This window comes from Scyliorhinus torazame, chromosome 21 (genome assembly GCF_047496885.1).
Source record: "Scyliorhinus torazame isolate Kashiwa2021f chromosome 21, sScyTor2.1, whole genome shotgun sequence".
Classification (NCBI taxonomy): Eukaryota; Metazoa; Chordata; class Chondrichthyes; order Carcharhiniformes; family Scyliorhinidae; genus Scyliorhinus; species Scyliorhinus torazame.
Genome location: NC_092727.1, coordinates 102,582,077 through 102,654,165, shown reverse-complemented (window position 1 = coordinate 102,654,165; position 72,089 = coordinate 102,582,077).

Genomic DNA, 72,089 nt, shown 5'->3' with positions numbered 1-72,089 from the left:
GATAGAAAAAGTGAAATCATATGGGGTTCAGGGTGTACTAGCTAGATGGATAAAGAACTGGCTGGGCAACAGGAGACAGAGAGTAGTGGTGGAAGGGAGTGTCTCAAAATGGAGAAAGGTGACTAGTGGTGTTCCACAGGGATCCGTGCTCGGACCACTGTTGTTTGTGATATACATAAATGATCTGGACGAAGGTATAGGTGGTCTGATTAGCAAGTTTGCAGATGATACTAAGATTGGTGGAGTTGCAGATAGCGAGGAGGACTGTCAGAGAATACAGCAAAATATAGATAGATTGGAGAGTTGGGCAGAGAAATGGCAGATGGAGCTCAATCCAGGCAAATGAGAAGTGATGCATTTTGGAAGATCTAATTCAAGAGCGGACTATAACGGTCAATGGAAGTGTCCTGGGGAAAATTGATGTACAGAGTGATCTGGGAGTTCAGGTCCATTGTACCCTAAAGGTGGCAACGCAGGTCAATCGAGTGATCAAGAAGGCATATAGCATGCTTGCCTTCATCGGACGGGGTATTGAGTACTAGAGTCGGTCATGTTACAGTTGTATAGGACTTTGGTTAGACCACATTTGGAATTCTGCATGCAGTTCTGGTCGCCACATTACCAGAAGGATGTGGATGCTTTATTGAGGGTGCAGAGGAGGTTCACCAGGATGTTGCCTGATATGAAGGGGGCTAGCGATGAAGAAAGGTTGAGGAGATTAGGATTGTTTTCGTTGGAAAGACGGAGGTTGAGAGGGGACCTGATTGAGGTCTACAAAATTATGAGAGGTATGGCCAGGGTGGATAGCAACAAGCTTTTTCCAATAGTGGGGGTGTCAATTACAAGGGGTCACGATTTCAAGGTGAGAGGGAGAAAGTTTAAGGGAGATGTGCGTGGAAAGTTTTTTACGCAGAGGGTGGTGGGTGCCTGGAACGCTTTGCCAGCGGAGGTGGTAGAGGCGTGCACGATAGTATCATTCAAAATGCATCGAGACAGATATATGGATGGGCGAGGAACAGAGGGAAGTAGCTCCTTGGAAAATATGTGACAGGTTTAGATAAAGGATCTGGAGCGGCGCAGGCTGGGAGGGCCGACGGGCCTGTTCCTGTGCTGTAATTTTCTTTGTTTTATCCCTAATTGCTCTCAAACTTGAGTGAGTAGCACTGTTGCTTCACAGCACCAGGATCCCAGGCTTGGATCACTGTCTGTGCGGAGCCTGCACATTCTCCCTGTGTCTGCATCGGTTTCCTCCCACAAGTCCTGAAAGACATGTATTAGGCAAATTGGACATTCTGAATTCTCCCTCTGTACACCCGGACAGGTGCCGGAATGTGGCGACTAGGGGCTTTTCACAGTCACTTCATTGCAGTGTTAATGTAAATCTACTTGTGACAATAAAGATTATTATTATTACTCAGTGGCAATTAAGAGTCAACCACATTAGTTAGTATGGGCAACCAATGCTTTCCTTGCTAATAATGCCAACTTCCCATGAAAGAATAGAAAATCATAGATTATCATAGAATTTACAGTGCAGAAGGAGGCCATTCGGCCCATCGAGTCTGCACCAGCTCTTGGAAAGAGCACCCTACCCAAGGTCAACACCTCCACCCTATCCCCATAACCCAGTAACTCCACCCAACACTAAGGGCAATTTTGGACACTAAGGGCAATTTTATCATGGCCAATCCACCTAACATGCACATCTTTGGACTGTGGGAGGAAACCGGAGCACCCGGAGGAAACCCACGCACACACGAGGAGGATGTGCAGACTCCGCACAGACAGTGACCCAAGCCAGAATCGAACCTGGGAGCCTGGAGCTGTGAAGCAATTGTGCTATCCACAATGCTACCGTGCTGCCCGTAAAATGAAAATCGCTTATTGTCATGAGTAGGCTTCAATGAAGTTACTGTGAAAAGCCCCGAGTGAAAATTGCTTATTGTCACAAGTAGGCTTCAATGAAGTTACTGTGAAAAGCCTCTAGTCGCCACATTCCGGCGCCTGTTCGGGGAGGCTGGTACAGGAATTGAACTGTGCTGCTGGCCTGCTTTAAAAGCCAGCGATTTAGCCCAGTGAGCTAAACCAGCCCCCTGCATGACTTGTGTTGAGTAACCAGTAACTTTTGCAATGTAAACATTCAATTGGAAGTATAGGAGTTAAGGTGTTAAAGTCATTAAGGTGTTAAACCCATCAACAGTGCTATCAAGCAACGCTAGTTAGCAACAACCTGCTCACTGACCTCAGTTTGGGTTCCAACAAGTCCACTCAGCACGTGACCTCATTACAGCCATTGTTCAAACATGGACAAAAGAGCTGAACTCAGGAGGTGAGGTGAGAGTGACTGCCCATGACATCAAGGCAGCATTTGACCGAATATGGCATCAAGGAGCCCTAAGAAAATTGGAATCAATGGGAATCAGGGGAAAACTCTCTGCTGGTTGAAGTCATACATTGCACAATAGTTGTGGTTGTTGCAAATCAATCATCTCAATTTCAGGACATCACTGCAGGAGTTCCTCAGGGTAGTGTCCTAGGCCCAACCATCTTCAACTGCTTCATCAATGACCTTCGTTCCACCAAAAGGTCAGAAGTGGGGATGTTCGCTGATGATTGCACAATGTTCAGCACAATTTGCGACACCTCAGATCTGAAACAGTCCATAACCAAATTCAGCAAGGGTTGGACAATATCCAGGTTTGCACTGACAAGTGGCAAGTAACATTTACGCCACACAAGTGCCGGCAATGACTATCTCCAGCAAGAGAGAATTTAATCATTGCATTAACATTATTGAATCCCCAACAATCAACATCCTGGGGTCTACTATTGACTAGAAATTGAACTGGACGAGCCATGTAAGTAGTGTGGCTGCAAGTACAGGTCAGAGACAAGGAATTCTGCGGCGTGTAACTCACCTCCTGAGTTCTCAAAGCCTGTCCACCATCTACAAAGCACAAGTCGGGGTGTGATGGAATATTCTCCAGTTTCCTGGATAAGTGCTGCTTCAACAAACCTCAAGAAGCGTGACACCATCAAGGACAAAGCAGCCCGCTTGATTGGCAGGGTTGTGCACCATTTACAAAGTGCACAGCGGGAACTCACCAAGCCTCCTTCGACAGCACCTTCCAAACACGTGACCACTGTCATCTAGAAGGACAAGGGCAACAGACGCAGGGAACACCAACACCTGGACGTTCACCTCCAAGTCACTCCCCGTCGTGACTTGGAAATGTATCATAATTTCTTCATTGTCACTTGGTCACCATTTCTTCATTGTCACTTGGTCAGCATCCTGGAACTGCCTGCCTAACTGCACTGTGGGTACACGTTCACCACATGCAATAGTTCGAGAAGGCAGATCAATCACCATTACCTTCTCAAGGGCAAGAGAGGATGGCCAATAAATGTTGGCTGAGCCGGCTATGTCCACATCCCAAGAATTAATTAAAATACTGGTTGGATACAGACACTGACAAGAGTCAAAAACAAGCTATTACTTGTGAGTACCATACCATTGTAGCACTCGCCCACTATTCACTGAATGCGTAACTGTGAACAATGATTACTCACACATTTAATAGAGCAAATATCTTAATCAGGAGGAAAAGGCTTTCCAGTTGCCTCTAAACAAATGCTGGAAACATCTGCATGTACAATGCAGCAAAAGCATTTTTCCTTTACACATTTGATATGCTTCCATGCATCATGTTACAAATTGTTCCCTGTGGATAGATGAATACATTTAAAAAAACTTTTACAGCAAAATATGATGAATTCTGAGTTGCATACTTTAAAACTTCAATTGGTGCTGTGGATGTAATGTTTTCACCCATCACATAATGGACGTGATTCAACAGGAAAATTTCCAAGTGTCATTTTGGGCTGTGCTGGCGAGATTGTGGCCTATATTGAACGGCACTTGGTTCCGAAAAGGAGCCACCATGACGATCTCATCATTACTGGCTGTCTCGCCGTCTGATTCGCCTGACTTGCGCCTCAGCGTCTCGCTGCTAAAAAGGGGGCAGCTGCTTTTAAACGCTCCCTCACCACTCACTCCCAGTCAACACACAAGCATGGCAGCGCGCAGACGTGCTCCTCGCTTTGGGTATGCCAATCTGGCCACGTTTCCTGGTGCTGTGGATGCGAGGCGAGGCATCCTGTTCCCCCGAGGGGATTGGAGGACCAGCAGTAGGGTCAGCAATGCCACCTGGGAGACAGTGGTAGTGGTTGTTAGTGAGGGCAGCATGACCATGAGGGCTGCCGCCCAATGTAGGAAGAAGAGCAATGACTTCCACTGTGCTGCAAGGGTAAATTACCACCTCTCTCCTGGCATCAGTTCCACCTGCCACTCCTCAAATTCCCAAATACCGTCCCCTGCAGATCACTGGTTGACATTTCTCACCCTCCCCACATCTGGGCCGGGATTCTCCAAAAACGCGGGTAAGTGTTGACGCAGGCGTAAACACCAGAGTGCTCCACTCCGGCTGTCAATACGCGGCCCTGCACTTCTGGCTCTGGGTCCGCGCATGCGTGCAGCGGCCGGCTGCGGCGCCGGGTCCGCACAACATGGCGGCCCACACAGTGGGCCGGCGCGGAAGAAGGTAGACCCCCTCAGATTGCGTGCGCCCCCCAATCGGTGGCTCCTGATCGCTGGCCTCGCCATTGTGGAGGGCCCCCCCCGGAGAAAGACCCCCGCCCCCCACGAGGACGGCCACCGCAGCTGCGATGCCAAATCCTCGCCAAGTGGAATCATATGGGAACCACGCGGCGGGAACTCGGCCGGTCGACCGCGGAGAATCGCCGCGGGGGCCTCTTTCAACGGTCCCCGACCGGCGCCGCATTGGCCGTGCGCACACGGCTGGCAGCGATTCTCCAGTCGACGGAGGTTCGCGTCCCGGCGTCAGACCCGATTGCGGGTCCGACGCCCCATTCTCCGCCCCCGCACCGAGTGCGATTGCGGCGCGGGAGCTCGGAGAATTCGGCCCTGGTCTTCGTGCTTGTTCCTCAGAACCCACTGGCACCTATCAGCACAATCCCTTCATGTCCAGGTGTGGTGTCCACATATGCCACCTGCTATAGACCCGCCTGACCCATCAAGCGTGCGACTCGCAATGCCTTTTGTCCCCGCAGACAGGTGTTGAGCTGACGGACATAGCCTCGTCCTATGTGAATCTGCTGAGGGTGAGGACCTCCCTGGTCCTCTGGGCATGTTGGGACCTTGCCACCACCTAGCCTCCATCCCCTGGGCCATGCTCCAGCTCCTCTCCGCATTCATCCTCCAGCTCCTCCCTGTCCGCCTCCTCTGACAAGGCCGCATGTCCCTCATGCTCCTCCTACAGCATGTCCCCTGCTGCTGTGCCAGGTTTTGGAGTGTACTGCAGGCTACCACAAAGCAGGAGACCCTCGGGGGGGTGTACTGCAGGATACTACCAGAGTGGTGCAGGCATTGGAACCGCATTTTGAGAAATCCGATGCACCGCTCAATGACAGCACGGTTGGCAGCATAGCCTCATTATATCGGCCTCTGCCTCGGTCTCAGGCCTCTGCACAGGCAGGACCTCGTCAGGTACCCCTTAACCCAGGGGCCCAACCCGTCATCCTGGCGTGGTCTTCGAAGACACCAGGGATCTCTGAGTGCCCAGGATGTAGCTGTCATGCACATTCCCTCTGACGCGTGCACACACGAGTATGAATGGGAGGCAGTGGTCACACAATCTGAACATTCAGGGAGCTGTTTTAGCTATGCGGAGAAGCTCAATAGACTCGGACTGTTTTCATTAGAAAGACGGAGGTTGAGGGGTGACCTGATAGAGGTCTACAAGATTATGAGGGGCAAGGATAGAGTGGATGGACAGGCACTCTTTCCCAGGATGGAGGGGTCAGTCACCAGGGGGCATAGGTTTATGGACCGTGGGGCAAAGTTTAAAGGAGTTGTGAGAGGCAGGTTTTTTACGCAGATGGTGGTGAGTGCCTGGAACGCGTTGCCAGGGGGAGGTTGTGGAAACAGATACATTAACGGAGTTCAAACGGCATCTTGACAAACACATGGATTGGATGGGTATAGAGGGATATGGCACAAGGAAGTGCTGAGGGTTTTGGCCAAGGTAGGTATCATGACCGGTACAGGCCTGGAAGGCCGAAGGGCCTGTTCCTGTGCTGTATTGTTCTTTGTTCTTTGTTCAGAACCCCTTCCAGTTAATAAATGGCACTCCCTAATGCCCCAGTTCCCGCAAGATGACATGCGTGCCATCTGTTGCCCCTCAGACCTGGGGCATCCTGGCTATGGTGGAGAATCCTGCAGCCCAGGCATCTTGGTGGACTTGGTCCAGGTTGAAGGTGATAAAGTCCGATGCCCGGGCATGCAGGGTATCTATGATCTCTCGGATGTAGCTGTGGGCTACAGTTTGAGAAATGCCGCACAGGTCCCCGCTCGAGGATCCTGCGACACATGCTGTTCATCGTCTCATCAAAAGACCAACAATGCATGTACACCTTGGGCTGTCGCTGGCCTCCCTTTTCCACCTCGGCCTGATGGGTTGCCAGTTATTCAGGGTATGTGGTGGCCCACTGTACATGGTGTGCCGCCTCAGCCTCCGTCGCCGCTGCTGCCACCTTCTCTGGCCTCTGCCTGCCTCGGCTGCCACCAGCAACGCGAGGGAAAGTGCTGCGGGAACGACACCACCATTCATTTTGATATCTGTAAGGAATAGAAAAAGGAGAGAGACCAACAATCGGTTAGGGCTTCCATCCCGGGACCATCATATCCCACAAGCACCCCCACCTCAGCCTTCTCACAGAGTGCCATCCAGTAATCCTGTTGTGCTGGCAAACCTTGCTCTTCACACTCACCCCTGCCACGTCAGGAGCCCCAAGACCCAAAACCTCTGCTAGGAACATGAGAGAGATCGTGCTCAAGTGCCATTCCCTGAGCCACATACTTACCGCTTGGCCACGGGAGGATCCCCAGTGCTGAGGACCTTCTCTTTAGTCTTTGATTGTTGGCCGCCACCTCAATGGTGCTGACAGTCCTAAAGTTCACGCATTGTTGTTCAGGCTTCAAAGTTTCCTTGAGATGCTTTGCAGTAAGCATCCTCTGAGGCATGGCACATGTATCCAGGAGTAGGCACTTGAGAGTTGAGGAGTGCAAAGTGCTCTCAGAACAAACAGGGCCTCATAGTTGCCCCCCGCCCCCCCCCTGTCCAGGGGTGTCGCTTACAGATATTCCATTCCTTGATAACAACCGGAGCAGGCAGAGCAGTGCTCTCCACAGACTTGCACAAGCCCATCACCAAAGTGGAAGCCTTAATGCTTACAGCTTCCAATGACAGATGCCTCCCTAGAATGGTCATTGTTCTGCACTCTATCAGGAGTTGGCAAAGTCATTCTCCTGAGCAGCTCAATTAAGAATGTAACAATGGTGAATAACCTTTCACCAGAAGGTGTGTGGTAGGCTATATTAGGGGTATCGTGGTACCTAGGTGGGATGTACCTTATACTGTAGTATGAGTGGTGGAACCTGCCTGCTGGTTCCGCCCAGCAGGCGGAGCATAAGAGTCTGTGTTTCACCCACAGCAGTCATTCTGTACCGGAGCTGCTGGGGTAACTACTTGTTTATTAAAGCCTTCAATTGGACTACAATCTCGCTTCAGTAGTGACTGATCGTGCATCAATTTAATGAACAAAATTGAAGAATGGCTGCTCTCCGCATCAAGCCAGAGTGTCTACAAATCAACCCCCACGCGGCAAATGCAGCAGCAACATTTAAACATTGGCTGGCATGTTTCAACGGGTACATCAGGACAGCCCCGACTACCCCCACGGAGGAACAGAAAATGCAAGTCCTCCACTCAAGGGTGAGCCCAGAAATCTACACGCTTATCGAAGACGCGGACGGTTTCGAGGACGCATTGACTTTGTTAAAAGAACACTACGACCGCACTGAGAAACAGGCATACGCACGGCATCGTTTAGCTACCAGACGGCAGATCCCAGGGGAATCACTGGACAAAACTGTAACTGTCCACAAGGCTCAGCCAATGACCACACCAAACTCTTAATGCGGGATGCTTTTGTTGAGCAACATGCTGTCCTCTAAAATCTGCCAGTGACTGCTGGAAAACGACACGCTAGGGCTTAAAGAGGCACAAAAACTTCCGCACTCACTAGATGTAGCCTCCCGCAACGCTGAGGTCTACGTTCCCGACCGCTCGGTACCCGCATGGACAGGGTGGACCCCACCCACGGCCGACTCCAAAGCACGCCTAAATTCCCCACAAGCTTGTGCAGTGCGGCAGCCAGGAAACCCCGGCGGGGGATGCTATTTTTGCGGGCAAAACAAACACCCCCGGCAACGCTGCCCGACCCGATCCGCATTCTGCAAGGGCTGCGGGAACAAGGGGGCCCGGTCGGCCGCCGCTGTCTCCACAGGCGAATCGGGCCCGCTGCCGTTCCTCTCCTCACAAGCCTTGTGCGATTCATGGGGGCAGCCATCTTGGATGATGTCTCAGGACCCCGACTTGGCTGGCCGTGTATCGCCCAACGAGATCTCTCAGCTTCTGCCACAACTTGCCTCAGTGACACTGGATCAGTCTTGGCCTCGAACGCTTTCAACCGCTACGACGTCGGTACTCATCAACGGGCACAAGACATCTTGCTTGATCGACTCTGGGAGCACGGAGAGCTTCATCCATCCCAATACGGTAAGACACTGCTCCCTCACTGTACACCCGATTAAACAAAAGATCTCCCTGGCCTCTGGGTCCCATTCTGTGGAGATCCGGGGGTACTGCATAGCCAATCTCATGGTCCAGGGCATGGAGTTATATAACGTCCGACTCTACGTCCTCCCCCATCTTTGCGCTGCCACACTCCTGGGAATGGACTTCCAATGTAACCTGCAAAGCTTAACGTTCAAATTCGGCTGCCCCATACCCCCCCTCACTGTCTGCGGCCTCGCGGCCCTCAAGGTCGACCTGCCCTCCCTGTTTGCAAACCTTACCCCTGATTGCAAACCCGTCGTCACCAGGAGCAGATGGTACAGTGCCCAGGATCGGACCTTCAATAGGTCGGAAGTCCAACGATTACTAAAGGAAGGCATTATCGAGGCCAGCAACAGCCCCTGGAGAGCTCAAGTGGTGGTTGTAAAGACAGGGGAGAAACATAGGATGGTCATAGACTACAGTTAAACTATCAACAAGTATACGCAGCTCGACGCATACCCTCTCTCCCACATATCTGAAATGGTCAACCAGATAGCGCAATACAAGCTCTCCACAGTAGGCTCTCCTTATATCAGCCTACCACCAGCTCCCCATTCGCCTGGGCAACCACAAGCAAACTGCATTCGAAGCAGATGGGCAGCTCTACCACTTTCTAAGGGTTCCCTTTGGTGTCACAAATGGGGTCTCGGTCTTCCAACGAGAGATGGACTGAATGGTTGACCGGTACGGTCTGCGGGCCACGTTCCCGGACCTCGACAATGTCACCATCTGCGGCCACGACCAGCAGGACCACGACACCAACCTCCGCAAATTCCTCCATACCGCAAAAATCCTTAACTTAACCTATAACAAGGACAAATGCGTGTTTAGCACCGATCGCCTTGCCATCCTTGGCTACGTAGTGCATGATGGAGTCATAGGCCCAGATCCCGAACGCATGCGCCCCCTCATGGAGTTTCCCCTCCCCCACTGCCCCAAGGCCCTGAAACATTGCCTGGGCTTCTTTTCTTATTACGCCCTGTGGGTCCCCAATCATGCGGACAAGGCCCGCCCACTAATCCAGTTCACAGTTTTTCCCCTATCGGCAGAGGCCCGCCAGGCTTTCAGTCGCATCAAAGCAGACATCGCCAGGGTGACGATGCACGCAATCGATGAGTCCCTCCCCTTCTAGGTCAAGAGCGATGCATCAGACTTAGCTCTGGCTGCCACCCTCAATCAGGCGGGCAGACCCGTGGCCTTCTTTTCACGCACCCTCCGCGCCTCAGAAATCCGCCATTCCTCCGTCGAGAAGGAGGTCCAAACCATAGTGGAAGCTGTGCGGCATTGGAGGCATTACCTGGCCGGCAGGGCATTCACTCTCCTCACTGACCAACGGTCGGTAGCCTTCATGTTTGACAATGCACAGCGGGGTAAAATTAAGAATGATAAGATCTTACGGTGGAGGATCGAGCTCTCCACGTATAATTACGGGATCTTGTCTCGTCCCAGGAAGCTCAACGAGCCTCCTGATGCCCTGTCCCGCGGCACTTGTGCCAGTGTACAAGTAGACCGACTCCAGACCCTCCACGACACCCTTTGCCACCCGGGGGTCACCCGGTTCTTCCACTTTGTTAAAACCCGCAATCTGCCCTACTCCATCGAGGAGGTCGGGGCCGGAACCAGCAACTGCCAAATCTGCGCTGAGTGCAAGCCGCTCTTCTACAGGCCAGAGAAAGCGCACCTGGTGAAGGGCTTCCCGCCCCTTTGAACGCTTCAGCGTAGATTTCAAAGGGCCCCTTCCCTCCACCGACCACAACACGTATTTCTTAAACGTGATTGATGAGTACTCCCGGTTCCCTTTTTCCCTCCCTGTCCCGACATGACGGCTGCCACCATCATTAAAGCCCTCCACAGCATCTTTACCCTGTTCGGTTTCCCCGCCTGCATCCATAGCGAGAGGGAGTCCTTCTTCATGAGTGACGAGCTGCGCAATTCCTGCTCAGCAAGGGCATTGCCTCCAGCAGGATGACCAGTTACAACCCCCGGGGAAACGGGCAGGTAGAGAGGGAGAGCGGGACGGCCTGGAAGGCCGTCCTACTGGCCCTACGGTCCAAGAATCTCCCAGTTTCCCGATGACAGGAGGTCCTCCCCGATGCTCTTCACTCCATCCGATCACTACTGTGCACTACCAATGAAACACCTCATGGACGCCTCCTTGCCTTCCCTAGGAAGTCCGGGGACCTCGCTCCCAACATGGCTGGCAGCCCCCGGACCAGTCCTACTCCTCAAACACGTCCGGGTATATGTGGTAGGCTATATTAGGGGTATCGCGGTACCTAGGTGGGATGTACCTTATACTGTAGTATGAGTGGTAGAACCTGTCTGCTGGTTCCGCCCAGCAGGCGGGGCATAAGAGTCTGTGTTTCACCCACAGCAGTCATTCTGTCCCGGAGCTGCTGGGGTAACTACTTGTTCATTAAAGCCTTCAATTGGACTACAATCTCGCTTCAGTAGTGATTGATAGTGCATCAAGGTGTTTTTTTTCTTGCGAGTGAAAGCCTCTCCATAAATGAGATTGAACAGAGTGACCTGATGCGTCCTCCTACACGGTCTGCCATAGCCTGTTAAAATGCAAGTTCTGCTGGAACGACCATTACTACAATCATTTGCATAACTTATCCATTCCATTGTGTGTGACTGCCGAGTGGATATCAGCTGTTTCCTCAGAGGAATAGAGGCAAAGGCAGGGCTGCTCTCACAGGCCGAACAGGATGTCACAAAGCAGCATGGAGAGAGGCGCTGTAGCAGCTGGCCAGTGGAGACTCTTGTTTAGGGAAGAGTGCGGCCCAGGGACACCAGAGATGGGAAAAGGAGAAAGTGATAAACACCTTAAAGCAGTAAAATGTCAAAGTCATTAGGACACTGAAGTTCACCAGAAAGAAAAATTCCTGAATGAACTGAACGGACATGCACACGCGCACAGTAAATAGAATTTTATAAGTCGTGAATGAAGAAGTTGAAATATAAAGTGAAGAAAAATGAGGTTAAGCCCACGTCAGGGTAGCAACGTCTGAAACTTCCTTCACAAGACCACCGTACATGACCAAAGTCTGTACTGTGACTGTTGACACAGCAACATTTGAGGGAAATACTGACACAAAAATATGACGAATCCGTAACAGGGAGTAATAAGGTTTATGAACAGGAATGCTTCCTATATTCGACACTTTTCATAGGTTTCAAGTGAGTCATCATAATTTAACATTCTGGTGCATTTGATTGAACTATGAAGCCCTTTCTCAGTGCGGTAAACAGAGTTTATTGCCCGTCAGGTGGATGCTGTATTTCCTCTCGTCCTTTATTATATTGAAGGAAGTCAAGATCACTGAGTTCTTTAAAAATTAATTTTTCAAAAATTACTACTGCCTGTAGTTCTCTTTAAACCAGAGGAGCAATCGAATCAGTGGCTTCATATTGTTCCTGTGCGTGGATAGAAAAAATTGTTTATATTTTGTTTATATTTTCGGCACATGAAATGATTGGTTAAAAATAACAACTTGATTATTATTCCGTGTTCACGTCGCAATACCCCGACTGTGTGGAACTGCTATGGCCTCCCTCTGCATCACTGCATCTCAAAAGGTAAGGGTTGCTGCCCTACAGGGCTGGCCTGGACTTTCCAGCAATTGAAAATCAATCTCCAAGCCACAACTCTGTCTGATCCTGGAGCAATGTTACAGGGGCATTAAAAAAGATGACTGTTTTTGTCATTTTCTTTGAAAATATTGAAAATGGTGGTGGAGAGGTTGTTCGGTTAACAGTCAAGAAATCATCCAATTTGGCAGAGTCTCGTTATTTGCAATTGGCACAGAAACGCAGTGCATCACAAGGATGGATATGTTGGTCGACAAATAGCAAGAATTTGGAGGCAAGCCACGTGATGAAACCTCCAGGAATACATTTAGTCGCAGTTGGCAACCCGAGGCAAGCCACAATAGTAAGAAATACCGCATAAATTGTTTGAAATCCTTAAATTGCAACTTTTGTCAACTGTCCATAGATTATAATGAAACAGGGCAGCAGATTTCTACCTTCACGGCACATCTGTCAGAGTGGACCACCCACCTGCTCGGAGTGTGCTAGAAAGGGATAGATGATGCAGCCCCAGCAAGGTTAAGTGAAGACCAAAATGATCCCAGGGGATGCGCACATAGCACAAGGAACAAACATTAGATCTACAGTCAGATATTTAAAAATAATGCTACGACTCACTAATTTATTAATAAGAAATTAGTAGCCAGGATTAAAAGCTGTCTTGGTGATACAAAACAATCATTTCTGATCAATACCAGAAACTAGTTGTGGTGGGTTGGGTGACTTCTGGGGTTACCACGGGGTTTTGCTCTGCTTCTTTACAGTAACCTTGGAGTACGGTCAAGAGGAAGCGAGTGGGGGTGGGAGGTGGTGGTGGGTGTGGGGGGGGTGGGGGGGGGGGGGGGGCGGTGGTTAGTGGGTGGGGAGGTTTAATCAGATTTTGGATCAAGAGAGCGGTTAGAGGCCGAAACTGGACTGCAGTTATTTTAAGAAGCCCAAGTGCCAGGAGAAACACGACAGGCCTAAGGGTTTTTGGCCAAGAGCAGGGTCAGGAAGCAAACAAACATTTTGTTTGGCAGCTGTAAAGCTTTTTACAGAGAGCAAGGTCTGGAGTTCCAAGAGAGACAGATACATTTATCAATCGCAGGTATTGGACAGAGGGGCAGCACCGTAAACACTTTTAGTTTTCCTTTATACAAACAGCAGAGGAGCTGTTTTATAAAGTGTGTATCGTCAACAGAAGGGCAATTAACTCTAAAACAAAATATACCATTTTGTTCGTAGTCAGACCTCAGTTAGAGTAAAGAGCTCAGCTTTAGCTTCCTCATATGGTGGGCGATTGAGGCTTTGGAAAGGGTACAGAGGAGGTCGAGAAGGTTAATGACCAGTTTAAAGCATCTTGTTACACAGATATACTAAAGCGTTAGGTCTCCACTTGAGAGGTTAATTTGACCCAAGGTGATTTGATTTAAATTTATAAAATGAAGGGAATAGATCGTATTTGTACCAGAACTAGGTTGGATGTCAAGACATTATTATGTTAGCAGAGCCCAGTGAAACAGGCCGAGGTCCACGCAAGAAGCAAATGGATGGATTTTGAGACTCGACTGGAGTCGAGAGGTCTGGGAGAACGCAGGAGAATGATGTTAAGATAGAGGATCAACCATGATCATTTGATCAAGCAGATCTGAAGGACTGAATGGCCGACTCCTGCTCCTACTTTCTATGTTTCTATTTAGTAACGCTTGTAAATTCCTCCAAGTGAGAGCAGCCCTTTGGATTTCGGCGGCAGCGGTGCGCAGGGGCCTTCTGGGAGGTGAGTAGTTAGTTTAAAAGCTCTTACCTTTACAGGAGCAGCCCTTTGGATTTCGGCGGCAGCGGTGCGCAGGGGCCTTCTTGGAGGTGAGTAGTGTGTTTAAAAACCTTACCTTTACAGGAGCAGCCCTTTGGATTTCGGCGGCAGCGGTGCGCAGGGGCCTTCTGGGAGGTGAGTAGTTAGTTTAAAAGCTCTTACCTTTACAGGAGCAGCCCTTTGGATTTCGGCGGCAGCGGTGCGCAGGGGCCTTCTTGGAGGTGAGTAGTGTGTTTAAAAACCTTACCTTTACAGGAGCAGCCCTTTGGATTTCGGCGGCAGCGGTGCGCATGGGGCCTTCTGGGAGGTGAGTAGTTAGTTTAAAAGCTCTTACCTTTACAGGAGCAGCCCTTTGGATTTCGGCGGCAGCGGTGCGCAGGGGCCTTCTTGGAGGTGAGTAGTGTGTTTAAAAACCTTACCTTTACAGGAGCAGCCCTTTGGATTTCGGCGGCAGCGGTGCGCAGGGGCCTTCTGGGAGGTGAGTAGTTAGTTTAAAAGCTCTTACCTTTACAGGAGCAGCCCTTTGGATTTCGGCGGCAGCGGTGCGCAGGGGCCTTCTGGGAGGTGAGTAGTTAGTTTAAAAGCTCTTACCTTTACAGGAGCAGCCCTTTGGATTTCGGCGGGAACCGGAAGTTCGACCTCTGGCAAGTTTCCCCCCCCCCCCCCAACCAATAAATTCTGGTGGAGAGGAAACCCGAGACACTACACGTGTAGTGTCTCCCACCCACCCTCCTCCTCTAACCTAATAATAAGACCCATTGGTGTAAGGTAAGTGCCATATTATATTATTATATTATTATATTATTAGCATTGTGCAGGTCAAGGATTGGAGGTGGAGGAGCAGTCTCTGCCAGCGAGAGAACCTGAGAACATCTCAGAAGGTAAGCAAGTGATTTTTACTTTTATACCTTTTTTTCAAATTGTGTGTGTCGGGGGGAAACTGAAGTGACATCACAGAAAAGCTGTGACCTGAGTGGCTGGTTGGGATTCTAACCTAAATTTTTTTGAGTATTTGGGAACTAATTAAACATAATAACTTAATTATATTTTAGAGGATATCTAAGCCAGAGATCGGAGAATATTATAGTTAGCTATCGCATTTCTATTAGAAATCTAGTGCTAGGAAACAGATAGTTGACAGTAACTTTGTAATTAAAAAAAAAAAAAGTATTTAAAAAAAAAAAAGACAAATTTTAATTTTAATTAATTGACGCAATGTCAGTTAGAGGGGTGCTGTGCTCTGACTGTGAGATGTGGCAGGTCCGGGAGGCTTCCAGCGTCCCGGATGGCTTCATCTGCAGAAAGTGCACCCAACTGCAGCTCCTCACAGACCGCATGGTTCGGTTGGAGCAGCAATTGGATGCACTTAGGAGCATGCAGGTGGCGGAAAGCGTCATAGATCGCAGTTATGTAAGTGTGGTCACACCCAAGGTGCAGGCAGAGAAATGGGTGACCACCAGAAAGGGCAGGCAGTCAGTGCAGGAATCCCCTGTGGTTGTCCCCCTCTCGAACAGATATACCCCTTTGGATACTGTCGGGGGGGATAGCCTATCAGGGGAAAACAGCAGCAGCCAGAGCAGTGGCACCACGGCTGGCTCTGATGTTCAGAAGGGAGGGTCAAAGCGCAGAAGAGTAATAGTTATAGGGGACTCTATAGTCAGGGGCACAGATAGGCGCTTCTGTGGACGTGAAAGAGACTCCAGGATGGTATGTTGCCTCCCTGGTGCCAGGGTCCAGGATGTCTCCGAACGGGTAGAGGGAATCCTGAAGGGGGAGGGCAAACAGGCAGAGGTCGTTGTACATATTGGTACTAACGACATAGGCAGGAAGGGGCATGGGGTCCTGCAGCAGGAGTTCAGGGAGCTAGGCAGAAAGTTAAAAGACAGGACCTCGAGGGTTGTAATCTCGGGATTACTCCCTGTGCCACGTGCCAGTGAGGCTAGAAATAGGAAGATAGAGCAGACAAACACGTGGCTAAACAGCTGGTGTAGGAGGGAGGGTTTCTGTTATCTGGACCACTGGGAGCTCTTCCGGGGCAGGTGTGACCTGTATAAGATGGACGGGTTGCATCTAAACCGGAGAGGCATAAATATCCTGGCCGCGAGATTTGCTAGTGTCACACGGGAGGGTTTAAACTAGTATGGCAGGGGGGTGGGCACTGGAGCAATAGGTCAGAAGGTGAGAGCGTTGAGGGAGAACTAGGGAATAGGGACAGTGTGGCTCTGAGGCAGAGCAGACGGGGAGAAGTTGCTGAACACAGCGGGGCTGGTGGCCTGAAGTGCATATGTTTTAATGCAAGGAGCATTACGGGTAAGGCATATGAACTTAGAGCTTGGATTACTACTTGGAACTATGATGTTGTTGCCATTACAGAGACCTGGTTGAGGGAAGGGCAGGATTGGCAGCTAAACGTTCCAGGATTTAGATGTTTCAGGCGGGATAGAGGGGGATGTAAAAGGGGAGGCGGAGTTGCGTTACTTGTTCAGGAGAGTATCACAGCTATACAGCGAGAGGACACCTCAGAGGGCAGTGAGGCTATATGGGTAGAGATCAGGAACAAGAAGGGTGCAGTCACAATGTTGGGGGTATACTACAGGCCTCCCAACAGCCAGCGGGAGATAGAGGAGCAGATAGGTAGACAGATTTTGGAAAAGAGTAAAAACAACAGGGTTGTGGTGATGGGAGACTTCAATTTCCCCAATATTGACTGGGACTCACTTAGTGCCAGGGGCTTAGACGGGGCAGAGTTTGTAAGGAGCATCCAGGAGGGCTTCTTAAAACAATATGTAAACAGTCCAACTAGGGAAGGGGCGGTACTGGACCTGGTATTGGGGAATGAGCCCGGCCAGGTGGTAGATGTTTCAGTAGGGGAGCATTTCGGTAACAGTGACCACAATTCAGTAAGTTTTAAAGTACTGGTGGACAAGGATAAGAGTGGTCCGAGGATGAATGTGCTAAATTGGGGGAAGGCTAATTATAACAATATTAGGCGGGACCTGAAGAACATAGATTGGGGGCGGATGTTTGAGGGCAAATCAACATCTGACATGTGGGAGGCTTTCAAGTGTCAGTTGAAAGGAATACAGGACAGGCATGTTCCTGTGAGGAAGAAAGATAAATACGGCAATTTTCGGGAACCTTGGATGACGAATGATATTGTAGGACTCGTCAAAAAGAAAAAGGAGGCATTTGTCAGGGCTAAAAGGCTGGGAACAGACGAAGCCTGTGTGGCATATAAGGAAAGTAGGAAGGAACTTAAGCAAGGAGTCAGGAGGGCTAGAAGGGGTCATGAAAAGTCATTGGCAAATAGGGTTAAGGAAAATCCCAAGGCTTTTTACACTTACATAAAAAGCGAGAGGGTAGCCAGGGAAAGGGTTGGCCCACTGAAGGATAGGCAAGGGAATCTATGTGTGGAGCCAGAGGAAATGGGCGAGGTACTAAATGAATACTTTGCATCAGTATTCACCAAAGAGAAGGAATTGGTAGATGTTGAGTCTGGAGAAGGGGGTGTAGATAGCCTGGGTCACATTGTGATCCAAAAAGACGAGGTGTTGGGTGTCTTAAAAAATATTAAGGTAGATAAGTCCCCAGGGCCGGATGGGATCTACCCCAGAATACTGAAGGAGGCTGGAGAGGAAATTGCTGAGGCCTTGACAGAAATCTTTGGATCCTCGCTGTCTTCAGGGGATGTCCCGGAGGACTGGAGAATAGCCAATGTTGTTCCTCTGTTTAAGAAGGGTGGCAGGGATAATCCCGGGAACTACAGGCCGGTGAGCCTTACTTCAGTGGTAGGGAAATTACTGGAGAGAATTCTTCGAGACAGGATCTACTCCCATTTGGAAGCAAATGGACGTATTAGTGAGAGGCAGCACGGTTTTGTGAAGGGGAGGTCGTGTCTCACTAACTTGATAGAGTTTTTCGAGGAGGTCACTAAGATGATTGATGCAGGTAGGGCAGTAGATGTTGTCTATATGGACTTCAGTAAGGCCTTTGACAAGGTCCCTCATGGTAGACTAGTACAAAAGGTGAAGTCACACGGGATCAGGGGTGAACTGGCAAGGTGGATACAGAACTGGCTAGGCCATAGAAGGCAGAGGGTAGCAATGGAGGGATGCTTTTCTAATTGGAGGGCTGTGACCAGTGGTGTTCCACAGGGATCAGTGCTGGGACCTTTGCTCTTTGTAGTATATATAAATGATTTGGAGGAAAATGTAACTGGTCTGATTAGTAAGTTTGCAGACGACACAAAGGTTGGTGGAATTGCGGATAGCGATGAGGACTGTCTGAGGATACAGCAGGATTTAGATTGTCTGGAGACTTGGGCGGAGATATGGCAGATGGAGTTTAACCTGGACAAATGTGAGGTAATGCATTTTGGAAGGGCTAATGCAGGTAGGGAATATACGGTGAATGGTAGAACCCTCAAGAGTATTGAAAGTCAAAGAGATCTAGGAGTACAGGTCCACAGATCACTGAAAGGGGCTACACAGGTGGAGAAGGTAGTCAAGAAGGCATACGGCATGCTTGCCTTCATTGGCCGGAGCATTGAGTATAAGAATTGGCAAGTCATGTTGCAGCTGTATAGAACCTTAGTTAGGCCACACTTGGAGTATAGTGTTCAATTCTGGTCGCCACACTACCAGAAGGATGTGGAGGCTTTAGAGAGGGTGCAGAAGAGATTTACCAGAATGTTGCCTGGTATGGAGGGCATAAGCTATGAGGAGCGATTGAATAAACTCGGTTTGTTCTCACTGGAACGAAGGAGGTTGAGGGGCGACCTGATAGAGGTATACAAAATTATGAGGGGCATAGACAGAGTGGATAGTCAGAGGCTTTTCCCCAGGGTAGAGGGGTCAATTACTAGGGGGCATAGGTTTAAGGTGAGAGGGGCAAAGTTTAGAGTAGATGTACGAGGCAAGTTTTTTTACGCAGAGGGTAGTGGGTGCCTGGAACTCACTACCAGAGGAGGTAGTGGAGGCAGGGACGATAGGGACATTTAAGGGGCATCTTGACAAATATATGAATAGGATGGGAATAGAAGGATACGGACCCAGGAAGTGTAGAAGATTGTAGTTTAGTCGGGCAGTATGGTCGGCACGGGCTTGGAGGGCCGAAGGGCCTGTTCCTGTGCTGTACATTTCTTTGTTCTTTGTTCTTTGTTATTAGGATGGAGGTCTCCATGTACAAGAGCACTAAGTAGTCCAGGGTCGTATCCTCGATAAGTTTTGATTGCCTGTGGGCGTCAAGGGGGAATTTTCCAGATTTTCCCAACAAGTCCCCAACAATCGGCCTGGGAGTATATATGTATTTTTGTTCTTGCCAGGAGATGACCTGGTTTGTGGAGGGTGATTATATTGTGATACACGACGCATCACTCCAATATGGGACAGCACCTGTGGGGCAATTTCCTTTTGATATTCGTAGCAAGCGTTGGGAAATAGCCTTTCTCTTTTTGTGCTAATTTCTGCTACAAGCTGTATGCCTCGAGCCCAAATCTCTGTGTAGTTTCGGAAAACACACCAGATTTATCTAGTGGCTGGAAGCCAGTAATTACACCAGGTCAGGTTAATGTTAAATAGAATTGTAAAATACACCTCAAAATGAAATTTTGCCACAAACAATCTAACTCAAAAAACAAACCACACGATAAATTGGACCAGGAGTGTAGGTCATCTTTCAGGTGTTTAATAAATTCTACACAATATGCAGTAAAATTATGGATCAGTCTGCACTTTGCATGGAGACAACATTCCCAGAGGATGTGCAGACCATGATAAGGCTCCCACTCTGTAGTTCCTATTCTTCCACCCACACTGCCCACAAGCACAACTTCCTCCGGGAAGCATAGGAAGTTACTAAGACGTACGTGGCACAGGAAACACAAACAAGAATGAAATCGGACACTGTAGTGACATGGGTGCATTAAACAATGAGACTACAGTCATACCTGTTCTATTAGGTCAGTACAAGAGTCTTATGAATACTGGTATGAGAAAGATTGCGAGGTGCTGACTGAACTCTTCTTTTGATGTAGACAAGTGCAATAGCATAATCGCTATACAAATCCCAGGAATACCGTTGTGTCGTGAAAGTACAATAAGCCATTTATCTGCGAGCTTAGCTGCTGACTTCAATCAAATGCAACTGATGTATTTTTTCTGATTCACGTCCTTTCCAGATTGTGAGCAAGGTTTAATTCTTATGGGCACGTGAAGCAATAGAACAAGCATGTGGGGAGGTATCTTCCGCTCTGCAGTGCAAATTGGGTGTTGGGAGTGGAGGTGAGAGTGGCTTCTGCTTGGGAGGGGGGGGGGGGGTGCGTGATGGCTGGCCATGCGTCAAATTAACAATATTGTATGATGCTGTTAAAGTAACGTTTGTACTCGCTGGTTTGTTTAATAGTCATGGTTGGTTCACCAATGCTGCACACACAAACTTATGCTATATTATATTTTTGCTGCTCTTAATATTGGTGACCCATGCTGCATATATACTGGACAATATTTGCAAACAGTTGGCACCAATGGGCGTTACCATTTTACTTGGACCTTTCTGTGAGTGTTTAGTCAATTTATTAGTGAATCTTGAAAGGGGTAAAACATCATGCATGATTGAGGGGGAGGATTGGGTGGGTGTGGTAGTCGGTATTAGAGGTATTACGATACCCTGTAATGCTGTAAGACCATTGGTGTAGGAGGTACTGTTTTCATTGGTTAAGCCTGTCTGCTGGTTCCGCCCAGTAAGGCGAAGTATAAGAGCCCGTGTCTCCCCAGCAGCTGCCTTCTGTACCCACGCTGCTGGGGGGAACATCTAGTGTAATAAACCCTCAATTGTCCCCAATCTCGCTTCTGGAGTTATTGATCGAGCATCAATTTATCACACTAGATTTTAAAGAATGGAGCTACGAATCAAGCCGGAGTGTCTGCAATTCAGCCCCCACGCGGCAAACACAGTGGCAACCTTCAAACACTGGCTGGCGTGTTTCAATGGATATCTCAGGACGGCCACAATTACACCCACGGAGGACCAGAAAATGCAAGTTCTGCACTCGAGGGTGAGTCCAGCGATCTACACTCTCATCGAGGACGCGGACGATTTCGAGGCCGCAATGAATCTGCTGAAAGGACACTATATTCACCCTGTAAATAGGGTCTACGCCTGACATCTACTAGTGACAAGGTGACAAATCCCTGGGGAATCGCTGGAGGAGTTCTACCGTGTGCTCCTGGTGTTGGGGAGGAACTGTAACTGCCCGCAAGGTTCGGCCAGCGACCACACAGAACCTTTGATCCGGGACGCATTTGTTGCAGGTATGCTGTCCTCCCAAATCCACCAGCGATTGCTGGAGAAAGAGATACTAGGCCTCAAGGAGGCATGGGCCCTTGCTAGCTCCCTGGATGTGGCCTCCCAAAACGCCCGCGCTTACGTCCCCGACTGCGCGGCAGCCCCTTGGGTAGCGTGGAACACCCTGCGACCTACTCCGATGCATCCCCCATCCCCCCCACAAGCTTGTGTTGCGAGACTGCCAGGCAACCCCGGGGGCCCCGTTGCTATTTTTTCGGGCAAGCCAAGCACCCCCGACAGCGCTGTCTGGCCCGCTCATCCCTCTGCAAAGGATGTAGCAAAAAGGGCCACTTTGTGGCAGTATGCCAGGCCCGGGCGGTCGCTGCGGTCTCCGGAGGCGAATCGAGACCGCCACCACAACCCTCTCTACGGCACACGCGCGGCCAGCAGGCGCCGCCATCTTCCTCCTTCAGGGCCACGTGTGGCCTCCGGGCGCCGCCATCTTGTCTCTCGGACACCACGTGTGATGGATGGGTGCCGCCATCTTGTGCACCTCCAGCCATGTGCGACCAGTGGGTGCCGCCATCTTGGCTGGACTCTCAGGACCCCGACTTGGATGACCACACAATGCCCAAGGAGACCATCCAACTTCTGCCACAACTAGCCTCGGTGACCCTGGACCAGTCTCGGCCCCGAACACTCTCGACTGCAACGACGACCGTGCTCATCAATGGGCATGAAACATCCTGTCTGATCGACTCTGGGAGCACGGAGAGTTTCATACACCCCAACACGGTAAGGCGCTGTTCTCTCCCCGTTCACCCAGTTAGCCAAAAAATCTCCCTGGCCTCCGGGTCTCATTCAGTGGAGATCAAGGGGTTCTGCATAGCCAACCTAACGGTCCAGGGAAGGGAGTTAAAAAATTACCGGCTCAACGTCCTTCCCCACCTCTGCGCTGCCACACTCATTGGATTAGATTTTCAATGCAACCTCCAAAGCTTAACCTTTAAATTCGGCGGCCCTATACCCCCCCTCACTGTCTGCAGGCTCGCGACCCTCAAGGTCGATCCGCCTTCCCTGTTTGCAAAGCTCACCCCGAATTGCAAACCCATCACCACCAGGATTAGATGATACAATGCACAGGACCGGACCTTTATTAGGTCGGAGGTCCAGCGATTACTGAGGGAAGGTGTCATTGAGGCTAGCAACAGTCTCTGGAGAGCTCAAGTAGTGGTTGTAAAGACCGGGGAGAAGCAAAGGATGGTCATCGATTATAGCCATCAACAGGTATACGCAGCTTGACGCGTACCCTCTCCCCCGCATATCCGATTTGGTCAACAGGATCGCACAATACAAGGCCTTTTCCACGGTGGATCTAAAGTCCGCCTACCACCAACTCCCCATCTACCCTAGCGACCGCAACTACACTGCTTTCGAAGCAGATGGGCAGCTCTACCACTTCCTAAGGGTTCCCTTCGGTGTCACTAATGGAGTCTCGGTCTTCCAACGAGAGATGGACTGAATGGTTGACCGGAACGGTTTGCGGGCCACGTTTCCGTACCTCGATAATGTCACCATCTGCGGCCACGACCAGCAGGACCACAACATCAACCTCTGAAAATTCCTCCATACCGCAAAAATCCTTAATCTCACATATAACAAGGATAAATGCATGTTCATCACCGACCGTCTAGCCATCCTCGGCTACGTAGTGCATGATGGAGTTATAGGCCCAGACCCTGAACGCATGCGCCCCCTCATGGAGTTTCCCCTCTCTCACTGCTCCAAGGCCCTGAAATGCTGCCTGGGATTTTTCTCTTATTATGCCCAGTGGATCCCCAACCAAGCGGACAAGGCCCGCCGGTAATCCAATCCGCAGTTATTCCCCTGTCGACAGAGGCCCGCCAGGCCTTCAGCCGCATCAAAGCGGACATTGCAAAGGCCACGATGCAAGCAATCGACGAGTCCCTCCCCTTCCAAGTCGAGAGCGATACGTCTGACGTAGCTCTGGCGGCCACCCTCAACCAAGCGGGCAGACCCGTGGCCTTCTTCTCACGCGCCCTCCACGCTTCAGAAATCCACCATTCCTCAGGTGAAAAGGAGGCCCAGGCAATAGTAGAAGCTGTGCGGCATTGGAGGCATTACCTGACCGGCAGGAGATTCACTCTCCTCACTGACCAACGGTCGGTGGCCTTCATGTTCGATAATGCACAGCGGGGCAAGATAAAGAACGACAAGATCTTACGGCGGAGGATCGAATTCTCCACCTACAACTATGAGATTTTATATCGTCTGGGGAAGTTAAACGAGCCTTCTGATGCCCTGTCCCGCGGTACATGTGCCACTGCACAAGTGGACCGCCTCCGAGCCCTCCACGAGGACCTCTGCCATCCAGGGGTCACTCGATTCTTCCATTTCATTAAAACCCGCAACCTGCCCTACTCCATCGAGGAGGTCAGGACAACCGCCAGGAAATGCCAAATCTGCGCGGAGTGCAAGCCGCACTTCTACAGGCCAGAGAAAGCGCACCTGATAAAGTCCCTTTGAATGCCTCAGTATGGACTTCAAAGGGCCCCTGCCCTCCACCGACTACAACACGTACTTCCTGAACGTGATTGACGAGTACTCCCGGTTCCCATTCGCCATTCCCTGCCCCGACATGACCGCAGCTACCGTCGTAAAAGCCCTCCACAGCATCTTTGCACTGTTCGGGTTCCCCGCCTACATACACACCGATCGGGGGTCCTCCTTTATGAGTGACGAACTACGTCAATTCCTGTTCAGCAAGGGCATTGCCTCGAGCAGGACAATCAGTTACAACCCCCGGGGGAATGGACAGATAGAGAGGGAGAACGGAACGGTCTGGAAGACCGTTCTACTGGCCCTACGGACCAGGAATCTCCCAGTCTCCCGCTGGCAGGAGGTCCTCCCGGATGCCCACGACTCCACCCGGTCACTGCTGTGTACCACGACCAACCAAACACCTCACGAACGTCTCTTTGTTTTCCCTAGGAAGTCCTCCTCCGGGACCTCGCTCCCAACCTGGCTGGCAGCTCCTGGACCCATCCTGCTCCGCAAACACCTGCAGGCGCACAAGTCGGACCCATTGGTTGAGAGGGTCCATCTCCTCCACGCTAACCCTCAGTACGCCTACGTGGCGTACCCCGACGGCCGACAGGATACGGTCTCCCTACGGGATCTGGCACCCGCTGGGTCCCCACACACACCCCCACCACCAGTCCCACCCTCTCTCCCACCGGCGCACCACACAGCCGCCCCCTTCCCAGGTGGATCGGTCCTCCCATCGGTCCCGTCTAGGGGTGATGAAACTGCCGAAGAAGCCGAAGCCACGCTCCCGGAGCACAGATGCCCGAGCCGGCGCCTGCATCACCACCGAAGCTACAACGATCGCAGAGGACGACCAGGGCCCCCGATCGACTAATTGCTTAATTCTGAACTGTAAATAAATTTTGTAAATAGTTGTGATGTAACAAGGAAAAACCACTGTACTGATGTATACCGGGTACCTTCATAACCTTAACCTCTACCACTGTGTAATGCAAGGCCACCAGCCCCGCCGGACTCTTTTTTTAACAGAGGGTGAATGTGGTAGTCGGTATTAGAGGTATTACGGTCCCCTGTAATGCTGTAAGACCATTGGTGTAGGAGGTACTGTTTTCATTGGTGAAGCCTGCCTGCTGGTTCCGCCCAGTAAGGCGGAGTATAAGAGCCCGTGGCTCCCCAGCAGCTGCCTTCTGTACCCGCGCTGCTGGGGGAAACATCTAGTGTAATAAAGCCTTCAATTGTCCCCAATCTCGCTTCTGGGGTTATTGATCGAGCATCAGTGGGGAGGTTGGGGTTGGTGAATAAGGGGACCGGAAAGAGGAGAAGCTACAGGGCCCATGATTTCTCTCCCTGGTCCTGCATGGAACCGCATCCTTTACCTGGGAATTAACATACAAGCGCAGTTTAAATTTTCATTTTATCTCCGCTACTTCTTTTTCTCCCTCAAACTCAATTTAAATTACCTGCAGTGATTTATCCAGAGGCATAAGACACTGAAATTTCTGTCAGTTTGACATTGAGGCTGTGAAATTATCCTTAATATCTCAATTGATAATTCCTTTAAGGCATTTTCTTGAAACAAAACCTGGCAAAACACTGTTGTTTCTCTCCTCTGTGATTGATTTAGGTGTTTCCTGCTGTTTTATCTTGTGTTTGTACTGTGGGCAGCCAAACATTCATCAAGTGACAGAATCTCATTTCGACCAGTTTTATGAGTACTTTTTTGTAAATAACACTTCTCGTGTGGGATTTTATCTTGCGAAATAAAAAGCTCATGGGAACATCAAATCATACATCGCCAAAAAAGAGACAGCAGCACCACAGTGCATCAGGAAGTCAGAAAGATTGACAGATGCTGCCGAGTCTTTACCATCAGTACAATGTCATGATCACAAACGCAAAATAGAATAGTTGGCAACCCCTGAATACTTGTTCTGTTCGGTCGAGACAGGGTAAAAGTTGAGCAGATCCAAAGTTATTCTTGCCAAAGTTGAGAGTGTGGGAATGGTGGCAGTTCATCCAGAAACACGTGAACCATCTCACCAATTAGGACCCACTGGGGAGAAGGAAAGAAAGGGAGAACAAAGTGGCTGTCAAATTGGCTGGAAAGGACGGGAATCAGAAAAAATACATCAATTGCATTTGGCTTTGACAAAGAATCATCGGACTCAAAACGTCAGCTCTTTTCTCTCCCAACAGATGCTGCCAGACCTGCTGAGATTTTCCAGCATTTTCTCTTTCGTTTCCGAATAAAGTGGCTGTTCCCAACAATATTCTTCTCTATTTCTAGGTGAAGCAGGAGAAAAGGATCGCCAAAACTAGTGTACACATGAGAAAAGGCAAAATCAGAAGAGATCTTACTAAATTTCTCACATGCAGATAAATTGAACTGAACACAAACTCTAATCAAAAAGCACAAATGAAGTTCAGAGGAGGGTAGATGAGCAATCTATATTTAAGTACTTCAAAACAGAAGTAGTGAATCTGTTTCTGATTACCTGGCTGACGTTGGTGTAGATTTTGATTGTATATGGTAGCGTAAAGTGGGTGATTGTGAATCAATCTGATTTTTATTTCCATGATGTAAGACAGTGTGTAAAACAGACTACTGACTCACCTGTTTTATGCTATCACATAAATCAAAATCTATCATGGTGATTAAGAAGTATAAAATGACATGCAATATGGTATTATAATTTTAGTCTGACTGGATAGGTGACAACGCATTTTTGATGTTACGTGAACCTACATTGCTTCATTGTGACAAATAAAGGAACATTTTTTACTGCTCCACAACTTGGGAGCCAGATAACATTGATAAATCTGGAGCCTCATGTTCTGATTAAGCACTTTACATCCTTCTGGACTCAACATTTAGTTCAATAGTTTCAGACCATGAGCTCTGACCTCCATTTTAAATTTCTTCCACCCCATGCCAACCTGTTTTTACTTTCAAACAGAACTGATATTCATTCTGCTATTAACACCTGCTCGAGAGCGATGCCCTGTGCTTTTAATACTATCATTACCACTTCCTTTGCCTTGTGATCCATTACGTCTTTGTCATTTAATTTCCCCCACCATCTAACTTATCTCTGACGTTATTTGCTCCAAATGTCCTTCCCCCTTTTCTCATCAGTATAAAACTCATCACATTCCAACCTCTAAGTTCTGATGAAGAAACATATTGGGCTTAAAAGGTTATCTCTGTTTATTGCTCCATAGATGCTGCCAGGCCAGCTGAGTTTTTCCTGGACTTGCCATTTTTATTTGATAAATCTCTTACTCTGCGGAGTACCCAAGTGTCTAGATGCTATGGTATTCTAACTATACATACTCCAATGTACGAGAGTCTCTACTTGATACAAATATGGTGAAGAGTACAGCTGATGTCAAATGCAAGGATGTTCCAAAACCCAGAGGGGAACTTTGGAATTTGAAATTTGGTATAATGTGAAGAAAGATGTGAAGGCCAATGAAGGATGTCTCTTACACTTTAGTGATGATTTTAAACAAAATAAATGTTTATTAAATAGTAAAACACACAACACGAAAGTCAGCTAAAAATATGCTAACCTACGTTAATGGTTATCCAACATACCTTTAACTTTTCCCAGTTCCAAACCCTCTATTTGTCCTAACTTCAGAGCTAAAAGTCCCCATACAACATCCCATTGGTTTTTAAACTGTAAGCAAAATCCAGCAAAAGTTACTACACCCAGCATTTATTTTTCCGCATTGCTTCCGATTTAGGATAGAGCTTCTCAAAGCAGGATTTCTCCAGGCACAGGTTGTTGGGAGAGGACTCGGCTTCCTGCTGTGTTGGCTGGTGTCTCAAAACAGCTATATCATAGGGTGACCTTGCATTTGATACACTGTTTTTCTTTTCCTTTTGATCTTCCCTTATCTGAACTAATCTTCTCAGAAGTTCCTCTTTATTACATGAGCTCATCGTTTAGAATGTAAATGTGAAATTCACACCCCCCCATCTCTTTTGAAGTTTTACCATTTCTACTTTAACTTTTGACACTCCATCTCCCATTGTTACCAACTTGCCTTAGGTAAACATTTGTTCACAATGTTGCTGGGTTAATCAGCATATAAAATCCCTCGTTCCATCCGCCCAGTTAATCTGTCTTTTTCTAATTTCCATTTTTAAAAACAGCTTGCTCTTCCATTAAACATACAACCACCAGAACATATTCCCAATTCTTGGATTTCTTATATTTCCCATTTTATCACGATGCCCTAACAATACAGAGAACTGGGCGGCACGGTGGAGCAGTGGGTAGCACTGCTGCCTCACGGCGCCGAGAACACGGGTTCGATCCTGGCCCTGGGTCACTGTCCGTGTAGAGCTGCACATTTTCCCCGTGTCTGTGTGGGGCTCACCCCCACAACCCAAAAGGTGTGCAGGGTAGGTCGATTGGCCATGTTAACATTTTACCCTTAATTGGAAACATTCAAAAAAAATACAGAGAACTATATTAACCACATAAACAGAAAAACATTACATGCACCAGCACCAAAGAGAAGAGCTAATTCAATCGATTGGATGGGATTCTTTGGCCTCATGCGGTGTATTTACTGACAGCAGAGGCAGTCTCTTGTTGGCCAACATCAGGGTATTATGGGCCCACTGATGTCTATGGCGTTTGCATGCCATGGACCCTCTGTCAGCAGGGAACACGCTGTGAGGGGTCGACATGGGTGGGAAGGGTGAGAAAATTTTGGCCATTGTGCTCGCTCGGTAAATTCGGTGTAAGAACTCATGGCTGGTCAGACCTTTAAAATACAACCACTTTCTTGATCAGGTCAGATTTAACAGCCCAAGACAACCAATAAGCATATTTACAATTAATAATAATAATAATAATAATAATCTTTATTATTGTCACAAGTAGGCTTACATTAACACTGCATTGAAGTTACTGTGAAAATCCCCTAGGTGCCACACTCCGGCGCCTGTTTGGGTACAGTGAGGGAGAATTCAGAATGTCCAAATTACCTAACAAGCACATCTTTCGGGACTTGAGGGAGGAGACCGGAGGACCCGGTGGAAACCCACGCAGACACGGGGAGAACGTGCAGACTCCGCACAGACAGTGACCCAAGCCGGGAATCGAACCTGGGACCCTGCCGCTGTGAAGCAACAGTGCTAACCACTGTGCTACCATGCCGCCAATAGTGATACAACACAAATTTTAGACTGAAGAATGCTTATAAAGCAAGAAAAAAGGGAGGGAATATCTGGCCCCCATCCACCACCGGGATTGTCCAGTCCTGCCAAAGGTCAATAGGCTTTTGTTTGACCCGCAGCAACCTCTGTGGTAGGTCCCACCACGGCATGCCTGGAAAATCCCTGCCTAAAGGTTGGCAACGGATCAATCATCCATTGAAAAGAATATTTTGGGGGCGGCACAAGGTGTAGTGGTTAGCACTGCAGCCTACGGCGCTGACGACCTGGGTTCGAAACCCGGCCCTTGGTCACCGTCCGCTTGGAGTTTTCACATTCTCCCCCTGTCTTCACCCCCACAACCCAAAGATGTGCAGGTTAGGTGGATTGGCCACGTTAAATTGCCCCTTAATTGGAAAAAGAATAATTGGGTACTCTAAATTTATTTTTAAAGAAGAATATCTTTAAGCATGAAAATGTTTCAGATTCTTGTTTAAAATAAAACGTTCCATTCTTGAGTGGAAAATTCCACCTGTGTGTACCCTTTCGTTCTACTTTCAGTATCTGTGTCCTCGTGTGTGAATTGCTCAAGTTGTAACCACAACATGTGTTTCCATCTGAATAGAACTTTGGAAGAATCTAATTTATTTTTGCAATGGCATGTTCTTAATCATTCAACATTGGTATAGAGTTGTAAACCTATATACGGCTCTTATTATATGCATCTTAAAGCCAAATACAATCAGTATTATTAAACACTGGAGAAAAGCAAATTACTGCGGATGCTGGAATCTGAAACGAAAGAGAAAATTCTGGAAAATCTCAGCAAGTCTGGCAGCATCTGTCGGGAGAGAAAAGTGTTAACGTATTATTAAATCCTGTCCGTGTCAAAGCACTTCAGAAAAATAAAATGTACCCAAAATGCTTTGGTGTGGTTTCCACTCAAATTATTTTGTTTTATTATAAACACAAGGGGCGGAATTCTGCCACTGGGATTAGGGGCTTTCCATAGTAACTTCATTGAAGCCTACTTGTGACAATAAGCGATTTTCATTTTCATTCATTTTTCATGCCCTATGGCAGGGGCTGGGCTAGGGAGTATTCCCGTGTCAGAGGCCAACAAGAAATCCCACGGTATTGTCTATCCCCGGCTTCATTCGTTACACAGCCAGGATTTCGCAGCCCATTCCATGGCTGGGCAGGTCGGATGGTATGGGCCCAGCTGTCAGATTTGGGCATTATTTTTAAAAGGCGCCTGGACATCCACTCAATACTAATACCGCGTTATCTGGTCTGGAAGGGGAGCTGAGGGGCCAGTGCCTAAGTTTAGTGACCCCCTTCCTGTGCATCCTCTTGGGCTATTTAGAAGTCCAGAGGAATATACAGATGGGAGGAGCCATGGACTGGCTCTCCATGGACGCAGGTATCCTTCCGTTAGTGCCCAGGGATTACACAAGAAGTTGGCCATGCATGGCTGAGGGAGCTCAACCAGGGTAAGTCTCATCAGATGGTTGCGTAAATCAGAAAGAGACCAAATTGTCAGGGTACACATGCTTCAGTAGCCACAGCATTGTTGTGCCTCGCAGCGCCACTGCAGCGTATCCAGTCTGCAATGGAGTGACCACTGTGCCTCCTTCCCCCTTCAACAGACACGGTGCAGAAGGAGGCCATTCGACCCATTGAGTATGCACTGACCCTCTGAAAGAGCACCCTACCAAGGCCCATTCCCCACCCTATCCCTGTATTCTAACGTGTACATTCCTGGACAATAAGGGGCAATTTAGCATGGCCAATCCACCTAACCTGCACAGCTTTGAGCCGTGGGAGGAAACCGGAACACCCGGAGGAAACCCATGCAGACACGATTAATCACAACCACCAAAATGGCAGAAGGCAGGGAGTTTGGATACTCACATTTGAGATGTCTCACTGAGTTTGAAGGAGAGGGCATCTGGGCTCGCAGGAGTGGAGCAGGACCATGCCATTGACGATGAGGAGCTCAGACTTGGGCGTTCACCTAGTAAGCATCCATCAATTATAATGAAACATAATGGTCGAATGTTCCAGTACAACTTGAGGAAAGGTGTTCCTGCGGACACTCTTCCCTTGTTTTTTGAGGCGGTGGAGGTAATTGGTTTGGGAAATGCTGTCAAAGAAACCTGGGTCTGTTGCTGCAGTGCTTCTAAGGACAGCATGCATTGCAATCGTGGTATGTTTTAAGTTGGTGGATAGGATGCTGATCAAGTGGACTGTGTGGTCCTGGATGGTATTGAGCTTTGAGTTAAATTCATGAAAAATGCTGAGAGGTAAAAACATGGCACAGAATAATGAAAAAATAAAGTGGACAGGACGTAGATGTAGTCACTGGAATGAACGGTAGAGGGAAAATGTAGCGTGGATCGGCAGAAGACCAGATGGAGTGATAACATCATGAAACAATCAGGCATGAGTTTCTCAAGGATACTACGAGAGAGACCAGGTCAATGCAGTTGGAGAAGGAGAGTGCACATTGCCACATTGAGTTAACTGCACCACCACATGTAAAATGTGTGCCCACAATGATAGAATTTAATTGTATTACAATCCCAGCCGTGGCTCAGATATTGGACTGAAACCCCAATATTTTAGTTTATTTTAAGAATGCGTCTCCACATTGAAGGCAGCTAATGCTGTCACTTGCACTCCCCTCCATCACTTGTAGGTGTCTCTAGGAGCACTGAGCAGGAACTCTTCCTCTCAGGCCTCAGCACAACCCTCAAACCAGAGCATATCCAGGAGAGAACTGCACACCTGTAGAGACATTACAGGAGATAGCAGCACCCTCCACCAGCTCAGGAACACACACCTCGATGGGTATTCGCGGCAGGTTAGGAATAATGTCATAATCTGGAGGTCACCGCACAGACGTGTGTCTACAGCAGGGGGAAGCAAGTTCAAGCTAAGTTTCCTGGCACTCGGAGGCCTGCTGGGGAAGAGACATCTGTGAGATCTGACACCGATGATGAGCCTCTGGAATCGGCCTTCAACTCATGGTGGAGAGTCAGCAAGAGGTGGGGCAACATCAGGTAGAGGTGTTGGAAGCCCTCAACAGAGCAGGAAGAAAGTTGAAGGAGTCCATCCAGCCACTCTCTGATGATGTAATGCCCTCATGTGAGCGAATTAAGGTCTGCAAGGGGAGGAATACAGGTGCCATGGAGACGCTGGTCTAGGAGCACACTCTGTTTCTGCCAGAGATCTGCGCAGATCTGCACTCCATTGCAGCAGCCATGGGTGACATCCTGCAGTGGCAAGGTGAAAGGGTGACCGGGCATTTTGACCTCCCTTAAGGTGCTCCTTCCCCTCAAGGAGTCAAACCGGATGCCTTGGGCATCCAAAGAGAGGAGAAGCATCAGCTGGACACTCCTGGGTCATCCACGCAGGACACTGGGAGGGTGAGGATTTACCCTCGGAATCCCCTTTGCCTGTTAGCCCTCCAACCTCTGTCACTGCAGAGGGAGCAGCTAGCTCACAGGGGCAGGCACATCCTAATGAAGCCAGGCACCTCCAGGCCTCAGCTCTCCAAAGGATCGTCATGATTATAGTCACATTCTTCAGAAGCACCCTTATCATTTCCTCTCCCCCCGTCACCTATATCCTTTTCCCCATCGCCATTGACATTGCAGAATCGCCTTCAAGCGCAAAGCATTTTCCTTCCAGAATGTCCAGGTGAATGTCCAGGCGAACCTACCCCTGTTCACATTGACCTTCCGGACTTCCTCCTGCCCACCCATCCCTACCCATGTCCCTGTGTACCTCTGAATCCCCACGAACAACCCTCACCGTCCTTCACCTGAATTGGACATGGGGGAAGGTTACGATCGGTCCTTCACCTGCATCCCGTTAGTAAGGTGCAAATCACTTTCACGCTAGCCTCCAGCAGGATCCCTGATTCGCCACGACAGGCAGTATTGGAACAATAGAACATAATATTTTATTTTCTCTTATTTCCATTAAGAAGTAGTCAGTGTATTTTTAGATTATCAAACATAAAATTCTCTTCTCAAAGATTGTAGGCACCATCATGAATGTGCCACCTTCTCAACCTTTCTCCTCGCCTGAGGTGTGGTGATCCTCGGGATCACCACCAATCAGCTCCTCCCTCAAAGGAGAAAGCAGCCTATGATCACCTGGGATTATGATGACTTTCTATTCATACAGATCCTGGTTAAAATTCCCTCTGTCCAAGAATATTCAGCTCTGTTTGAAGATTCTATGTACATGTTTCTCATATAGCCAATTTTTAAACAAAAAATTCACAGTGGAACCACTTGTATTTCTTAACAAGAACCCTATTTACATCCATGAGCCATTAGCAATTAGCCATTAGTCTGAACCAGGATCAAAGGAATTGTTTTTGCTTCATTTTAACAGGAGCCAACAGAACAAAGCAAGACTCAAAATTTGTAACAAATAGCCTCTTCCTCATTTCCATCTCCTGTGTGCCTCATCTCATGCCAGCTACTAAACCTTTAGGTCCTGTTGAGTCAGGAGCCCAACCATTTGTATCTTGAATGTTGAAAACAATAGATTTGATTGCAATATGATTAGCTACTATTTTGTGACTCAAATGATGAATCAGACATCTAACAGAATTATCAAAACAATGCCTGATGGGACTTAGTCATACACATTTGAGCACATCACATATCTGAACTGCAGAGGCACGGCTATTCAAATTGCATTAACTTCAAGTTAGTGAATACTATCTTACGTGTCCTTCTGTTGGACAACTAGGTCCTTGATGACAGTATGCTTAAATTGACTTAACATATAATGTACTTGAGTCATATCCTGTTTAAGCATTTCCTTTTATTAAGGAATTCAGATTCTGGCACAATGAAGGACTGGTTGGCACAAAACATTTACCCTTTCACATCGAGAAACTGGGTTAGAAGCCAACACAAAGTTATTGGACAAGTGTCTCAGTCTCTCTTTGCCAACTAGAAGGATTTCAAGTGAACTGAATTCACAAAGTATTTTCTTGTGGGTATGGGGTCCACAGAACAAAACCTGGTGCAAAATGTGCAATGCCACTCAAAAGCCAGAGTAGTTAAAAAAAACAAATTGCTGTGAGGCATGCATTGAAGTCTGTGTTCCTGTCTTTGTTACAACATGATCTCCAGGGTCAGTGTAAATTTATATAATGAAGCCATTGAATCTCAAAGCAACTATGGTGATGGCTCAGTATGGCAACATTGTCGGGTTTGATCTAATAAAGGAAACCCTGACAATGTACCAAAATACACTGTTCGTCCTTGTCAGCCCCTCAGGGTCAAGGATGATTTGCTTCCACTCTGGGTGGAGTGGGGAGAGGAGGTTCTGCGGGAGCTGAATAGACCAGTCCTGGAGCTGCAGACTCTGTCACAAGTGGTGACCAATGAGACAGGTGGGTGTCATGTTAATCACACTGGGGAAACACGGACTGCAACTGGATGCAGTTGTACTTGAAAGTAGACTCCAAACTTTGATGTTAGTTCAATGTGCTTTATTGAACTTGTTAAGCAGTGCACACAGTTCGCTCGGCATTTGACACTCTACTAATCTAAGCGTGCTTACTATAACTAACTGGACCAGACTAGCTCTGAGCCACATGTAGAAGGTGCTAACTGATATATACACCCTGACTGTTACTACAGTTGTCACCAGTGGAAAGAGGCAGAGTGTTGATGCCTCGTGTGTTTTATAGTGGGACACCACCCTCTAGTGTTCTGCCTGGTGATTGGTTGTGTTCTGTCCTGTGTGTTGATTTGCTGTACTGGGTGTCTGTCACTGCCTGTTTGTATCTTATTATGTGCATGAATGCATATCATGGCATCTCCCCTTTTTTAAAACAAACGTTGGTTGCTTGGAGCATATGCGACTGTATTTACATGTATAACTATTTACATTAAATGGTGAGTGGATGAATATATACATAAGAGGTGTCTAATGTGCAGATACAGAACAAAATTTACAAGATAAATGTCTATAAGTCCAATCTTTGGGGCTTGTGTCTGATCCTTGTCGACCGCCTGAGAGGTGGAGGTGGGGACGACGGCACCTTGACAGGCGGGATTGCTGCCAGATTGGTGGCCTCATGGTGCGAAGTGTCCGGAGGAGGCACGACAACATATGGAAAAGTAGGATCTGGTGGCGGGCAGGCAACTTTGCGCAGTGCCCTTCTGTGGCGCCTGATAATGGAGCCATCAGCCATATGAACTACAAACGATCTGGGAACAGCCTGTCGAACAACAACAGCTGGGGCTGACCAGCTCCCATCAGGCAGCTTGATGCGAACAGCATCTTCCAGAGATAGCACAGGCTAATCGGTAGCATGAGCATCATACATCAGCTTTTGCCGGTTCCTGAGTTGCTGCACCTTTTGCAGCACTGGGAGGTGATCCAGGTCTGGTAAGTGTATGGCTGGAACAGTTGTCCGCAGGTCTCTATTGATGAGGAGTTGAGCCGGAGACATACCGGTGGACAGAGGGGTTGCCCTGTACGCCAACAGCACAAGGTTGAAGTCAGAAGCAGAGTCCGCAGCCTTGCAGAGCAGTTGCTTCACTATATGAAAATGAAATGAAATGAAAATCGCTTATTGTCACAAGTAGGCTTCAAATGAAGTTACTGTGAAAAGCCCCTAGTCGCCACATTCCGGCGCCTGTTCGGGGAGGCTGGTACGGGAATTGAACTGTGCTGCTCGCCTGCCTTGGTCTGCTTTCAAAGCCAGCGATTTAGCCCTGTGCTAAACCAGCCCCTGGACCCCTTTCTCAACCTTCCCGTTGGACTGCGGGTAGTGTGGGCTTGAGGTAATGTGGTTAAATTGGTACGACTTGGCAAAATTGGATCACTCTTGGCTGTGGAAGCAGGGACCATTGTCACTCATGACAGTGGGTGGAATACCATGCCTGGCAAATGTCTCCTTGCCTGGCCTTGATGACTATCCTTGACGTGAGGTCTGACAGCTTCACAACGTCCGGGTAATTTGAGGAGTAATCTATGATGAGCACATAGTCACACCCATTGGCGCGAAAAAGGTCGATTCCCACCTTGGACCAGGGAGAGGTCACGATCTCGTGTTGCTGGAGTGTTTCTTTTGTTTGAGCAGGCTGGAAACACTGGCAGGTCGCACAATTGAGGACCATGTTGGATATGTCCTGGCTGATTCCAGGCCAATAGACAGCCTGCCGGGCCCTGCGCCTACACTTTTCGACACCTAGGTATCCCTCGTGGATTTGTTTGAGCACTAAGCTCTGCAGGCTGCGAGGAATAACGATACGATCTAGCTTGAGGAGGATCCCCTCGACGACTGTCAGGTCGTCCTTCACATTAAAGAACTGAGGGCATTGCCCTTTTTGCCAGCCATTTGCAAGGTGGTGCATTACACACTGCAGAAAAGGGTCTTTGGCAGTCTCTTCACGAATGCTGATCACTCTTTCATCTGAGGCCGGGAGGTTGCTGGCACACAGCTGCACCTGTGCCTCAATCTGGCGGATGAAGTCAACCTGTTCACAGGGCGAGGTGATGGAGCGGGACAGGGCATCCGCAATTATCAGCTCCTTGCCTGGTGTGTATACTAACTCAAAATCGTACCTTCGGAGTTGAAGGAGAATGCGCTGAAGCCTGGGTGTCATGTCATTCAAGTCCTTATGAATGATATGGGCCAAGGGTCTGTGGTCAGTCTCCACTGTGAATGTTGGTAGACCGTAGACGTAGTCATGGAACTTTACAATGCCGGTTAGGAGGCCCAGGCACTCTTTTTCTATCTGGGCGTACCTCTGTTCAGTAGGAGTCATGGCCCTTGACGCATAAGCAACTGGAGCCCAGGACGAGGAGTCATCCCTCTGGAGGAGCACCGCAACAATGCCGTCCTGGCTTGCATCCGGAAAGGTTTTTGTTTCCCTGTCTGGGTCAAAAGACGCTAGTACCGGAGCAATGGTGAGCTTTGCTTTGAGCTCGAGCAACACACCTGCTTGATGTGTGGGTAGCCACTGGAATGCAGTGGACTTCATCATCAGATGCCTGAGAGCCGTGGTGTGTGAGGCCATGTTGGGAATGAATTTTCCCAACATGTTCACCATTCCGAGGAAGCGTAGTACCGCCTTTTTGTCTTCCGGGGTCTTCATGGCGTTAATGGCCTTGACCTTGTCCGAATCTGGTTGCACACCCTGCTGGGATATCTGGTCGACATGCCAAAGGAGCACTTGGCCTTGTTCAGCTTGAGGTCGTTTGCATGGACACATTGAAAGACTTGTTTGAGACGAGATATGTGTTCCTTGGAGGTTGTGGACCATATGATTACATCATCTACGTAGACACGCACACCCTCAATGCCCACCATCATCTGCTCCATGATCCTGTGGAAGATTTCAGAGGCTGAGACGAACGGCATACGGTTATAACAGTACCTGCCAAATGGTGTGTTGAACGTGCAGAGCTTCCTGCTGGACTCGTCCAGTTGTATCTGCCAGAAACCATGCGATGCATCTCGCTTCGTGAAGAATTTGGCGTGTGCCATCTCACTGGTTGGATCCTCCCGCTTCGGGATCGGGTAATGTTCCCGCATTATGTACTGGTTAAGATCTTTGGGATCTATGCATATCCACAACTCTCCTGAGGGCTGCTTCACACAGACCATTGAGCTGACCCAGCCAGTCAGTTCCGTCACTTTGGTGATGATGCACTGGTCTTGGAGCTCCTGCAGCTGCGCCTTTAAACGTTCCTTCAGAGGAGCCGGCACCCGGCGTGGTGCATGGATTACAGGCGTGGCATCAGGCCTGAGTAGGATCTTGTAGCAGTATCGCAGAGTGGCAATTCCATCAAACACATCCAGATATTGAGCAAGGATGTCATCAATGTCAGCCTGAAGATCCCCATTGGAAGAAGACATGGCATGTACGAGGTTGAGTAACTTGCATGCATGGGCACCAAGCAGGGATGCCTTATCAGGCTTGACGATTTCGAATCGCAGTGTGACATTGATAGTCTTGTTGGAGACGAATAGATTACAAGATCCTAGTGCAGTTATGGCATTGCAATTATAATCGAGCATCTGGCAGGCTGGCAGAAGAATTTTGGGTTGCTTTTTAATGCGGTCAAAATCATCTTGAGAGCTGAGATTGGCAGAAGCACCAGTGTCCAGCTTGAACTGGATGCTGCATTGATTTACGTGTATGACAGCACGCCTTTCGTCCGCAGAATCCACATTGAGGATAGATAGGCGTCTTGCTGAATTTGAGGAGGCATACTCACATGTAGTGATGATGCCCACACGATAGGGGGACTCCAGGCAGTCGTCCTCTGAATCCGTAGTGCTACCAGGATCAGAATCCTGTAAACCTTGCTGTACACATCGAACACACTTGCGTTGGAATTGGGATCGCTGGCCCTTGAATGGTGGTGCAGACCTGCACAAGGCTGCATAATGTCCAGGCTTCCCACAATTTAAATATCACCTGCCTTTTGCAGGGCATTGCCGCTTTAAGTGGGCGGTGCCGCAGTTCGGGCACGTCATGACGTTGACGTGGTTACACTCCGTGCGTCGTCGCACATGCGCAGTGCGGTCAGCCGACGTTCGCACCTGCGCAGTTTGGTTTTCGGCCTCTTCATTCTCCCGTTCGTGTTCCGCATGTATGGGGCCCCGGCAAAAGTGCGCGAAATGGCTGCTTTCATTGATACTGAGGCGCTGCATCCGGGCGATGGCCTGTACACTCAGTGCCTCGTGGGAGGCAAGTTTTTCGTATTCTGCCAATTTGAAACGGGAGTACCGATTTCTCGCATGCTCATGCACTATACATGTCTCGATTGCGACTGGCAGGGTCATGTGCTTAATTTTGAGGAGTTGCTCCCGCAAGGGATGGGAGTGCACCCCAAACACGATATGATCCCTGATGATAGAATCAGCGGTTTCACCATAATTGCAGGACTACGTTAATATACGGAGATAGTTAGAAAGGATTGGAAAAGTTCATCCTTACCCTGAAGGCGTTGCTGGAAGATATAGCGCTCAAAGCTCTCATTTGTTTTGACTTCACAGTGACTGTTGAACTTCTCCAAAACGGTCTTGAATTTTGTCTTGTCCCGGCTGTCGGTAAAATTAAGCGAGTTGAAAATCTGGATGGCTTGGTCCCCCGCAGTTGATAGGGGCGGCGTGATTTTTCTGGCATCAGACACATCCTCGCGGTCTGAGGCCTCAATGTCGAGAAGGAACCTTTGCTTGAAGACCCGCCAGTTGGCGCCAAGATTGCCGAAGATCCGTAGCTGTGGAGGGGCCTGGATCTTCTCCATGTCGCTGGAAGGCACTTGCTCATCGTCACGGAATCACTCGAGGTAAACCACTTAGAGAAAGTAGACTACTGGTACCATGTCATGTTAATCACCCTGGAGTAACACAGACTGCAACTGGATGCAGTTGTACGTGAAAGTAGACTCCAAACTTTGATGTTAGTTCAATATGCTTTATTGAACTTGTTAAGCAGAGCACACAGTTCGCTGTGGGTTTGACACTCTACTAATCTAAGTGTGCTTACTATAACTAACTGGACCAGACTAGCTCTGAGCCACGTGTAGAAGGTGCTAACTGATATTGACACCCTGACTATCGCTACAGTTGTCACCAGTGGAAAGTGGCAGAGTGTTGATGCCTCGTGCGTTTTATAGTGGGACACCACCCTCTAGTGTTCTGCCTGGTGATTGGTTGTGTTCTGTTCTGTGTGTTGATTGGCTGTACATGGTGTCTGTCACTGCCTGTCTGTATCTCATAATGTGCATGAGTGCATATCATGACAGTTGGGACATTCTGGATTCTCCGTGCTCTTTCCGCTGATTGGCCTCCAGGTGCTCCACTCGGTAGAGCTCAAGGTGGTTGGCGCCTTCGCAGGTGCCTCTTCTCCAGCTTGTGCGTTCTAGGGCAAGCGATTCCCACGTGTTGGTGGGGACGTTGCATTTATTCAGAGAGGCATTTAGGCTGTCCTTGTCGTGTTTCCTCTGCCATCCTAGTGATCGCGTGCCATTGTGAAGCTCCGAGTACAACCCGTTTCGGGAGTCTTGTGTTGAGCGTGCGCAATATATGGCTCGTTCATCGCAGCTGGTTGAGCTGGGTATATTGGTGAAATTGGCCTGGGATATTGGGGATATTTGCCTGGGAGAGCACACTCACATTGATACGAGTATCCTGTCAGTAGATTTGCACGATTTTGCTGAGGCAACGTTGGTGATATCTTTTCAGGGATGTGAGGTGTCTGCTATATATTGTCAGTGTTACTATTGCACACAGGAGGGCGGGGATGACGGTTGCTCTGTAAACCAGGAGTTTGATGCTAGATTTGAGGTCTCGGTCTTCAACACTCTGTTGCTCAGGCGTCCGTAGGCTGCGCTGGTGCATTGGAGTCGATGTTGGATTTCATCGTCGATGTCTGCTCTCGCCGAGAGGAGGCTCCCGAGGTGTGGGCAATGGTCATCAAGGGGTTCGGCGTGGATCTTGATGGTCTTGGGCAGTGTTGTGTGGTCAGGTTGGAAGAGAACCTTTGTTTTCTGGATATTTAGTTTGGGGCCCGTTCGCTCATACGCCATGAATGCGTCAATGGTGATTTGTAGTTCGGCCTCAGTTTCTGCACAGGCAAGCGTCATCTGCGTACTGCAACTCGATGACAGAAGTTGGGGTGGTTGGGCGACATGGTAGTGCAGTGGTTAATACTGCTGCCTCAAGCCGCTGAGGACCCGGGTTCGGTCCTGGGCCTGGGTCACTGTCCGTGTGGAGTTTGCACATTCTCCTCGTGTCTGCATGGGTCTCACCCCCACAACGCAAAAGAGGCACAGGGTAGGTGGATTGGCCACGTTAAATTGCCCCTTAATTGGAAAAAAAAATAATTGGGTACTCTAAATTAAAAATAAAGAAGTTGTGGTGGTCTTGGTTCTGGCCTGGATGTGTGGGAGGTTGGACAGTTTATGGCTTGTCCTTTATGTTAGCTCTATTCCGGCAGGGAGCTTCATGGTGCTAGATTGTTTTGGTTTCCTGTGCCCTCCACAACCTGTCTCTGCAGCAAGGCAAAGAGTTTCCTGAGGATGACATTGAGGAGTAGTGGCATGTGTGCTCAGACAAGGAGGGGATGTGCCTGAGTATGCTGAGGAAGAGCCCGCTGAGGAGCCTGATGGCAGGAGGGTTAGATGCACCCTCTGTCGTGTTAAGCACACTGAGATAACACGGGCTGCAACGGGATGCAGCTTTAACTGAAAGATACTCGCGACCTTGAAGTTAGTTCAATCTGATTTATTGAACCTGTCACACAGTTAGCACAGTTCTCTGTGAGTTCGACTCTCTTCTAACCTAAGTGTGATTACTCTGTCTGACTGAACCAGACTAGCTTTTAGCCATGTGCTGTAGATGTTATGTGATATATACACCCTGGCTCACTTTGTAGATGTCCCCAGTGGAAAGAGGCGGAGTGTGAGTGCCTCGTGCCTTTTATAGTGGGAAACCACCCCCAAGTGTCCTGCCTGCTGATTGATTATGTCCTGTTCTCTGTTTTCATTAGCTGCCTGTCTGTATCTCATTATGTGCATGTCTGCATATCATGACACCCTCATCGCCTCCCACTTTATGGATGAAGATTAGCTCACTGGCCCACAGCGTGAGCACACTCCCACCCCAGGACTTCATGATCCCTCTGCAACCAGGAGGTGAAGGTGGCCGAGATCTCAATAATCAGTGTCCTGGGGCAAGTGAGTGCCTACTTCCCAATCAATGCATGATGACGGCTCACAATGAGGAATGGTCTGAGATGCTCCTATTGCTTATGTCTGGCTCCTTTCTGTCTGCTGCCAGCACACTGACTCCCTGGCTCATGGCTGAGTGAGGTTCTGTCCTACATTTCTTTGTCCCTTTGCTCTTGAGGAGGGTTAGAGACAAGTGTCTAGGTTTCACTGAATCATGCCCGAGTTCCATTATTGCAAATGAAACATTCACTCTGAGAAGCCTAGCCATCTGGTGGGCATGAGAGCCAGTGGGGATAAGTGTGGCCCTGTGGGGAGAAACGCCTTGCCACTGGGAGGAAGGTTGAAGATTCTGAGGTGTTAAGGTGGCGAAGAATAATATTATTTAATTCAGTGACATATCCAAATGTTACAACCAATAGTGCCTAACTTCACCCATGCTTACGCTGTGCCCCTAAAATTTCTCCGATTTATGTACCCTCTCACTATGTCTAGGTGTGTTCTCAGGATGCACATCAGAGGTGGAGGGGGCCTGCTGCCTTCCACAGCCTGTTTCCTGAGATGCTCTTGGAGGGCATCCTCTGGAGGGCCAAGGCCAAGAGGGCCCTGGCTTACTTTCGGATGACACTGGTGCTGTTGCGTCACCCTTTTTGCCCACTGTGCCTGAGGGGGGGGAGATTCAGATTGGTTGGTCACTTCCAGGATCTCCTGGGTGGAAGGCCCCAGGCTAGGCTCCAGTGGATCCTCCTCTCTCCGGATACTCGTGGATCTCCTGGTTTACTACATGGGACAGAGGGGCACCTGGAGTGTCGCTGACAACCCTCCTGCTATTCTCAGCTCTGCATTTGCATCTCAAGCAGCTGGTGGAAGAACGTGTCCAGGGGCACGGCACCTAGCTGGGCCACAGTTAAGTCCTGGGATCCAGCAGACCTCCGACTCCTGGGAAGTTCCTGTTTCCACATGAAGTGCATCAGAAGCCGTCTGGTCCTCACCAGATAGTGACCAAAAGCCTGCTTGCTAAGATCACTCTCTGAAGTGTGTGTCTCTGTGATGGTGGACGTTGCGAGTGATAGGGGTGATGCATCTTTGGTGTCCTCCTCCGACACCTCCTCTGAGATTGTGTCGAGGGTGGGCAATTGGACACTGCTGGTGGATGGGCCAGACTGCTTGGGTGATGCTCCTGCATGGCAAGGAAGATAGTATCAGGACATGGTCAGGTCAAATGTTTGGGATACCCGGAACTCACTTGAGTTCGATCAACGGGATAAAGTTGCACCGGCTCCTTCCTTTTTCCTCATTTGCCCACCTCGGTCTCCACACAGCCCTGCTCCTGCTCCTCTCCTGTGATCTCCACGGCTCTCTCCTCGAATGGAATCAAGCACTTCATCTCAGGCATCCCACACGCCATCCATCTTCTCTCACTCATGGAGATTGTGGGCTAACCCATAAGACCATAAGACATAGGAGCAGAATTAGGCCACTTGGCGCATCGAGTCTGCTCCACCATTCAATCATGGCTGATATTTTTCTCATCCCCATTCTTCTGCCTTCTCCCCATAACCCCGATCCCCTTATTAATCAAGAACCTATCTATCTCTGCCTTAAAGACACTCAGTGAATTGGCCTCCACAGCCTTCTGTGGCAAAGAGTTCCAAAGATTCACCACCCTCTGGTTGAAGAAATTCCTCCTCATCTCTGCTTTAAAGGATCGTTCCTTTAGTCTGAGATGGTGTCCTCTGGTTCTAGTTTTTCCTACAAGTGGAAACATCCTCTCCACGTCCACTCTATCCAGGCCTCGCAGTATCTTGTACGTTTCAATAAGATCCCCTCTCATCCTTCTAAACTCCAACGAGTACAGACTCAGAGTCCTCAAACGTTCCTCATACGACAAGTTCTTCATTCCAGGGAGCATTCTTGTGAACCTCCTCTGGATCCTTTCCAAGGCCAGCACATCCTTCCTTAGATATGGGGCCCAAAACTGCTCACAATACTCCAAATGGGGTCTGATCAGAGCCTTATACAGCCTCAGAAGTACATCCCTGGTCTTGTATTCTAGCCCTCTTGACATGAATGCTAACATTGCATTTGCCTTCTTAACTGCCGACTGAACCTGCACATTAACCTTAAGAGAATCGTGAACAAGGACTCCCAAGTCCCTTTGTGCTTCTGCTTTCTGAAGCATTTCCCCATTTAGAAAATAGTCTGTGCCTAGATTCTTCCTTCCAAAGTGCATAACCTCACACTTTTCCACATTGTATTTCATTTGCCACTTCATTGCCCACTCTCCTAGCTTGTCCAAGTCCTTCTGCAGCCCTCTTGCTTCCTCAATACTGCCTGTCCCTCTACAGATCTTTGTATCATCTGCAAACTTAGCAACAGTGCCTTCAGTACCTTCTCCCAGATCATTAATGTATATAAACCAACCCAACCTGCAGGAACACAAATGGGAATGGGGTGAGCTGGACGCATGGCGGGTCAGATGTCAATGATACCTGGCATGTGCGGACACTGCATTCACAAGGAGGGTTTCGGAAGAGGAGTGCCAGAGGAAGCTTTTGGGAGGTCGTTTGCTGGGGCCCTGTGAGGTAGCAGCATGCTGGAGTGCAGAGAGGAGACCGGAGTACTTACACTGGCAGAATGAGGTAGGTCATTCACCTTCTTGCGGCGCTGCACCCCCATCCTCTTGGTCAGGCTGATGACACTGACCAGTTCTGTGACCGTCTCCCAGGCGGGATTCATTATCTTGCTGGAGGGTCTCCTGCCAGCTCAAGGGTATATTGTTGCCCGTCTCTCTCCATAGCATCGAGCATATGGGTGAATCAGGGAGCAGGCTCCCTCACTGCCATCCTCCTAGAATGCAGCACCCCCTTGCATAAAGTGACCAGCTGAATCCCGGGGCAGGTGAATCGGACGTTTTGCACCTAAGGCGCGGCATTTTATACGTGAGGAATTTTTTTTTGTTTAAATTCCCTAAAAAGTGTGGTCTGGATCGTGTTGCCGGAGGCGGCAGGAATCACGTCGGTCTTCGCGCCAAGATTGTCAATTGCCTTTTTGGGGGAAAATTCTGCCCCATGTTGCACATAATCCTATTTAGCTTCTTCTCCTCTAATGATCTGGTTTAAACTGAAGTATTGCATACAAGATTGAAAGGATCCTACCTTTAATAAGAGAGAAAAATAAATGTTATCATTTAAAAAGAGAATTTTTAAAAAACAATTTGAATGTTCTTAAATTTTAACTTGATCCAAATCTTTTCCCTTTGGTTTGCTGCTGTTGTCACATTTCCACAGCATTATTTAAATATTGCTGCTTTTGTGTAAATCTCCAGAAAGATCAGTATCCTGAGCCGGGTGCACCTCAATCATTGTGTCCAGTTCTAGTCACTGAAACACAAATGAGGCATTCAAGGGCTGGTGGCAGTGCACAAAGAATCAGGAGGTCGATTCCAAACCATGGTCCAAGTTATGGGAAAGGAACGGAGGAATGCAAGCCTTTTCAGCGAGAAAAGGTTGGAGTCCAGAGGCAGTCTTAGCCCAAGGTGAAACTTAACAGTGTGGAAAATGTAAGTCCAGAATATTATTTTCAATTGTGTCAGTAGGAAAATGGGGCAAAGCTTTGAGAATTTAGGACTGATAGCGGGGAGTTCCACCAAGGGTGGTGAACATGTGAAAAGAGTCGCCACAGTGGTGGAGGTGAAAGTTGTAGAGTAATTTAAGGATCCAGTGAATGCAGAAGGGTTCTTCTGGATGGATGAGTTAAGATGGCCTTCCTTATCTGTGGTTATCTTGTGATCCCAAATGTTGGTAGTAACAATGAACAACTTTAACTTGGTAGTTCCCAAAGGAAAGTTGAATTATTGTGGGTATTGTTGACATACATTGTGTCACGAAGCACGCTGATGTTATCTGCGAGGATACTCTAACTTGGAACACCAGTTCATGGGGGGTCTATAATTTTGTTTTGGTTTAGTGAGAGGGGACAATTGAAACCCCAGTGAGAATAAATAGTCCAGCCATCGTGTAACAATTATTAAAGACTATTTATTAAAGTAAAGAAAAGACAAATACGCACAAATAGAATGACTCCACTCTCACGCAATTAAAATGTATGAATTACGAAACACACAAAGTTTATATTGAATGTATCCCTAGCTACCAAATATATCTACGATACCTGAACTCTGTAAGACAGTCCCTGGTCTCCAAACAACATCCAAATTGAATAACTAGCTATAGTTCCCACACAATACAGAGATGATACTCATCTGGGAACTGTATTTTTCCTGAACCAGCAAAGATATTTTAAAACTGGTGCTACGAAGGTTTTCTGCACTGCCTTGTCTAAGACTTTTAAGCTTGTTTTCTGTAAACTTGGCCTTCAGGCTTGGTGGCTGGAAACTGGCCTGTCTGCTTTCTGAGACGGCTAGATGGTAACTCCCTCCCTTCTTTCTCAGGGGCTGTGCAATTATACCTTTGTTGTTCTTTGATTATGCCTTTTGTGTAGTCGGCTGTCTGCATTCCATCAACTTTCTTGACTATAGATTAACATACGTATATGTCAGGGACCTTCCGAATCGCCTATAACCTGTTCTCCACCATAACCTATTCACAGTTGATTATTATCTAAACTGCCATTCGAAACCCGTTACCGGGAGAGACGCAAACCAATTGAGGCCCTTTTGAATACTGTCTACTGCTGTCTCCAGGCAGATTTATGACAATTCATATTTGTGGGAAGAAAGTGAATACAAACAGAAGCAGAAAGACTTGGCCAACTAGAAACACAACAGGCAGATGACCAAACATGTGCAAATTTAAATCAACTTGGAAGAAAACATGGGCGACATGCTTTATGAATGAGGGAAATTTAGTTAAATGTAAGGTTAAATGATCTGGGACTGCTGGGAGACACAGCACTTAGCATGTCAAGTCATTGCACTGCAGCAATCAACAAAACAAGCAGTACTTGAAACTACATTGCCAAGTCATAGCACACAAGTCGGCGAATGTCATGCTGAAACTGAACAGGACACTAGCCTCAGTACTGTTTCCAGCTTTCATCATGAAGGCAGAAGAACAATATTTCAGCAGGAGGAGACAAAAGGAGGATACCCAGCTGCAGTGGATTAAGCAGCAAAGGGAAGCTGGAGTAACTATTTGACCTTGAAAAAGAACAACCTACCTGCAAGATATTAAACAGTGGCGGGATGGTAAATCCAAGCACTGATTCGAAGCCAAGACTTGGTTCACATAATGGTAAAAGATAAATTTGGATTGAAATAAATTTACCAGTTATCACCTTGCCACCGCACACTATTGGCTGCTGACCCTTTTGGTGAAATCTATTGAGTGTTTGTTTATTGGGCGGCACGGTGGCACAATGGTTTGCACTGCTGCCTCACAGCGCCAGGGGACCGGGTTCGATTCTGGCCTTGGGTGACTGTGAGTGTAGTTTGCACGTTCTCCCCGTGTCTGCATGGGTTTCCTCCGGGTGCTCCGGTTTCCTCCCACAGTCCAAAGATGTGCAGGTGACGTAGATTGGCCATTCTAGAATTGCTTCTTACGTGTCCAAAGATGTGCAGGTTCGGTGGGATTAGGGGGATAGAGCCAGGGCGTGGGCCTAGGTAGGGTGCAGACTCGATGGGTCGAATATTTGATTGTGCAAAGGATAGACTGCTATCCTGCCACCAATTTAAGTCCATACACTGGTGAAATCTTTATTCTCTTTAAAACAAATCTGCAGAGTCTAAACACTTTATGAGACAGCTACGCTGGCAGGCTTTGAGGATTCTTTGTGAAATGTGCTGGCCAGGTTCTGATGAGTTTATAACTCAGAATCTCATTTTTCAGTACATGTTGGCAGCCTCATTCATTCATTTCAGCAGGATGGAGGCAAGGGTGCTCGGAGAAATTTTGCTCTGTGATTGAGCTCTGGTCATATAAGGAAGAATGACTAGTCAGCATTGTAACTGCTTGTTGCTGAGAAAGTGGAATGTATTTCATTGCCCAGCATCCAATCTCGAGCAGGACAAAATCTTCCTCTAACAGAAACATGATATAAAAAACAATGTTGATTGATATCATGTGCTGAAACACCGTGCGCATTCTAATAGAGCCCTTTTGTTTTGAACAAAATTAGTTATTATAAGAGGCTATCTGATCAGGAAACTGGTTGCTTTAAAAACAATTATCAAACAGTTAAAACTATTTATTTTACTCATCGCAGTTTTTTCAGCAAGTGTACGATTTGTTTGCAGTCGCAAAATGACAGCTGCACTCCAAAATTATCTATGTTTTTCTCTGTGGACTTGCAGTAAACAATGTTCAAAGGAGTCACACAGAATCGAAAGATGATATCTAAATGAGGTGGAGTGCATTAAAAGGACATACTTTATGGATCTGATTTACAGTTGGGAGCTATTTACAGTCAAACCATAATAATGCGTATTTTACAATGTTTATAGGGTTCGAACTGTCACAGGTGGGAGCAGAACATATATTGGGTTCTTCTTCGACAGTCTCTTGAGATCGAGGATGGATCGCTCCCATTCCAGTTCGATGGGTTTTGATAGCTGATAAGTTCAATCTAAAGACTCTGTCACATAGGGTTACAGGTGGTTCTGGTAGATGAGGTGTTCAGACACCTCTCTGATATCACAACTTTGCCTCTGCATGTTCCTAAAGTCTCCCAATGTTCGGTGCCTTCCCGAGTGAACCTTCTCCATTTTGGACGGTCACAAGCCAGGGATTCCCATGACTCCACCTGGATGTTTGACCTCTTCAGCAATGCTTTGAGGACATCCCTAAAGCACCTCTTGCTATGACCGAGTTCCGAATAGAGCTGTTACTTTGTGAGCATGTTGTCAGGCATTGGAACAATGTGCCCTGCCTAGCGGAACTGGTTTTGAGTGGTTAGCAAATTGAGGCGTGACATGCTGGCTTGGGAAGATCACTGAATTTGGTGGCTCTTATGAAGACACCGCTGGTGGTACTTATCAATGTTTTGAGATGCCTGCGGTAAATTGTCCTGGTCTTCAAGGCATATAAGGGCATGGGGATCACTGCTTCCAAGGAAACCCTGACCTTAAGTCACAGGTTTGAGATTCTGGTCCTCCTTAGATGGCCGCAGACTAAGCTGACATATTGGAGGTGATGATGAATTTTGCTGCCTATGGCCAGGATTTTCTGGCCCCATTGTGATGAGGCTCACCGCAGCATATTTGGTGGCCCAGTCAAAAGTCCATTGACTTTTGGCACGACCGGATGATCCTGGTGGTGGGCAGGGCTGGAATGTCCAGCCAAGTGTGCCTTCATTGAGAGGAAGCTTCTCAGATGTCAAAAATGGTTCACTTTTTCCAGGATCTCACCACTGACTTAACTGATAGAGTTGAAAGTGCTCTGCTGTGGAAGTTGGTTTGTTTTCTAGATGTGCACCATAAGGTTCATTTTCTCATTTGCTTCTGGGAAGGGGTCAACAATGACCTGTGCTCAGTTTCTGAGTGAGCGCAGCCACAAGTGTCATTTGCATACTTGAGCCCAATGACTGAAGATTTTGGATGGCATCGGTGAACAATATCCTGTAAATTATATCCATGTCTGTGGATAGCTTGCTGACGGTGAAGTGCAATTTTACAGCAAGGAAAATAGAGAAGAGGGCTGGTGCAATGACATAGCCTGGTTTGACCCTTGTTTACTGAGATAGAGTCTGTGCTGGTTCCATTGGTGAGCATCACAGCCTCACTATGATCACACAAGTGATGGAAGCAAAATATACATTGTGTTATTATGCTTGTATCCAGTCTCCTTCCTAGCACCCTCATCTAAAATGGTCCCACCCATATGCGGCGATATGCCTGTAAGCAATATCATAGTTGGATGGTCTGCCACCTCCAACCAGCAGGTGGCGGTGCAGACACCCCATGCGGTCTCAAGACTGTGGTCATGTGACCAGGGTCTCCCATATAAGTGGAGACACATCCAACCATCAGCAGATAGTTGTAAGAAATGGTAGTAAGGCATAAAGGTGAACAGTCATGCTAACAGTGCTTTGTGCCCAGTACAGGTATGTCATTACGGGTTTTTGGTCAGTCCGGTGAAAAGATGGACATGAACAAACTGCAAAGATGTAGTTCCAGAGGAGCACAAATAGATTCCATGATAACCTGCTCTGTAACAGATCGTTATCTTACCACTTGTGATTCAATAAAGATCCTGGTTTGGACAAGTCTAGGTGTTTGGTGGACTCCTTATCAAGGCATAGAAGACCAAACACAACACCATATAGTGTCCTCCAACAAAACCTCTTCACTCATCACCTCAACGTCTCTATCTGACACTCGCTCCCGTTCTCCAAGTCTCTTATTTAAAATATTCCTTCTCGCATTAAATTCCCCCTGACCTGACCCCTCATCACTATAAACTCATCAAACCCAATCTCGTTACATTTTCCATATATCTTATGCACCTCACCAACATTGGAAGTTGCACCCTCAGCTACCGAGCCTTTCTATACCACTCTGCCCATTAATATCCTTTAAGATTCTCGTAAACATTCACTTCTCCCAACACCCCTTCTTTGACTTGGCCTCCAGCTGTTTAAAAATAAACTGCCTTTGAAGTGCCTCGGGATGTGTTGCCTGTGTCAGAAGGACAGGAAATTGCGACTGAATGTGAACTATCTACAATGTCACCAACTAACCACGGACATATTGAATTGTTTAAATAAGGCCTGCTTGAAAAAAAAAAATCAAAAAACACTGGCCCCGATTTTCGGGGCCCATTCGCCATGGTGCAAATCCCGTTATGATTCTCACAAAAATCGAAATCAGTCATGATGATCATGCCGGGGGCACATAGATGAGTATAGCCCTTGGGTGATGAAGGTCATAGTTAGGCAGTGCCCCAATATTGGCAAAGGTGGTGGTGGGGGCGGGGGCGAGTGGGTCTGTTCACCCTGATGCCTGTGTGGTATGTGTGTGTGTGTGTGTGGGGGGGGTAACCTGTGTGGTGTGTGTGGGAGGAGGAGGTTGCCCTGCTGTGTTTCGAGGGTTGGCTGTGTTCCTCTTGTCTGCTGGGGGTCGCAATGTCTGGGGTGAGGAAGGGGAACTTACCTGCACTTTGTGATTGGAGCACCCTTTAAAAATGACACACCAATCTGTGTGGAGCCAGTCCTCGCCCCACCAGGGTGACAGCGCAAAACACGCCCCCACCCCCCTGTTTTGTTTGACAGTGTGTCAGAAGATCTGGAAGGAAAACCTGGCTGTGTTTCTGGGGAGAAACATGTTGGTTTTCAGTCAGAACCATCACTTTGTAATTTGGGGGGAAAGTATTGCCATTTGTTTAAGATCAGGCATGTCTGAACCCAAGAATAAATTAATGTCTGATAGCTGAATTAGTACAGCCAGAAGGAAGAACCAAAACAGCAGGTGACCTCCAACCTTGAACAGTGAATCTATACCCATGTTCAAAATGCAGTGGCATACCATGAAATATGTGACCTATTACAAACAGGTACAGGAGAGAACTGAAACCCTGGTCCCATTTTCCTGACTATCTCTAACCAAGGAAAGTAGGTATGTTTCCCAACCACTGGGCGTGGATCACAAAGCGGAATAGCAGTGCCTCAGGTAAAGATAATAATCTTTATTATTGTCAAAAGTAGGCTTACATTAACACTGCAATGAAGTTACTGTGAAAATCCCCTAGTCGCCACACTCCGGCACCTGTTCAGGTACAATGAGGGAGAATTCAGAATGTCCAATTCACCTAACAATACATCTTTCGGGAGGAAACCGGAGCACCCAGAGGAAACCCACACAGATGCAGGGAGAAGGTACAGACTCTACACAGACAGTGAGCCAAGCCGGGAATTGAACCTGGGACCCTGGTGCTGTGAAGCAACAGTGTTAACCACTGGGCTACCGTGCCCCTCGTAACAACCCAAAATCAGTATTCAATCTTTAAACAAGACGAAAGCAAGAGGTAATGTAGAAACTGACTTCAGATACAATCAAGGATTCCTCTGATTTCAATTCCAAAAATGCTGCTGGACATATACTTTACGACCACTCTCGCTAGTCACACTATACACTGAAAATTTGTGCTCTTACATTGTCAGCAATCTTAATATTTATATATCTCATCTATCTACAGCTCTTGAACAGTTAATCTATACCCATGTCCCAAATGCAGTGGCATACAATGAAATATGTGACCTATTACAAACAGGTACAGGAGAGAACTGAAACCAACTATAGTTGGCAGCATGGTAGCACAAGTAGATAGCACTGTGGCTTCACAGCGGCAGGGTCCTATGGTTGCTGTGGCAATGACTGGTTGGTCCCTGTGCTGGCCCGTGCCGGGTTCCTACTTGTAATATATTTGCATTCCATGAATACTCATTACCGTAAGACATTTTGAAACTAAATCCTACCTTCTAAATTAAGTTAGTAGCAGACGGGAAACTGATGGTACCCAGTTCATGCTCATTTAAATGTGACGTGCACCAACCAGCTTTGTGCGGATGTGTCTGACCTGGGCAGACACTTTTATTGAAATTTGCAGCACAAGGGAGGGGAGCAGAAGGAGGAGGATGGCAGCTTGGATGGAGCATACGACTAACAAGGGCGGGTTTGGGAGGGTGTGGGGCAAGAGGTGTGGAGGTTTTGAGATTCCCACTTGTTTCAAGAAGACTACCCTCATACTGGTACCAAAGAAGAACCCGGCAACGTGCCTCAACGACTACCGTCCGCTGGCCCTGACATCTATCATTATGAAGTGCTTCGAGAGGTTCATCATGAGACTCATCAACTCCATACTTACAGAATGCTTTGATCCATTGCAATTCGCATACCGCCACAACTGGTCCACAGCAGACACTATCTCCCTGGCCCTCCACTCATTCCTGGAGAATCTCGACAACAAGGATGCCTACGTCAGACTCCTAATGATTGACTACAGTTCTGCCTTCAACACCATAATCCCAGCCAAACTCATCTCAAAACTCCAAAACCTAGGACTTGGCTCCTCCCTCTGCAACTGAATCCACAACTTCCTGACCCATAGACCACAATCAGTAAGGATAAACAACAACACCTCCCCCATGATATTCCTCAATACCAGGGCCCCGCAAGGCTGCATGCTTAGCCCCCTACTATATTCCCTGTACACACACGACTGTGTGACAAAATTTGGCTCCAGCTCTATAAATTTGCTGATGGCAAACCGCAGTGGGTCGGATCTCGAACAATGATGAGTCAGAGTACAGGAGGGAGATACAGAACCTCATGGCATGGTGTAACAACAGCAATCTCTCCCTCAACGTCAGCAAAACTAAGGAGCTGGTCACTTTCCTCTTCTATATTACATATCCTCCGCTGGAATTCAGTGCATTCCAAAATCAAGATAGAATCTGATTCTCGAAGTTATTCTGTTGCTTCAATATTGATGTACAACCTCTTCCTTTGGAGTAAAAATGGTGACTTAACTGCACCCTTAAATTCCTACAGGAATTGGTAACTATTTTAATCTGCAAGTTCAATGTCATTTTCATGATATTGGCTAAATGCTGCTGAATTACCTATGGAGATATGTAACTTTTCATTGAAGCAGTCAATCATTAGCATTTTAAAATAGCTAACAGTTGTAATGGACTTGGAGATTTTTCCTGTGATTGCTGCAATCTTGGATTTAAAATTACAGCACATAATTATCAACATTTAATTATTGAGCTCTTTATATACTGTGATGATCAAGCTTTACTTTGTTAATGAAATAGCTTATCACAGATCAATGGTCCAATGGCTCTGGAATTTTGTTTAAATCAGCATACAGTCAGTTAAGTACACTGAGTGCTTTTGAGGGATCTATAGAGATTTAGCTAATTTTGTTTAGCTTTCACTACAGCTGTAGCATTCCTTTTAATTAATGCTTGGATCCAAAGTTATAGGTTTTAAAACATCTAACAGTATAAAAGTGAGCCCCTAGAAAGTGACTACTCCTATGTCATAGATTAAGTACAGGGTGGAATCTTCAAATTTATATAAAGACTCAGATAAAAGCCAGCTGAAAAGCTGTCCCAAGTGTGTGTGTGTGTGTATGTATTTGTGTGTCTGCACCAGTGCTGGGGTGTCGGAATATGTGGGACATCAAAAAGGAAGCCAGATAGCGGCAGCACACTTGCAAAAGTCTTCAGCAGGTATATCTCCAACCCTCTCTCTGATTGTTGACATTAGCCAAGATGGCAAAGACCACAGCTCAAACAGAAACGGGGAAGCTCCTCTGCCAAACTGCAGAACACTGGAATCTCAAAGCTGACTATTCGCCTGTTGAAGTTAGCGCGAATGGAATCTCGAATTGCAATGTCCGCAATGCTCAATCATTTGCTCCTCATGAGTCAAGTACCGTTTTGTATACTTTTTTTCTTGTTGCATACTTTTAAAGGGCTTACAAAAATGCAAAACACAGCGCAGATCCTACCGACTGGGAAAAATATAAAGACCAGCAAAAGGCCACAAAGCAACTTATAAGGGCTACTGAAAGGGATTATGAACGGAAACTTATAAGGGACATCAAAATCAATAAGAAATTTTCTAGTTACATAAAGGAAAAGTGGTCAGGAACAATATTGGCCCGCTAAAGATGTCAATGACCATGGGCAAATGGCAGACATGTTGAATAATTACTTTGCCTCAGTATTTACAGTAGAAAAGAAGGATAGCTTGCCAGAAGTCCTGAGGTCATTAATAGTGGATCAGGGACAGAGACTAAATAAATTTTTTTAAATTAAAATAAATTTAGAGTACCCAATTCAATTTTTCCAATTAAGGGGCAATTTAGTGTGGCCAATCCACCTACCCTGCACATCTTTGGGCAATCACGGGGAGAATGTGCAAACTCCACACGGATAGTGACCCAGAGCCAGGATCGAACCTGGGACCTCGGCGCCGTGAGGCAGCAGGGACTAAATAAAATTAGCCTAAGTAAACCATCTATAGTGAGGAAATTAATGGAACTAAAGAGTGACAAATTCCCAGGACCTGACTGTTTCCATCTGAGGGTGTTAGAGGAAGTACGGGAACTCATTAAGGTTAATTAGGAGAAAGGTTAAGAGGAAATAAAACTTAGGAGAGGTTACTGATCGAGGTGTTAAGATTAAGAACAGAGGTAAAAAAGCCAACATAAGTGTACTTTACCTGAATGCTCGTAGTATTCGGAATAAGGTAAATGAGTTGATGGCGCAAATCATCGTGAATGACTATGATTTAGTGGCCATTACTGAAACATGGTTAAAGGATGGTCACGACTGGGAGTTAAATATCCGAGGGTATCAAACTTTTCGGAAGGACAGAGTGGATGGTAAGGGAGGTGGTGTAGCTCTGTTATTTAAGGATGACATCCGGGCAATAGTAAGGGATGACATCGGTGCTATGGAGGATAAGGTTGAATCCATTTGGGTGGAAATCAGGAATAGTAAGGCGAAAAAGTCACTGATAGGAGTAATCTATAGGCCACCAAATAGTAACATGATGGTGGGGCAGGCTATAAACAAAGAAATAACAGATGCATGTAGAAATGGTACAGCAGTTATCATGGGGGATTTTAATCTACATGTTGATTGGTTTAACCAGGTCGGTCAAGGCAGCCTTGAGGAGGTGTTTATAGAATGTATCCGCAATAGTTTCCTCGAACAGTATGTAATGGAACCTACGAGGGAACAAGCGGTCCTAGATCTGGTCCTGTGTAATGAGACAGGATTGATTCAGGATCTCATAGTTAGGGATCCTCTCGGAAGGAGCGATCACAATATGGTGGAATTTAAAATACAGATGGAGGGTGAGAAGGTAAAATCAAGCACTAGTGTTTTGTGCTTAAACAAAGGAGATTACAATGGGATGAGAGAAGAACTAGCTAAGGTAGACTGGGAGCAAAGACTTTATGGTGAAACAGTTGAGGAACAGTGGAGAACCTTCCAAGTGATTTTTCACAGTGCCAGCAAAGGTTTAGACCAACAAAAAGGAAGGACGGTAAAAAGAGGGAAAATCGACCGTGGATATCTAAGGAAATAAGGGAGAGTATCAAATTGAAGGAAAAAACATACAAAGTAGCAAAGATCAGTGGGAGACTAGAGGACTGGGAAATCTTTAGGGGGCAACAGAAAGCTACTAAAAAAGCTATAAAGAAGAGTAAGATAGATTATGAGAGTAAACTTGCTCAGAATATAAAAACAAATAGTAAACGTTTCTACAAATACATAAAACAAAAAAGAGTGGCTAAGGTAAATATTGGTCCTTTAGAGGATGAGAAGGGCGATTTAATAATGGGAGATGAGGAAATGGCTGAGGAACTGAACAGGTTTTTTGGGTCGGTCTTCACAGTGGAAGACACAAATAACATGCCAGTGGCTGATGGAAATGAGGCTATGACAGGTGAGGACCTTGAGAGGATTGATATCACCAAGGAGGTAGTGATGGGCAAGCTAATGGGGCTAAAGGTAGACAAGTCTCCTGGCCCTGATGGAATGCATCCCAGAGTGCTAAAAGAGATGGCTAGGGAAATTGCAAATGCACTAGTGATAATTTACCAAAATTCACTCACTAGACTCTGGGGTGGTCCCGGCGGATTGGAAATTAGCAAACGTGACACCACTGTTTAAAAAAGGAGGTAGGCAGAAAGTGGGTAATTATAGGCCAGTGAGCTTAACTTCGGTAGTAGGGAAGATGCTGGAATCTATCATCAAGGAAGAAATAGCGAGGCATCTGGATGGAAATTGTCCCATTGGACAGACGCAGCATGGGTTCATAAAGGGCAGGTCGTGCCTAACTAATTTAGTGGAATTTTTTGAGGACATTAACAGTGCGGTAGATAACGGGGAGCCAATGGATGTGGTATATCTGGATTTCCAGAAAGCCTTTGACAAGGTGCCACACAAAAGGTTGTTGCATAAGATAAAGATGCATGGCATTAAGGGGAAAGTAGGAGCATGGATAGAGGATTGGTTAATTAATAGAAAGCAAAGAGTGGGGATTAATGGGTGTTTCTCTGGTTGGCAATCAGTAGCTAGTGGTGTCCCTCAGGGATCAGTGTTGGGCCCACAACTGTTCACAATTTACATAGATGATTTGGAGTTGGGGACCAAGGGCAATGTGTCCAAGTTTGCAGACGACACTAAGATAAGTGGTAAAGCAAAAAGTGCAGAGGATACTGGAAGTCTGCAGAGGGATTTGGACAGGCTAAGGGAATGAGCTAGGGTCTGGCAGATGGAATACAATGTTGACAAATGTGAGGTTATCTATTTTGGTAAGAATAACGGCAAAAGGGATTATTATTTAAATGATAAAATATTAAAACATGCTGCTGTGCAGAGAGACCTGGGTGTGCTCGTGCATGAGTCGCAGAAAGTTGGTTTTCAGGTGCAACAGGTGATTAAGAAGGCAAATGGAATTTTGTCCTTCATTGCTAGAGGGATGGAGTTTAAGACTAGGGAGGTTATGCTGCAATTGTATAAGGTGTTAGTGAGGCCACACCTAGAGTATTGTGTTCAGTTTTGGTCTCCTTACTTGAGAAAGGACGTACTGGCACTGGAGGGTGTGCAGAGGAGATTCACTAGGTTAATCCCAGAGCTGAAGGGGTTGGATTACGAGGAGAGGTTGAGTAGACTGGGACTGTACTCGTTGGAATTTAGAAGGATGAGGGGGGATCTTATAGAAACATATAAGATTATGAAGGGAATCGAGAGGATAGATGCGGGCAGGTTGTTTCCACTGGCGGGTGAAAGTAGAACTAGGGGGCATAGCCTCAAAATAAGGGGAAGTAGATTTAGGATTGAGTTTAGGAGGAACTTCTTCACCCAAAGGGTTGTGAATCTATGGAATTCCTTGCCCAGTGAAGCAGTAGAGGCTCCTTCATTAAATGTTTTTAAGATAAAGATAGATAGTTTTTTGAAGAATAAAGGGATTAAGGGTTATGGTGTTCGGGCCGGAAAGTGGAGCTGAGTCCACAAAAGATCAGCCATGATCTCATTGAATGGCGGAGCAGGCTCGAGGGGCCAGGTGGCCTACTCCTGCTTCTAGTTCTTATGTAACTTATGCCCTAACTATAATCCTTCAGAATTCCCTAGATTCAGGAGTCATTCCTCTGGATTGGAAAATTCCTCATTTCACTCTGCTTTCTAAGAAAGGCGAAATAGGAAAGCCAGGGAATTACCGACCAGTTAGCCTAAGATCTGTGGTGGGGAAGTTGTTGGGAGTCAAGTATAGGGTAACTGAACACCACTAAATTTTTCAGTTAATCAGGAAGAGCCAGCATGGATTCATGACAGGTAGGTCATGCCTAACAAACCTCATTGAATATTTTGAAGCGGTGACAAAGGTAGTGGGCAGGGGAATGTCTACAGATGTTGTTTATATGGACTTCCAGAAGGCATTTGATGAAGTCCCACATAAAAGACTGCTAACTAATGGAATTGAGAGCGAATTACTGACATGCCTGGGAAATCGGTTGAGTGGCAGGCGACAGAGAGTAGGGATAATGGATAGGTACTCAAATTGGTAGGATGTGACAAGTGGTATCCCACAGGGATTTGTGTTAGTGACTCAATTGTTCACATTATTCATTAATGGCTTGGATAATGGCTTAGAAAGTCAAATATCCAAATTTATTGATGAGACAAAGCTGGGTGGCATTGCAGACTGTGTAGAAGACAACATAAATTACAATGGGTTATTGATAGTTTAGGTGAATGGGCAAAACTGTGGTAGATGGATTTCAATGTAAGCCAGTATGAGGTTATCCATTTTGGACCAAAAATTGTGTGTGTGGGGGGGGGGGGGTGCTCTGTGCAAGGCTGGATCTCAGTGTTACTCTGGAGTTAGAAGTGATTTTTTTGGCTCTAAATCTTTCAGAGTAACTCTCAGGGTACCACTTGGTGATAGTGACGTAAATCCCTTCTGTCGGATGGTTCCCAGCCCAGCACAATTGTCCAGAGGAAGTTAGCACTTCTGGCAATTGCCTGGTAAATCCTTACGTGGGAACCTCGTGGGGGGATTGCCCAGCACATCATTGGGATTTCCCCTAAATGTGACATTAGGGGACAAGTAAATTATGGGATTTTAACATGAAGTCCTGTAGAAGCACATGACTGCAAGGGAAGTTACTTATCAATATTTTAATCTTAATCTGGTGTTGCAAATGTTTTGATTGTTTAAATTTCCCTTTTGAAATCTTTGAACAGAACATTTCAAGATCGATAACATTTGAATAATTCTGTTTATTAGGGAAGTGAATTAAAGTATTTGTTAGTGTCATTGGTATGCTGGATTAGAACTCCCCTTTGCTGAATGCCATGTGGCCTTCTCTTTGAAGCACTTTTGATCTTGCTGTGGAACGTCAGTCGAACCGAAAGTAAAATATATAATCTAATGCAAATAATGCTGGAGGACATCCAGCAACATATGGTGCGTTATCTGCAACTGGATCTCTTTGTGGATTTTATGGAAGGATGCAAACATTACATAATATCCGATCTATGTCCGAGGGCTGGAATTGTTCAGCTTTTGTTTATTGTTTTTAGATTTACTCTTCTTTCTGACCTATACCCGTCCCTTCCTCCTACCGCACTCTACTGCATTTCAGATTATCTTTCTTTGCTGCAGTTCAGCTATAAAACATAAATGAGTCTTGGTGGCCCTTAAACTCAGGCATTCCTAGTTGCTTTGGTACAGTTGTGCCCTTGACATATTATGCCAATCAAGAAAACTAGCAAAAGCTCACAGAGAGCCAGAAGAGGCATCAACTCGAATCACTTCTGAATCCAAGCCAGTGACAGGTGAAAGAAAACAATTCTATGAAGTCCAGTGCAGGTATAAGCTTACCACACAAGTTCAACATTTCTTTACTTGGCTTGGGAGGTAAAGAGTCAATCGTGCATGAAAGCCTGGTAAGGGGTATAAAGTTTGAAGGCACCAGATTGATTTTTGAGTGGGTCTTGAAGCATCCGAGAAAGTCCCTCAATTTTTGATCCTTATTTGATGGCCGGAATTCTCTGTTTGGGAGACTGTTATGACCCCCACGAGGATGACGGGGAAGCCATTGTTGATCCACCCCCTCATTAGGATTCGTGGAGTACGAGCTTCCCAAATAGGCGGCGGAAGCCACCGAGCTGGAGCGCGTACAGATTTACATAAAACAGGTCCAAAGCAGGGCATGGTGTGCTTAGTTCTCCCAGCAAGGACTGGAGTGGGAGCGAGTTACTGCCTTGAACAGAATATTGTACATAGTAAATAAATCTCTGTTCTACTGCCACTGACTTTCTCAAGTTAGTAAACAGTACAAAAATAAACTGCGGACTCACTCATGGAGCCGCTTAGCCTCCCGGCCGATTACTATCCTGGAATGTGGGGACATGAAAATTCAGGATGCCACTGTTCTGGAAGCTGGAAGCCTTTGTGCAGGCCTGGAATGCATGGGTTATTTGGTGCACTATCAATTACGACGAGACGAGAGTAGAATGTAATCGAGGCTTTATTACACAGAGGTGTGTGGCCTCCTACAGCAGCTTACGAAATGGCTGCTGTTCGGAGAGCACACACATTTATACTCCGTCTCCTGGGCGGAGCCAGCAGGCAGGGATCTACCCCCGTACCTGTAATACAGGGGCCTTACCGTAATACCCATATATACAATATAATACAACAGTGGCGACTACCACAGTATTACTTCCAGGGTAACGGAAATTTGGGGAAAGACCATCAGAAATTCACCCTCCTGACCATCTACAGGGTCCTGAATTTTGGGATCATAAAATCTAACTTACCTCGCTAAACCGGACTTCAAATCGCTTGATGGCTGGGCGCTTTGATAGCTGAACATTATGACCCTAAACCTTCCGTGATATGCAGCAATATAGGTTTAGTACAGCGATGCAATCTTCACAGAAATTGGTCGCTGACGTCTTGACCCACCTGAAGCATTTAGCTGAGCATTATGAGTTTGGGCCATTCCTCTCTGAAATGTTGAAGGATAGGCTAGTGTGTGACATAAACAACACAACCACTCAGAGGAAGCTGCTGGCAGAGCCCACGTTGGATTTGAAACGGGCCATCGATTTGCGTTTTCCTGTGCGCACGCAGAGAAAGCAGGGACTATGGTTTCCATAGTTTGGCCCACCCTTCATTTCGAACTCCCACTGTGTCATGGGTCAATGCCGGTCTGGCCAGAACACCTCCGAAAGGGCAGCCAGAGGCAATTCCACAACCGGTCAGGCTCTCAGGAACTACCGCTGACCAGCGGGGTACCTCCCCCGAGGATGAAGGGGAGAGCTGGCCACATTGCCAAATGTGTGGTCAGAGGACGACATGATGGCCAGAACCGCCAATTCTGGCGCAGAGAGCACCGTCCAAGGCAGCGCCGATATCATAGCGAACCAGAGCCTTGTATGTGGGCCCCTGGATGAGGAGGACTGTTTGATGCAGCTGAACTGTGTCATGACCCCGAAGGTAGCACCGATCTGGGTCATGTTTCATGTAAATGGTCTCTGGAGCTACTGTGTTCATCGTGGATCAGAGGACATTTCAGCGACTCTGCACAGGGATATCACTGAAATTGCACGACACCAAAGCAAGGTTGGCGACATAGACCGGCGAGCCTTATTTTTCTTTTATAAAAAAATTAATTTGAAGTACCCAATCACTTTTTTTCCAATTAATGGGCAATCTAGCGTGATCAATTCACCTACCCTGCACATCTTTGGGTTGTAGGGGTGAAACCCACACAGACATACTGGGCAAATACCCCAAAGTATTCCAGGAGGGTCTGGGCAGGATAAAGGATCCTGATGCTCAACCCTGATATTTTAGGGCGAGGCCTGTCCCCTTTCCATTGCTTGCCAAAGTTGATGGGGAGTTTCGGTGCCTGAAGGATCTGGGGGTCATATGTCCTGTACAATTTGTGGAGTGGGCTGCACCCATGGTGCTGGTAATGAAGCCCAGCAAATCTGTTCAACTCTGCGGGCATTTTACGTTCCCGGTGAACGGAACTTCACGCCTGGACTGGCACACAGTGCCTAAAGTGTAGGACTTTTATGGAAAACTGCCTGGAGTGTGTTCTTTTACGAAGCTGGATATGAGCCACACATACTTACAGGTGGAGCCAGATCCTGGGTCCAGGAAATTTGCGGCCATAAACACCCAAAAGGGGGTTACTTGAATGCACCCGCTTCCCATTTGGGGTTTCATTGGCCCCGGCAATTTTCCAGTGGGTAATGGAGAATGTCTTGCCGGGTCTGCCACAGGTGACTGTCTAACTGGATGACATGCTCATCACGGGCACCATGGAGAAGGAGCATATGGACAACCTCCAAGAAGTACTGTGGGCGTTTTGCCAAGTAGGCACCCGGTTGAAGGAGAGCAAGTGTGTGTTCCGTGTTAGGTGACCTACTTAGGTTACAGGGTGGACAGTGATGGGTGATAAGGTTCAGGCCATAAAGAGGCCCTGACGTCAAAGAACGGCACTGAACTCCGGCCGTTCTTAGGCCTGGTAAATTACTATGGGAAGTTCATTGCAAACCTGGCCACTTTAGTGACTCCACGCCATAGATTGTTAAAGAAGGACCAGGAGTGGTTCTGGGGTGACTTACAAGACAAAGTATTCACCGGAGTAAAAAAGCATCTGTTGTCCACACAGCCCCTCAGGCACTAGATCCAGCTTGGCCGTTAATCCTGACATGCGATGCCTCCCTCTATGGAGTTGGGGTGGTGTTGACCCATGGATGGGCAGATAGTATTGAATGCCCCATAACCTACTTTTTGAGGACCCTGGGCTCAAATTGAGAAGAAGGGCTTGGCGGTAATATTTGGAGTCACAAAATTCCACTAATACATTTATGGGCGGCATTTTGTTACGTGACTGATCACACGTTACTGCTTGGCCGTTTGGGGGGAAATAAGGGAATCCCCTTATTATCATTGCATCAGCAAGAATTCAGAATTGGGCGCTTTGACTCGCCACGTATGAATATTCACTTCGATACCGCCCGGATACGCCGATCGCCTATGCCGGCGCTCTCAGTTGTTTACCGTTGCCTGTGAGTGCCCCATCCCCTCCAGTGGTGGATAAAGTGGCTGCAACTCTCAACTTTATGGATACCTGCCGGTGACGGTTATTCAGGTGCACAACGGGATCCAGGACTGGTGAAACTTCGCCTAATGCTTTTGAGCGATGGAGCACAGCCGCCCTGGCCTTTTGCCCAGAAGTTCTCAGAACTCAGCTTGGAGGACGGTGTCATATTGTTGGGAGCTCAGGTGGTAATCCCGCTACAGTGTCAGGAGTCCCTGCTGAAGGACCTACGCAATGCGCGCCTGGGTACCTCCAAGGTGAAGATATTGGCCCGTTGTTGTGTCTGATGGACCGGCATCAATGGGGACATTGACAGGGTTGTGTACAACTGCCGCTAACCAGGAACATCAGAAGCTCCCACCAGCAGCCCCCTTTCATCTATGGGAATGGCCAGGACATCCATGGGAAATTCTAAAAGGTCAAGTGCAGGGCATAAAGTTGAAAATTGTAAGAGATAAATCAGGAACAGGAAACAATTAAGTTTTTAATAGCCAGTAGATTGGTACATTTGATTTTTAAAAAATTTTGGCATGTTCATGTTATATTCTGATTGCAAGATTAGTAATTTAGCGATTGATTTGGATTTCTTCGAAATTTCAGTTGGATTGATCGAATATTCAGCAAGCCAAAGCTCTTCTGCTGGTCTGAGTAATGTTAAAGTATCAGGTACTACAATCTATCTGTTTATGGGTTGTAGAATAATCTAGTGTAAGAATTGTTTATCTTAATAAATCTTAAGTAGATCTGCCACATATAGCAGCCACAGATTACTGGACATAGTACATTACATCAGACTGCAAAGTCTTCCCTGAAAAGCTTTGTGCAAAGTTTTCTGAGCAATCTTTTACTAACTTTTTAAAAATTTGTTCATGGTTCTTGGGGGTCACTGGCTGGGCCAGCATTTATTTCCCATCCATAATTGCCCTTGAGGGGATAGTTATGAGTCAACCGCATTGCTGTGGATCTGGAGTCACATTTAGGCCAGACCAGATAAGGGTGGCAGATTTCCTTCCCTAAAGGACATTAGTGAACCAGATGGGTTTTTACGACAATCTGCAATGGTTTTATGGTCATCACGAGACTTTTAATTCCAGGTATTTATTGAATTCAAATGTCACCATCTGCAGTGGCGGGTCCTGGGTCCCCAGAGCATTACTCTGGCTCTCTAGTTTACTAGTCCAGTGACAATAACATTATTGCCACCACCTCCCTCATTTGCTAACTAGTCCACAATTTATTTGAATTGAAGGCTACCTAATTTGAGCTGCCTACTGCAAATTTTAATCAGCAATGCTTTGCTTTACATAAGCCCACTTTGGTTCAGAATGGGGGAGGATACTAGGCTCAAATAGCCACAGTTTGAAACCCAAGATGCTTTCAGAATTAATCAGCCCTCAAATCTTTTCATTGACATCCAATTTGCTAAAATTCCAAAACAGCGGGAAGCAACAACGAGGGGCATAGAAAAGATAAAGAATGAGACTTTAAAAAAATTATTAATACCGAATGACAGCTCTGACACATGGTTTGCCCCAGATAGAACATGCCCAGACAGATTGTTTTCATAGGGCTGACAATATTAGTAATATCTTCACTCATGCAAAATAATAATGATTCTGAAATTCACAGTTACTTTGTCACACACCCACAATAGCGATGACAAGTTAATGGCAGCAGTAACAGACAATTCACTGGGAGGTGCCTCAAAGCAGCTTTGGATTCCACTGAACAGGGTGAAACACATGTCACCAGAAAATCAATACAATATTGTACAGGAATATTGCAGTACAAAGTAAATTTTACCCTTCTCAAAAATATTGCGTCTAATCCGGCCTGTATCAAATTAAATTGTGATACTTTCCACAGGCAACTTACCTGCTCCTGCTCGCGGGCACCCATGGTGAAAGCAAACCACCTGGGTGAGGTAACGAATTGGCACTTAAGAGCTGAATCCCAGCAGGGACAGAGCCTTCCGGAAGGTAGGGGAGCAAAGTTAGCAAACTAAAGGATCTTCTCTCTAGCCTGCTGACACTTGTGAAACCAATCCTTGACCCAAAAGGGGGGAATTCTATAAGTCTGACAGCTAACCCGATTGCAACTTCAAACCCTGGAACCCACACTAAGGGTGGAATTCTCCCATCTGGGGACTAAGACATGTAGCGGGGCAGGAATGTGGAGTGTTTTCTGCTGCGGAGGCCAGCAGGAAAATGCGCCATATTGTCCAGCACGAGTTCATTAATTATGCGACTGGGTGTTTCGCACTGTATTCCGCTGCGGGGCAGGCCTGATGGTGCGCATTCAGCCATTATATCGGGCCCCATGTTGAAAAGATGCTCAACATCACGGACTTTCCACTAAAAAAAGGTGAACCTCTTGAAATTTAAGATTAATTTCTTAGAGAACTCTGAGACTGGAAGATGGAGCTTCTGAGAAAGCAGACGGATCTCCAGGAACATTTCAGGGCTGGCTGATGGACCTCCTCCATGTCACCAAATCTGGAAGAACCCATCTGTCAATGCCTCCCCCCATCCACTGCTGTGGTGTTCCAGGGTCACCGGGGACTCCACTTTGAGCTCCAGAGGCAGCCCCAAGCAGGTGAGTCCTGACATCTGTATACCACGGGTGCGCTTTTCCAGCCGTTCCTGCCAGTGGGATCTGCTCGTCCTGCTGACAGTGACCCTCGGTCATGGGTTTCCCGGTGGCAAAGAGTACACACAATGGGAAGCTCCGTTGACAACTGCGGGACCAGAAGGTCCTGCCACGGGTGGTGGCAGGCTGCCTCCGCCGCCGGCAAACATCCTGCAGGGAGCGGAAAATCTCACCTCACCTTATTCCAAACGCGTTTTGCACCAGCGTGTTTTCGCGCTGATGTTGTGGAGAATCGGACATGGGTGGTCAGACCATTCCATGCATTCCATAATGGGATGCAAATAAGTTTCATGCTGGTCTCCAATGGGTTTCCCAATCCAGCATGACGGGGACCAGCAGAAGATCCCATGGGAAATTCACGCTGGCATAGAATCAAATTTTAGTCCACCTGCCAAATTCTGCCCCCTCCCGCCATTGAACCCTCCCCCTACTGGCGGGGTCATGGGGGAGCAGAATTAAAATTATTTTATTTTGTTAACGTGAACCATTCCACTGAATAATAAGTTGAATAGTTAATGTTAAGAAGCGCGTCTAAGATTCAACTCAGAAACCCATCTATACAAAAACAATAACACCAGCAAATTAAATTTTAACTGAGTGACAAGTAACTCTTCGACGTTCTAAAACACAATTTTAAATACATGATCAATTATGTGTCAGGTTCCAAATTTATCATCCATCGTATCTTGGGTGCTCACTTAATGCAGTTCTGTTGGAGTGTTAAGACATTTTGGGCGGGATTCTCCGGCCGCGTCCGCCCGGCGACCGGAGAATCCCACCCGAGGTCAATGGATTTCTCCATTGTCGGCGTCTCCCCCATGGCGTTCTTACGGCGGGTGGGGCGGAAGAATCCAGCCCTTTTTCTTTGTTGGGTTAGAATTTTAAGACTGCAAGACTGGAATCATTTGGTGCTAGCCAGCTGAACATTGGTAATAGGGGATGTGCTCACTGTGAGGGAAAGTGGACAAAGTGAGGTTAACCTGTTGTGAAGGAACCCAACAGTGAGACACATTTGGCAGGGACTGTCAAAGCCCACACACATACAGCTGTAATATTCAAACAGGTCTCAAAGCCAGGACAACTGTCAAAGCGAAAATCTTCGCTATGACAAATACCTGGTACGATAAATTAACGGTTCACATTTGGCTAACTTTACCAGTGTCAAAAATCAAAATTTGATATCTGCAACTAATATTGAGCTATTTCTTACAGGTGAAATATTTTGTAATATTTTAAGCTCTTTTATCCAAGCAACTTTGATTTCAAATACAAAATGAAATTTCTGAATTTTTATCGTGGAACATGGGGCGAAATTCTCCGACCCCCCGCCGGGTTGGAGAATCGCCGGGGGCTGGCGTGAATCCCGCCCCCGCCAGTTGCCGAAGTCTCCGGCACCGGATATTCGGTGGGGGCGGGAATTGCGCCGCGCCGGTTGGCGGGCCCCCCCGCTCGATCCTCCGGCCCGGATGGGCCGAAGTCCCGCCGCTAAAATGCCTGTCCCGCCGGCGTAAATTAAACCACCAACCTTACCGGCGGGACAAGGCGGCGCGGGCGGGCTCCGGGGTCCTGGGGGGGGGGGCGATCTGGCCCCGGGGGTGCCCCCACGGTGGCCTGGCCCGCTATCGGGGCCCACCGATCCGCGGGCGGGCCTGTGCCGTGGGGGCACACTTTCCCTTCCGCCTCCGCCACGGTCTCCACCATGGCGGAGGCAGAAGAGACTCCCTCCACTGCGCATGCGTGCAAAGCTGTCAGCGGCCGCTGACGCTCCCGCGCATGTGCCGCCCGGAGATGTCATTTCTGCGCCAGCTGGCGGGGCACCAAATGCCTTTTCCGCCAACTGGCGGGGCGGAAATCCGTCCGGCGCCGACCTAGCCCCTCAATGTTGGGGCTCGGCCCCCAAAGATGCGGAGCATTCCGCACCTTTGGGGCGGCACGATGCCCGTCTGATTTGCGCCGTTTTGGGCGCATGTCGGCGGACATCGCGCCGTTTCCGGAGAATTTCGCCCCTGGTCTTTTCTTCCAGTGCAGGGGTTTATTCTCCATTGAGGTTGGTTTGCATGAATGCTGTCCCATTATTTATCTCTGATAAAAAATATTAACCTAGGTTTCTCCTACCCAGTAATTCTTTCTATGCCTCCCTTCTTGTATTTTACCACTATTCACGTTATGATTATTAGTAATGAAGATAATTCAAAATTCCCTTCCATCAGGGCCATTGTGTACGAGAGTGCAAATTGAGCACTTCAAAATAAACTTTAATGGAAATTAAGATTGGTAAAGATGGAAATCGGCTGCCCACTCAGCAATGCTCATTGTCAATAGCACAACAGCTTAAGTTCTGGCCAGGATTATGGACTGTCAAATCATGATCAATTGTTACGCAAGTCATACCAAGAAAAGGTGTCACAGTTCATAATCCTATATGTTAAAGTCATATTAATTTTTACCTTCCAGAATCTTTAGATCTTGCTGAGGTGGCAGTCATCTCGCTGCTGGGGCTAGAAGGAGAGGGAAGGGTGGGAGTGGGATGCAGAATGAATCAGGGCCACAACTTAACGGTGGCAGCCAAATATGGCAGCGCAGCTGTACCAACGGGAACATTGGCTGTTGCTGAGGTTGCGGTTAGAAAAGGACACAACAATGGATATGTGCCCTAACAATCAGGTAAATAAGATTACAGGACTAGCCACTAGGCCCAGTCAGGCCATACATTCTGGCCCAGCCAGCAACGCCCACGTCCAATAAAAAAAAGGGGAGGAGGGGGAAAGAGGCCCTGATCGGCCTCTTAAATGGTCAGGAGCTGCAGTAAAATCAGAACTGAAGGGCAACTCAAGTTGGGTAGGGGAAACAGACAGAGATATGGTGGGAGGGAGGTAGAGGTTATCTTTCCCAGGCCCAGGGATGGGGTGAGGGGGTGTGGTGACAGTGATGTGCCAGTTTAGCACCTTGCAGGTCCTGAGTAGATGTCATAGCTGATAATGGAATTGCTGGTACATTTATGGTAGCAAGGCAAGTGGCTCTTGAATGTGTCTTGAGGGTGCCGGCGGAAACCATAATAGCATTTGAGGAAGGGTATGCAGACATGTCTTTCATTACCTCGATCAGTGCTGCAGTCTTGGTGCATGTGGATATATGAACGGGGGGAGAACTGATCTGAGGTCCTCGAGGATGCGCTTCACCATGGTGGGGTAGGCCAGGAATAGACCGATCTTATCTACAGGACTTCCCAGTGGCTGAAATGCTCAGGACAGTAGGTAGAGCTCCAAAGACTATGCTGACTAGATGGGTCTTTGCAGTTTTTCCGCAGACCACCTCAGGTATACATAATTCTAGCTCCATAAAACCCTGCGGTTCCACTATCTTAGGCCTAACTGAGGTGGAAGCGTCAGGGGCATTGATTTCCTTCCTGCCCCACCACACGATTCACCATGCTCCCTGCACATGCGGATCTAATAAGCTGACCAGCGTGAGATCGCATGTGATCAGCTGTCTGACCCCTGAGTGGGCATTATTCACTCCCGCTCCTGCCTCCCAACTTATACACCAGACCGGAAGCTTCCGGGGGACAAATGGGGAAATCAGAGGAGACAAGAAACTTTCACTGCCATTTTATGGTATAGCATTAATGCATTTATCAATTTAGTTTGAGAGGCAAATCCATTGACAAATTGTATTAGAGGATTCATTATGCACAAACAGGATTATAAAATGAGAGTTACATCTTTAAATGCAAATCAGCAGATCCATTTTATTACAGGCTGTCATCATTCATATTTCTGACATTTAATCATTACTAATTACACTCTCAGCCAAACTGAATTATGACATTTCACTACAATTTATTTCCATAAGCCTCAATTTTATTTTTGAATAGATCTGCCAAATGAATTACAGAAGTCACGAAAATGACTGGTACATCTTGATTTATTTTCATATATGAGAATGGATTTTCACAGTGGGATTGTTGTGGTAATAATGATTGTGCTGAACAAGCACTGCACAGTCGAGTCACAATTATAGACGTCTTTACTGTAAATTATTGGATGAAAATGAAGTCCAGCACTGTTAGTAACATGTCAGCTTGTTTCTGTTTTTATTGTAAGATAAATGACTCTCTTACTGTTCTGCAGTCATCCCAATAATGAAATCACTGCCAACATAAAAGGCAGAGCTACAACAATATAATCAAGTTCAGAGAGGTCCCAAAGCTGTTTTGTATATCAAAAGAATGATGGCTACCCAATAACCAAGGGTGACCTTGGAACTGAAGTTGCAATCTGAGCCTACTAATCTCGCTGCTTTAGCTAAAACTGGTGAGATTGGGAGAGAAAAAGCTGCTGAGGGACATTGATAGATTAAGTGAGGGGAAAAACTGACAGGAGGATTTCAGATAGATAAACAAAAAAGATAGGTCAGAGAATTTCTTCATAGTATCCCGACAGTGCAGAAGGAGGCCATTTGGCCCATCAGTGGGGCACGGTGCCATAGTGCTTAGCACAATTGCTTCACAGCTCCAGGGTCCCTGGTTTGATCCTGGGGCGTCATTCTCCGACCCTCTGCCAGGTCGGAGAATGGCCGTTGGCCGCCGTGAATCCCGCCCCCGACCCCGCCGAAGTCTCCGGTACCGGAAATTGCCTGTCCCGCCGGCGTAAATCAAAGCTGGTATTTACCGGCGGGACCAGGCAGCGTGGGCGGGCTCCGGGGACCTGGGGGGGGCGCGGGGCAATCTGATCCCAGGGGGTGCCCCCACGGTGGCCTGGCCCGCGATCGGGGCCCACCGATCCGCGGGCGCGCCTGTGCCGTGGGGGCACTCTTTCCCTTCCGCCTCCGCCACGGCCTCCACCATGGCGGAGGCGGAAGAGACTCTCCCCACTGCGCATGTGCGGGAAACTGTCAGCGGCCGCTGACGCTCCCGCGCATGCGCCGCATTTCCACGCCAGCTGGCGGGGCACCAAACGCCATTTCCGCCAGCTGGCGGGGCAACAAACGCCATTTCCGCCAGCTGGCGGGGCGGAAATCCCTCTGGCGTCGGCCTAGCCCCTCAATGTTGGGGCTCGGCCCCCAAAGATGCGGAGCATTCCGCACCTTTGGGCCAGCGCGATGCCCGTCTGATTGGCGCGGTTTTTGGCGCCAGTCGGCGGACATCGCGCCGTTGGGGGAGAATTTCGCCCCTGATTTGGGCCACTGTCTGTGTGATGTCTGCACGTTCTCCTCGTGTATGCGTGGGTTTCCTCTGGGTGCTCCAGTGTCCTCCCACAGTCCAAAGATGTGCAGGTTAGGTGGATTGGCCATGCTAAATTGCCCTTAGTGTCCGAAAAAGGTTGGGTTGGGTGAGATTACTGGGTTGCGGAGATAGGGTGGAGGTGTAAGCTTGGGTGGGATGCTCTTTCCAAGGTCCGGTGCAGACTCGATGGGCCGAATGGCCTCCTTCTGCATTGTAAATTCTATGATGTCTGCATTAACCCTCTGCAAGAGCACCCCACCTTGACCCAATCCTTGCCCCATTCACGTAGTGCCACTGAGCCTTTGGATACTAAGGGGCAAATTTAGCATGGCTAATCCACCTAACCTGCGCATCTTTGGACTGTGGGCGGAAACTGGGGCACCCAGAGGAAACCCAAGCAGACGATGGGAGAAAGTGCAAGCTCCACACAGACAGTCACCAGGGGTCAGAATCAAACATGGGTCCCCGGCGCTGTGAGGCAGCAGTGCTAACCACTGTGCTGCCGTGCTGTCTTTCTTAAATGATAACAAACCATGCATTGTGGAGCAGCAAAGTGGTTCAGCATCCAAGTACAGACATCACTAAATGCTAGAAGGCAGGTACAAAAAATAATTTTCCTGGCCAATATTTACCTTTCCATTACCACCACTAAAATTAATTATCAGGCCATCTTATTGCTGTTTGAGGGAGCTCGTTGTGCATATTTTGACTGCCGCGTTCCCTATGTTACAATAGAGTTACTTCCAAAGAACTTGATTTGTTAGGATACCGGGCAAAAACCCCAATCAATTTGTTTTTACAATTTGTAAAACTGTGGGGCAAGGATACTTCGCCCCAGGAGTGATGACTCTGACCAACAGGTGTCTATTATGTTAAAACAAATTTTAATTTAAACACAAAATTAACCAGATTTACGTCAAAGAAACAACTTTACAATAATCAATTAAACAGTTCTTAAATAAAAGGAAAACCTTGAACTTACTATCACCTGCCACTAATTCCAATTAAGCAACCCAATAGAGTTCAAATGTCACTTATAAATAAAGTTATAAGGTTACTTGCTTTGCTGTGTAGATACTTTTGTAGAGAGATCCCTTCAAGAGCAGGTCAAATACACTTCTCTCTTGTCAGACTCAAATCCAATGACAAACTGCTGCTCAACTTAAAAACTTACAACAGACTGCAAAACTCCAAACAGACTTGG